This window comes from Brassica napus, chromosome A9, assembly GCF_020379485.1.
Source record: "Brassica napus cultivar Da-Ae chromosome A9, Da-Ae, whole genome shotgun sequence".
Lineage (NCBI taxonomy): Eukaryota > Viridiplantae > Streptophyta > Magnoliopsida > Brassicales > Brassicaceae > Brassica > Brassica napus.
In genome coordinates, this window is record NC_063442.1 from 9,227,202 (window position 1) to 9,299,290 (window position 72,089).

Genomic DNA, 72,089 nt, shown 5'->3' on the forward strand with positions numbered 1-72,089 from the left:
TACATTTGAGTTGGTGTACATATGGATACGTGTGAATCAATGTACAATTTGTTTTTTGTGAATCAGTGTACATTCAAACAATGTCAAATGTACTTTTATTGGTGGTTTGTGTTGGGCAAATGTGATCATGCAACTTTTACGTGAAATACAATTTTTGTTTTTTTGAGAAAATGTGATTTTATTATTTTAGTAAAAGAAAAGCGGTTCTATAATTTTGACTGAAAAATTGATTTTGCTATTTTACCAAAAAAAAACGCGGTTCTGGTTTTACCACAAAATAAAGTTTGTAGTTTGTGAGCGGAAAAATGATTATACAGGTTTTACAGCAAATATGATTTTTGTTTAAACTAGAAAAAGTAGAAAACAACACTTACGTATAAAAGATTTCTACGTATAACCATAAATCAAACATTTAGATGTATACATTTTTTCATTAAATTAATAATTTTAAAAACAAATTGTCGTCGTATACCCATATGTTTTCTTTTCATCCCACTTGAATCTATGAAAAAAAAGAGGAAGAGGTGTTAAACCAAAAATAAATAAATAAACGAAAGTTGTTAGTTGAGGGCAATTTTATCTTTCTGACTCTGAAAACTACCTCTGTATCTCAAACTGTCCTATACTGTAATAAAATGTCAAAAACTGTCTTAAAGTGTAAATCTCTCTATTTAGAATCATAAAATTGCTTCAAATCCGGATTTTTTTTATCTTAACAGAATTCGTCTACCATTACACCACCCAACCCCATGTATAATTAAACTTTGTTATTTATTTTCTTTTCGATGATTCTTGTGAGTTTTTGATTGTTGTAGCTGCCGTCGTATATAATTATTTTATGTTGGCTATAAAGTTTTACTAAATAGATATACACACTTTAGCAGTTACCATCGATTATTTCTCAGTTATATATATATATATATATATTTTTTTTTTTTTTTTGATAAAGTTATATATATATTTTTTCCTTTTATTTTTTTGCAAGTTCGCTACTAATAATCAACTCAAAATTGGCATAGTGGTTAATTCGTTATATGTATATATAAATAATCGCTATTGTATGTAAATCGAATTTGTTGATGCGCTATAATCTGATGTTATCATTCAAAAGTAATCAAATCGTTGAAAGATAAGCAAAATATATATATATATATATATATATATATTGACCATTTGATCTCAATCACCATTCGATGGAACATCTATATCTTTTATGTTCATAAATCATTACGCAAATATAAATATTTGTATATTTAAACAGAAATGTATGCGTTATTCAACACTCAAGTTGTCAAAGTGGTCTTTGAACCAAGAACCAGAAACACGATCGCAAATTTCCTAACAAGAAGCGTCCAAACTAGACCCCGTGTTTTTGTCCATGTCAACACTTCTTTTTTTTTTTCTTTTTGAAATTAGCCATAATGTCTGGCGATCGAAGTCAACCGACTAATCTGTGGGTCTCAGCAATACCAACATTCATAAATTCTATAGTGGCCAACTGTAATCGAACTACAAATTCACCGTATTAGAGTTATCTCGCAAGTGCAACTAGTCTAACTGCCGTTGGTTCACTTTGGTTTATTCCTGGTTACACGTATCTAATTCACCTTTTGCAATATATGTGTTAAGGTCATACTGATCTCAATCAACATTCCAGGGAAAACCTATAACTTGCATGTTTCTAAATCATTACATAAAAGCAAATTAATAAACACAAATCTTTTGAAAAATGATAAATAGTGGATGTTTATAACCAAACAAGATATGATTTGAAAAAAAAAAAAGATATGATCTGATTCTAGATATCTACTTTAGCTTCTAGAGAGTTGCATTGCATGTCATCTACCCATTCTCTCTTACACAGGTCCACAACTGCACTTGCTTTTTTAAATGGATGTATACACTATACAGTATACACTATACATTATTACTATGATTCCTTTTTGGATATATATAGAGAGCGATTTTATCTTTAGCTTTTTTTTCTTTCTTTTTTCGGCCTTTTATATTTAGCATAAAAGTGGAATTTGGTCCAAAAATGACATTAGAGACACATGTCGTGAATACATAACGCGTTTTTATTCGGACTTTACAATCAGGAAAACCTTGGCAAATCAAAAGACAGTTTTGTATCTGCTGGCCAATGGAGAGTGTACAGATAATGCAGCAGCCACTAACTTTACCTATTCTATAATATAGTAGTATTTCATTTATTTACTTCTACTAAGTATTAGCAGCAAGTCTGACACATGTAAACTTATATACATTTTTGACTAAAGCTTCAAACGGTGATGGATGGCACTGCACCGTCATGAATAATAACAAAAATCTTTACGTATATTATATATTTATGTATTTATATTACTATATAATACACTGTACTCAAAGCTGGGTCTGAATAAAAACCCATCAAGTATGTGCTTGGGATCCTACAAAAACTATATATATTTTGGGACCAACATTAAATATAAAGAGCTGGTAACTCTACTGTAACATTGTTGTGAATACGATATTAGACTCGGTTTCAAATCACCCCAGCCATATATTTTAATATTTTCACTGTTTTTTTATAAACAAAATGACTAAAAGTAATTTTTGCTTGTGGGCCAGTATTTTTCAGGTTCGGCCCTGATCGCACTTGTTCCAAGTGTTATCTCCATGTTATCGTTCGAAGTCTAAGTATCGATATATTATTTTTGGTAACTATTGTTGATCAAGTGAGTTAGTATAATTAGTTTTTTTCTCTAGATATTTGTACAATCTTTTTTTTATCAACAGAATTTACAATCTAAACTATGTAAATTACTATTGATATTAGATGTGCTTTTCGCACAAAATAAATTCTGCCACGTAATTATAAAATATTCCACTTCCAACTAATATTGTGTCGCTTTCTTTTTCTCTCCTTACTTTATAAAAAAATACTAATACAATTTGAATACGAGCGCAAATATGAGTCCACGACATGTTCTTTACAATAACTCATGTAATGACAACAAATTGAATACCGACACAATCACACATACGACTTCATGACTTTTCATTTATTACACGAATAAAAAATGAAATAAGGAAGTTATAAAAACAATTTTCCAGAAATAGAAAATAATAGTTTGGAATCATACGCTTAATCAGATCATGTAGTGTTCAAAAAAAAAATCAGATCATGTAATTCGATAACGACAAGAGGGCCTCTTAAACATATGTATTCATTTTTACATCAAACTTTTCTGTTAACTTGAAGAAGCCCCTCGGTCAAACAAAAAAACTTGAAAAGGCCCCGGTAGTTTTGAATAATCATGAATGCTGTGTTTGTAAAGAACGTAACAACAAATCTAATGTACTTCTATACTATTATTTGCAAAGAGATATTTTTGATCCCAAACTCTTACATAAAATTTAAATTGGTTAAAATTATTATTACTGTTAATAAATAGTTAAATAATTTATTATTTAATTAAAAATAAATTTTTATTAACAGTTAAATTTTTTTATTAGATTCGATAATTTATTACAAAAAATATTAAATGTTAATATATAAGATTTAAAAATAAATAAGATAATTATATATAATATTGTTATCTGAAAAGAATATTTTTTCAATCGTAAAAATTTCAAACTTAAAAACCATATTCATGCATAATTAAATATTAATCAAGTAAAATATTTTTGGTGTAATCAAAAATAAACATTCAATTTTTTGAAATATTTTATTATAATTTTATTATTAATAATGAATTAAAATATGTATTGTGATAAATTTTTGTCATATATAAATAATTTGATGTTCGATTTAATTTTTTGAGAATGTAAACAATATATAATTTTCGAATTAATAATACAAATACTAATAAGTAACGGTAAGATAAATTATACTCCCTCTGTTTCTTAATGTTACATATTCTAGATTTTTCACACATTTTAATAAAATACATTAAATTTGTATATTTTTTGTGTTTATCTTTGTTTTATAATTTTAAGCCAATAACAATTCAGTAAGTGCAATTAAGTTTTTTGAAATTTGCAATTAGTTAATAAAACATGTGTTGAAAATGAATCTTCTTAAAATAATTTTTTTTTCTTAGAATATGTAATATTAAGAAACAGAGGGAGTATATGTCTATAAAAGGCCTTCCTAAGCATATGTATTTCATGTTTACCCCAAAATATGTTGTTAACTTGAAAAGAGACCCGGTAGTTTTACATAATTATGAAAACCTCCTTTTGGTAAAAGAACGTGACAATTAATGACTTTTTCGGGAGCCATGTATTTTCTTTTTCGTCAATGATTGGGTCTGGGTCGCCGTAAATGCAAATAAATGAGATGATCACATTATTACTTCACATTACAGATTCTGTGACTCTCTTTTGTTCTTATCATCACCGACTCCTCCCGTCTATATCATCTTCTGAGTCTTACAATAACAAAACCCATTCTTGGTATTTGATTCTCTCAGATCTTATCGCCGATTTAACTCATAAAGGAATGAACTTTTGAATCAGTTTCGTTGTTTTCAGGTGTATTCCGTTGATGGGTCATCCAAAAATCCAAGCTTTAATCGATTTTTCCTCTTAAGGTGATTGATTTTTTACGTTAGCTGAGGTGAAAAGTAGAGAGAATCTAAGGTTAGATGTGAGTATGTGTAGAAAAAGTTCAAGTCTTTTGGCGTTTTTCATATGTCTACAATGTGTGGAATTTTAAAGCCAAGTTGGCTTGCTTTATATATCATTGACTCCACTAACATCTATTTATATATTTTTTATTTTTTATATAGAACAATTTATTAGTATGTGTAGTAGGCCTTCATGCTAAGCTCGTGTGTTCTGATCCCTTTGCACACCATTTTTTTAATCTATTTTCAGAGATTTAAATCTGCATAAGGAAGGCATCAGCTTTTTGTATTAAAGAAGAAACCAGAAGGAGAACGAGGATAGATACAGGTAAAAGAAAAACGTTGTGAGTTTTAATTATTGATTTTTATATATTTATATATAAAAGCAAGATCTCTGCTATGGCTTATTTGTTAGACGAACAAAGCATGTGAAGTGAAAATGCAAGAGTTTTAATTATACATAAGCTGACTTTTTGCGGATTTTGTGTTGTGAAAAAAGTATAAATAATCTTGAGTTTTTGATTGTTTCTTCACGTTTTCTTGATTTGATTTGGTAATTTATTGTACTAAGTGGTTTGTACGTGATCGTTCTCTGCACATGGCCTTGTAGAGATAGCCAGCCAATTTTAGTCGCTGACTTTCTTATATATGTATGTTTTAAAAAGAGTGTTATTTGGAAAGTTTCTTGTTCTGAGGTTTTATATTGTGCTTGAGCACTAATCAAACGCTCAGCAATTCACAGATCATTTGAGGTTTTATTCCATTTAGATGGTTGAGAAGAACTGTTCTTCTTTCTTGAATATTTTTTTTAGTTTCCTAAAACAGGTTTTGCATTAATCCCCTGAACCTGCTCTGTGGCTATGTGTCTTTGTGACTGTCTGATTAGAAACTAACTGTAGAATGTGAAACCGTTTGTGTAATGATCTGTGTTTTATGAAATTTCATTAGCTTCCTTGTGGATTGGTTGATCGATATCTAAATGTAACTTTTAAGTGTCAACAGAGCTTTGAATGTGTCAAAAATGTTCTTGGAGTTGTTCTTTTCTCTCCTTTCCACTTTAGTGATAAAGAGGCTGTGCTGGAATATTATTGACTTTTGGATAAATATTATTTATGTAATTGTATTAAATTCATTTTCCGTATGCCACAAAACCCATTCTCTGTTTGCTTCATCAAGTTGACAAAAAATGCAAAATCTTTATATAAGTGATATCAAGGGTGTGCTAATCTCCACATTCTTTTCAGGCTCTTATCAAACGTTTGCTCTCTCTGCCTTGAGCGATAGAAGAAGATGGTGGCTTTTGGGAAATATCTGCAGCGGAAACAAATCGAAGAATGGAGAGGGTATGCACCTGCACCTGCACATGCCTTATGACATCTTTGGTTTATGTTCTCATATCATCTGATTTTTTGGTTGCTAATGACGTTTTGATGATTCCCTTGTAGCTATTACATCAATTACAAACTGATGAAGCAGAAAGTGAAGCAATATGCTGAACAAATACGTGGCGGATCTCAACATCCTCGCCATGTTCTCAAAGATTTCTCCAGGATGCTCGATACTCAAGTATGTTATAGACAATTTTCAAGATGATATAGTTTGAATTGTTAGCTTGCATGCATCTATAATGTTTTATATCATTGTTTCTGTTTATTAGATGAAACGTTTAAGAAACTGATTAATCGTTTTTGCAGATTGAGAAAACAGTCCTATTCATGTTGGAACAACAAGGGCTGCTTGCAGGGAGATTATCCACGCTGAGGGAAACGCATGATGCTGTTCTCGAGCAGCCTGACATATCAAAAATCGTGGAGCTACGTGAATCATACAGAGACGTTGGAAGAGATCTTCTACAGCTTCTGAAATTCGTTGAGCTGAACGCCATTGGTCTCCGCAAGATACTCAAGAAGTTTGACAAACGTTTTGGCTATAGATTCGCCGACTACTACGTCAAAACCAGGGCTAATCATCCTTACTCACAGCTTCAACAAGTGTTTAAGCATGTGGTAAATAAACTCTTGTCTGACATATCTCTTTCACTGGTTTCATCTATAGGAATCTTTAATGTTGTTCTGTGTGTATGGAATGTATAGGGGGTAGGAGCTGTTGTTGGAGCCATTTCTCGCAATCTCCATGAGCTTCAAGAAAACGAAGGAAGCTTCTATTCAATCTACGACCAACCTGTTCTTCCTCTTCAGGATCCAGTGGTTGAGGCAATTAAGACAGCAGTTGACAAGTTAACAAACTCAACGAGTTTTCTCAACTTCTTGGCACAGCATGCTCTTATCATGCAAGATGATCTCCAGACTCCTTCAGAGGACACCATCGATGAACGGACTTACCATTTTAACTCCTTGCTCCTGAACTTAGGAAACACGTTCTTGTACATGGTCAACACATACATCATCGTCCCTACAGCAGATGACTATTCCATGAGCCTTGGAGCTGCAGCTACTGTTTGTGGTGTTGTCATTGGATCTATGGCCGTGGCTCAAGTGTTCTCATCGGTTTATTTCAGCGCTTGGTCCAACAAATCTTACTTCAAACCTCTTGTGTTCAGTAGCATTGCTCTCTTTATAGGGAACTTAATGTATGCATTGGCTTATGATGCTAACTCCATTACTCTTCTCTTACTTGGCCGTCTCTGTTGTGGGTAAGTCCAAAAAACTTATGAAAATGTTTTAAAAGAGGAAACCTTTGTTAATAACCCTTTTTTAAATGTTGCAGGCTGGGGTCAGCAAGAGCTGTGAACCGGAGATACATCAGTGATTGTGTGCCTTTGAGAATCAGAATGCAAGCATCAGCAGGCTTTGTGAGTGCTAGTGCTCTTGGAATGGCTTGTGGTCCTGCAATAGCCGGTTTACTCCAAATCAAATTCAAATTTTACAAGCTGACGTTTAACCAGTCTACTTTGCCTGGTTGGGTCATGGCTGTGGCGTGGCTGTTCTATTTGGTATGGCTATGCATTTCATTCAAGGAGCCGTTGCGTGATACAGAGGAGCAAGAGGAGCAAGAAAGAAGCAAGCGCAATGAAACAAGTTCAAGTAATAATCTTACCATTCTGGAAGTAAAACTGTTCCTTTTACTGATTGTTAACGAGTTATTTGATTGGATTCTTGAATGTTATGCAGTGACAGACAGAGTTGAGGAAGGTATTCGGAAGCCGTTGTTGATTACTTCAGGGATCTTGCCGGATGATGAAGAGGATTGCGATGAAAGTGAAGAATCTGCAGATGAATCTCGCAGACCTGCAAACTCTTTCGGTGATGCATACCGCCTTCTTACTCCATCTGTTAAGGTATCTACTCATCAGACTTGATCCTACATTACAAGAATTATAGAACTGATTTGCGGTTTTGGTGGTGGTCAGGTTCAACTGTTGATCTACTTCATGCTCAAATACGCAATGGAGATATTACTGTCTGAGTCTAGTGTGGTTACTTCATACTATTTTGGCTGGACAACAAGCTCCGTTGCCATCTTCTTGGCGTGCCTTGGCCTCACGGTGCTACCTATCAACATTCTTGTGGGAAGTTACATCAGTAACATGTTTGAAGACAGGTAAAAGAATCTTGAAACTTTTTAGATGCTTCTTTGGTCATTGCATTCATATATGAAGCTTTGATGGTGTTTTTATTTGCAGGCAAATCCTTTTGACATCTGAGATCATTGTCTTTGTTGGGATCCTCTTCAGTTTTAACTTGTTTGTTCCATACACTGTACCGCAATACGTGATCTCTGGTCTAGTAATGTTCGTTGCTGCTGAAGTGCTTGAAGGTATATATATAAGTGAACAAGAACTTTGTTTTCTTTAGAAACCAACTGTTCCTAAACAGCTTTTGTTTTGTTATATAGGTGTGAATCTATCATTGTTGTCGCGGGTAATGTCATCAAGGCTATCAAAAGGAACTTACAACGGAGGATTGCTGTCTACGGAAGCTGGGACGCTGGCTAGAGTTGTGGCGGATGTAACTATAACGTTGGGAGGATACTTGGGAAGAAACCATCTGTTGAATGCAACTCTGCTACCATCACTTGTCATCTGCATTGGCTCCATTGTTGCTACTTGTTGTACTTATAACTCTCTCTATTGATATATACTTTTGCTACCAGTTTTACAAAATAGAATTAAAAAGAGAACAGTGTGAATGATCCTCTCTTTATTTGATTTTTCTGTTGTCACCAAGGTTCCTAACTCCAACGGTTGCATATGTGCTATCATATACGTACAAGTCTTCCATGTGCTACAACTTAGAAACCTTGTTCATGTTTTTGTGAGCTTTTGATTGAGTTATTATTCCAGTGTATTTCTGTTTCCTAATACTTCAACTCTTAAGAAAAAGAGATCATGGTGTAACCTCACAATATTCTATCAACTAATTACGTCTTTAATTACGTCGAACCATGGACTCAGGAAAAAAAAAAGAACTACAAGAAATTTTGAATATTACTACGAGACATTTTTTTTTGTCATCACTACTACACGAGACAGAATATACTGTATTGTGATTTATGAGCACATTATATTTTTTTTTATTAAACGAATGCATTTAATATAAAAAAAAAAAGAAGTTACGTCGATTTGTATGGTAATAACTTATAAAATACTATAAGAGAAAATTTCATGTTTACCACTTTCATTAAAAGAGAAAATAAAAATGATTAGTGTAAACATGAAAAGTGATACTATGAATGTGGTATTTGTGGTAATTTTCCATAAATGAATGTAAACAGTAAAATTTTCTTCATTTTTTTCAAAAACTTACATCATTTATAAGAAATGTTTTTCACATGATTTTCTCATTTTATCATTTTAAGAAATTTTAGAAAAAAAATTCTTATCAAATTTAAGAAATAACATTAACATATATTTTTAATTTCTGTTATTTTTTTTCATTTTTAAGGGCCACCAGTTGTGCCATTAAATTAAATAAACTAATAGAAATATGTAACCAGAAATTTATGTTATTGAGGATTGAAAACCATGCTTCGTCAGTTTCTTTAAAAGGTCGGATGTCTCTTGATGAAAAACATTAGTCAATTTAATGAAAAACATTTTGGCTCCGGATGCAATCATTCACTGTAGACATGTTAGATCTGAAGTGTTATATATCATTTTGTGAAATATTATATAAAATAGTACAACCGTGTGTCATGAAGATGGAGCTATACAGGAGTTCATGTTTTGTTATGTGTATGGGTTTGCTGAGTTTTGAAGATATTTTGGGTTTGCTGAGTTTGGAAAAAAATGAAGATATTTTAAAGATAAATAGATGTTTTCCACTAAGCAAAAAAAAAGTCTAATTAAGAGTAAATTTTCTATTAAAGAAAAATAAAAATTGTTTAAAGTGTATTTAAAAGATTTGGAGAGTAAGTTTCTGGTCTTACATCATAGTTGTAATGAATTCACATGCATAGTCAAAAATAGGAGACTGAAGGTGCAGATTTCTAGAGTGTTTTGTATCAGTTCGCAAAGTAGTACAAAAAGCAGTACATGTATGTATCATGAAGATGGAGCTATATGGAATTTCATGTTTTGTGATGTGTGTGAATTGCTGAGTTTGTGAAGGGAAAGAAGATATATATTAGAAGATAAATGAACATTTTTCATAAGGAAAAATAAGTTTTCCATTAAAAAATGAAAACTGCTTAAAATGTATTTGGAAGATTTGGTGAACAAGTTCCGATCTATCATATATGGAAGACATGCCCTAATGAGGAAGGTAGACCTAAAAAGAGAGTGAGAGGTTTTATTGTCTATTGGTGGTGTCAGTTGGTGTGAAGTTGTTTCTAATGGAGTCTGATGCAGATTTAGTTTGGTGGCGTTGATGTTAATGCCTGGGGTGGTGGAGTTGACCATTGTTTGGAGTTTGAGTGAGTGTGTTGTGTGTTGAATTTGACGTACCCATTTGTATCACTAGTGTGCGTTGGCTGTTGACGTAGTTTGTGAAGCATTTTCAGAGATGCAGAAGATTGAAGTGTAGATTCAAACGGAGTTTAGCTCACGGTTGGATGATCCTGGTAAAGTCTAAACTTTGGTGGAGGTTTAGCTCAATGTTAGTTTACTTGAAGAGTTCATATTATAGAAGAGATCGATAATTCAATAGGGGTATGTTTGTTTTACGTGTTTATGAGACGGTGTAATTCAAATTTTTTATTCTAGTGGATTTGAAATCAGAACGAGGTTTTGGAGACGTAAAAGTTGAACCTCGTAAATAAATTTTATGTATCTTACGTTTCTTGTCTTATCCACACTTTGTTAATTTAAATGATTAAGTACAAAATTTCTGAGAGCTTTCGAATGTGAGACTTTCCAGAAACAACGAACTGTTAAAGCCGGACTGAGTTCGTTCGTTCGTTCGTATTGTCCAAAAACGAACAACAGCCTTCTGTTCGGCCGAGCTCGATACGGGGCCTTTGTACAAAAACGTGAAAACATACGAAAATTATTGAGCAAAATCAATTTAATAAGATGGAAAACAAAGTTTGGAATATGACAGAGGATTGTACCCTGTCCTGCTAGTAATGGAGAATCCCTCCATCGTTTACATTTGTAACAAAAGTATTTTAAATTTTTCACTAAAAAAAAAAGTATTTTAAATTTTTTGTGTGCTAAATTCCATATTTTCTATAAAGTCATTTGGAATCTCCAATAGTTCATGATTTTACCTATATTTCTTACAAACGTCTTGAATCATCAAAAGAACTTTAATTTTATGTTCTTATGAAATAAATTCTACTCTATCTTTCTGTGTTCTAAACTTTTTACATTTATTAAGAAAATTAAATATATCTGTTTTGTTTTAGTTAGTTTAAAATTTTATATTCAATAGAAATCCACCACTCATATTTTTAAAATTTAATGTATATACATATATATATATCAATTAAATGTAAGAGTTAATCTTTAATACAATAACATATAAAATTAATCTTTTAAATACAAATATATTACTCCCCTGTTTCAAAATATGTGAATTTTAGAATTTTCATATATATTAAAATATATATTAGAGTTTGATTATTAGTGCATTATTTTTTTGTAATTAATGGTTCCTCATAAACTTTAAATTAATATATTTCAGTAAAGACAATGATTGTTTTTTGAAGTTTACAATTTACCATTAAAAAATGCATTGAAAATATAAAATATATATCTTTTGAAACATTTTTCTCTAAAATATGAAATTTTTGAAAATAAATATTTAATGATGATGGTTTTATGTTAGAAATAATATTATCTAACATATTTACTAAAATTTTCTAAAATTACTGCTAGGTTTGCTATTTGCTCGGCTTAATAATGACTCGACAATATAAAATTTTGCAATTGTAAGGAAAAGACGAACTATTGTGTCTTTTCTGTCATTCTAAAAAAGCCATTTCTCTCAAAAACAAACTATTGCTTGATAAGGGTCTCCCTTATGCTAACTGCAAGTGCTGAGTACATTTTTTTTTGTCTCGGAGAGCTTAGTCTGTGCGGTCCTTTGGTGATTGTTTTTAACACAGTCCACTTCATCCAGCACCGGAGTAGGTTTTGCGAGGCCTTCCGTTGTCGTCGCTTCTTGAGAGCACCCTTGGGTTCGACAGCGGCAAATCGCATTCATTAGACCTTTTCCTTCACCCTCCATGTTACTCTAGGGGTTAGGAAACATTTGTGTCAATTCTTATTGCTGCTGATTGTTATTGATTTGTACTTCCTAGCTTTGTTTTGTTGACAAGCTTTGATTTATATTTGATCTTATCGATCTTCTTTTATATTTATTGCAATTTTTATGACCAGTTTAACCATCTAATGGATTGGATTTCAAGTTCACTTGTAATCAGACTTCCATTACATTATTTACATTTCTAAAAAGAGCTTGCATTTGTGGAAAACAACGTTCTCATAACGTAAGAAAACAGAATATTCCATTTATTTCCTGTCTATGAATTTAGACTCTATAAAGTAAGAAGATAATTATTCGAATTCATTCATTTTCAATTCAGGAAATAATTTATTTTGGACTAGAAAGCTATTCTTGTTCATTTAAAGTAACCATGGCACAACTAGAGAATATCCAACGGCATATGCTATTGGTCTTTATATACACATGCATTTATTCATGGTAATTTTATTACTTAATTACAAAACAACTGAAAAGTATGGAAATTAATCTTGAAATCTTATTGTACCAGTGGTTCTTTTTAAATTTTTTTCTTTTAGTTTAATTGACCCGAACCAAACTATAAGCTATATAACAAAAATGAATTAGAACGTTAAACCAGTATATATATATATATATATATATATATATATATATATATATATATATATATATTTCTTTTTAATTTTCTAAATTGAGTTATATATACGAACAAAGCACGATCCAACTGAATTGAACCAAACCATAAACGCATTGAATATGTATCTAATTAAAACAAATTTTGTAGAACCTGATCCGAAACCAAAACTGTATTAAACAAAATCGAATAGTTAAATGTCGAAACCTGACCAAATTAAAAACCACCACCTTGTAGTTAATTCATTTCAATACGAAATTCGAAGTAATTTTCAAAATTTGTCACCTTTCATATTCTTTTTTTATTCTCACTCATTTGTTCTGATAAAAAGCTGCAAAAACAGATTTCCAGCATTATAAAACACATAGTAGAAAAAAATCTGATATTCCTTGTCGAGAATTCCTTATCTGATATTTATACATGTATGTGTATGCTCTCACGCACACACATATATATATATATATATATAACCACGACTTCATGGATCTATAGAAATGAAAAATGTAAGCTCACTAGTTCCAGGGCTTCTCTCTATTGGCAGGTCCCTTGTTTTCACACATACACGCACACACGTATATACATATTATATATATATATATATATTCATGTTAGTATCAGATTTTCAAATATATACACCCACACATACACATATATTCATGTTATATCAGAAAGACAAAAATGATCTGCCAAAGGAGAGTTGCCCTGCAACTAGTTTTAGCTTAGTTATACACTGATGAGAAAGGGGAAACCAAAGGTATACGATCTCTTTTTTTCTTCGAACATATAATATTTGAAATATTTTTTTTCAATCCATTTCAATAGACAAGTGTGTTGATCTATATTAATCTCAGTTAAATACAATTTTGTGTTAGAACAAGCTCGCAATTTATTAACAAGTAAATGTCTTTTAACATGTCTAATTAATCATTTATAGTTCATTGCATTCTTTTCGTTTTGTCTCATATTATGAAACTTAGAGACTAAGAAGTGTTTGAGCAAAAAAAAAGAGACTGAGAACTGTGTACATATACACATAAGTGAAATTTCACTAAAACTGTCATGGTGTACATATCACATGATGCTCAAACACATCCAAACACATCATAATTATTATTTAGGTTTTTTATAATAACTCTTAGAATGTTTTTTGTTTTGTTTTATTACTCATATTTATTGTGTAAAAACTTTTATGGCTGGAAAATGTGATATATTTGGGACATGTTGTTTTTGCTTTCAAGTTTTAACTGAGTAGTATGTAAAGTTTATTACCTTGACTGAGGATGGGTTAGTAATAATTTTTGTTGTTAGTATACCTCATTTGGTAGTTGTTTTTAAGCTGTTGTCAATTTGATATTTGTCATTTTGATTAGTAACCTCTATATGAGCTACCAGTGTAAATTGTAACGCGCATGCAAAAAGAAAACTGAAGCAGAGGGGCTTAATTACCTGCAAGATCTAAAACAAAGCTTCCTGATACGTTTTATTATTTCATTTTTCTCTTCGAAAATTAGTAGCTAGTTAAAATGATTTAACAAGATGATTAGTTTTGTAGTTTTGTGCCTTTGTGTTCTTTGTTAATCAGATATATTAATTTGCAGAGACATCAAAGTATAAATTCAATATATACACTAAAGGGCCACATAAAAAAGGCTATAAGAGCTCAAATCCAAGGTTCTTAAGACTTTGGATCTCATGCCAATAGGCCGTCAAACCGAGAAACCTTGATTATCAATATTTTACCCTTTTTCTTTCTGCAAGTTATTTTGTAGAACTATATGATTTGTTATTCGATATGTTGTTTCGATGAGACATTATGATCCAATTACAAAGTAGAAGGAAGAATGGTTGAATCCACATGAAAACTGTATGAAAGAAAATGGAAGATATGCAGGATGTTGTGCTTTTAGCCTTTAATTTTTAGTGTCCTTTTTTTCTTCAGTCTGAATTTATTTCAGTTTGAGTTGAGTCTAGCCTTCCTGCGCAAATTGACCTGCATGTGAACTCTTTTGTTTTCTTTTTTTATCCTATACTAGATAAAATTTGACCGAGCCAAAGATTTTCACACAATATGTTCTTTCTTCTTCAAATTGCGAAGAGCCTATAGGCACAAGAAAAAAATCATAATTTTTGTTTTCACTTATATAACATTTTTTCTCCTTTACACACGGAGTTTATTACACTGCTATAAGCAATGTAGAACTCTATTCATATAAGATTCACATATATGCATTTTGACAAAGAAGAATTTCAGCCATCTTTAGTTTCGGAATGTACCAACTTCAGTCATATACACTATATTTTCTCTATGATTCAAAACTTATAATTTTAATATATGTGCAGATTTCCATGTGAAAAGGCACGCACGCCATCTATCATTCAACATATTACTTTTTCCAAAGTAAACACTATAATCCTCGTTTGGTTAGCTCCACAAACTAATCTCTTTGGATCAGTTTATCAAAAAATATGGATACTAATGTCAGAAAAGAATATAAACACTATCAACAATACATATTGGCACAAGAATATTTGGTTCAAGGAACATATTCCACGTAATGCGTTTATATCATGGCTGGCTTTGCGGAGAAGACTGCCAACCAAGGATCGCTTGAGGCGTTGGGGATTAAATGTCTCAGGAACGTGCGCCCTTTGTAATCTGGAAATAGAGACTCACCATCATCTCTTCTTTGAGTGCTCTTTCTCTCGCTTGATATGGGAGCCTTTTGCTGCTGAAGTTTGGATTTCTCCTCCGGCTGATCTACACTCTGTTGCAGCCTAGATCAATCAACCTCGCGACAACGTAGATGCACATGCTACTCCAGTCATCAAGTTCTACTTTCAGTCATGTCTCCTCACCTTCATCAGTCATCCTTGCCTCTTTCGACCGTATGATGCGTGACCGTCTCCTCTCTTACCCGGTAAGTTCTTCTTTCTCATCTTCTCTACTTCTTTTTATATTTCTTGTATAAGACTTTCTTAAGGCTTTTTTTACCTTGAGTTGTTGTTGGTTGTTTTTATTTCCTTGCTGTAATAAGTTGTTTAAAAACAACAGTGTAACATTTTAAAAAATAATAATCTTAACATCTTACCAAAAAAAAAACAACAAATATTGACTTATTTATGTGAATATATATTTTATTTTAAATCATTATAGTGGACGAATAAAACACCATAATTTGTACAACAAATTTTCTTAGATTCACCTCATCATACTCACCATTTTACCATTTTAATTACATAATTTTACATGAGCTTCTTCATCCTTCCCGGTTATTTTCTCTTTATTTATAACTACAATATAATGTTATAAATTATATATATTATAAATTAATAATTTATTTACCCTTAAAGTCTAACTATTAAAATATAACATAATTCAATATAGATATATGATTCTATTAATAAATTAGCAGTTACAAATTTGAAATTTCTAGAAATATCAAAAGTTGTATGTTAGTTAATTATTTTCTAAATGATATTTATTTTTAATTCTTTTTAGATGAGAATATTTTGGCTGAGGTGGATAGTCTCAAAAGCCTTGAATTTAGTCCCTTTTCTTAGATTCACCTCATCATACTCACCATTTTACCATTTTAATTACATAATTTTACATGAGCTTCTTCATCCTTCCCGGTTATTTTCTCTTTATTTATAACTACAATATAATGTTATAAATTATATATATTATAAATTAATAATTTATTTATCCTTAAAGTCTAACTATTAAAATATAACATAATTCAATATAGATATATGATTCTATTAATAAATTAGCAGTTACAAATTTGAAATTTCTAGAAATATCAAAAGTTGTATGTTAGTTAATTATTTTCTAAATGATATTTATTTTTAATTCTTTTTAGATGAGAATATTTTGGCTGAGGTGGATAGTCTCAAAAGCCTTGAATTTAGTCCCTTTTATATAGTAGGATAACTCCCACAATCAAGATCAGTCTCGAAATAAGACGAGGAAGATTTCATATGCAAGAAGCTTAGTCAAATTTGCGGAATGCTGGAATAAAGTAAATCCCAAGGTGCGCAATCAACCTAAGACAAAAGAAAAAAAAAATAGAGAAGATGTTGAATTGATTTTGGGATGTACTGCAAATGATCAAGTCTCTCATATTGATACATATATATACACACATAAGTGGTGTGGTCATAATTCCTTTACCTTCCTTGCTTGGAAAGATACCTTCAAGTTATTTTGTTTCTTGCACACAAATGATTTTTGTGTTCAGTAAGAAACTAAATCATAAATATCTGTAGTTTTTATCGATCTTATTTTTGGATAACTGCGAGAGCTAGCTATTCGAGCTGCACTGTTAGTTTGATACACTCTTCCATGACTAATAAGAGAAGAAACTGTTAGATAATTGGAAATCAACAGAATGAAGAAAAATAAATAAATATAGCAGATAAATTTTGCAAGTCTCTTACAATATCGAGAGCTAGCTGTTTGGACGATGGTGAGGCATAAAGAATTAGCCAGAAGATATGTTCATAGTAGCTTCATAAAATGTTAAGAAGTACAACCAACAACTTTGATACCGAAACAAGTTGGGAACATGTATACCTCGTCTCAAAAGAAAAAGTATGCCTCGTCTCTTTAGCTTCCTTGATCCACAACAAAAACCGTAATTAAGTTGGTAAAAAAAATACTCCTTCCGTTTCATTATAAATGTCATATAGACATTTTTTTACACATATTAAAAAAATGATTGAAATGTATTTATGTTTTCATTAATTACATCTAATTGACTAATAATATTTGAGATAAATAAATTTATTTATTAGATTAATGCATTTCAAAATTAATATTCAGCTGGAAGTAAGAAAAAATGCATTAGAAATCTAAAACAACACTTTTTATGCAACAAAAAAAACTTAAAATGACATTTTTTAAGAAACAGAGGGAGTATCAGCTTCTTCAATCAAATCTCTTGAATTCTTTTTCAAGTTTCAAAAATCCTATCAATCAATCGTTCTTGATCTTGAAATGCTATTGGTGATGCTCTGATTAACAAAAGCTTTAAATTGACAATATCAACAAAAAAAATAACGGTTACTTACCAATGAATGATTAACAGAGATTAATTTAAATTATTTTTAAATTAAAGGATAAGGAAAATTCAAATGATACATTTTTATTTGTAACAAAAAGGTTCATTTAAACAATACAACAACATGGGAACAATAAAACAAGAAAATACAAAAAAAAACACACACACACAACAACTTTCTTTTGGTTTGATATTGTTTTTAGTGTTTAGGAACCGTTACCTTAACAAAGAACACTGTTGGCAGCATCTTAAGCTTTAACTCCAGTCTTCTTGTTTGGCTCAAACACAAACTTGATGAGAGATTCTTTGATAGACAACATCTCAGGGAACTCAGTCTTCAACTTAGTGGCATCAAGCTCGTTGTTACTCCTTGGAGCCACAATCACTTTAGCTTGTTCCTCCAATGTGAAGTTCTTCCAAGTGAAGCTCGGGTCAATGTACTCTCTGTACATCTCCAAGATCTCGTTGTGGCTCACGACACCCGGGTTTGTGAAGTTGTAGATCCCGGTTAAGTTCCTCTTTGCCATATCGATCGAAATGGGTAGGAGCTCGTCGAGTATGGTCATGGAGTTTGGGATGTCTACCACCTTCTCATACCGAGCAATCTTGGTGATGAAGTTTCTAGGGTTTGATAGATCCGAAGAGATGGGCATCCGCACTCTTAGCGTGCATACGTTTTCATAGTTCTTGAGCAACTCCTCCACCTATTATTGCATTTCAAGAACTTAGCTCAAGATATAAGATCTAATCTGAAGTAATTGAATAATAAAGGGACTGAACATGTGAATAATAAAAAATGAAGAAACTCTCACGAATCTAAAACATTGAACTAATCTACATCCTATCTGAAGTAATCCAAGATCTAAGACTTAAGCAATCACGCTTATTAGAATTGAATCAGCACATTTTTTTGGATCAGAGAGTAACTAAATAAAGAATCAGACAAATCTAAAGTAATTACATAGTTAAGGGAATGTAAATGTGAATCTACATTTGGAACATCGAACTAAAACTAACACCTACATTTCATCTTAAAGCCATTTGGGCCTAACTGCACGTTTTAAAACTTATTTAATCACACGAATGGGATCATAAATAGCTAAAATAAAGAAACAGATCCAATCTGGAAACTCTCTTAAATAAAGGGATCGAAACTGCAAATATCAAAGAGAAACACTCACCATAGCTTTGGTCTTAGAGTAGAAAGACCCAGTGAAGTTAGGAGTATCCTCCTCCTTGAATCCGACACCCGACCCGAGAGGATGACCCGAATCGTATTCAAATATACAACCGGTGGCGTAGTTGATCAGAACGAGTCCTTTCTCTCTGCAAATGTCGGCGAGAGTCAAGGTCCCGGCGACATTCGTACGGATGGTCTCGACCTTGTGGGACTCGCACCAGTCGACGTTGGGACGCCCGGTGACTCCGGCGGCGTTGAAGACGTGGGTAGGCTTCACGGTTTCGATGTCGGCGACGATGGATTGACGATCTTGAAGCCGACCGGATCCGTAAGTGTAGGAGATTCCCTGAGCTTCGCAGAGTTTGCCGAGAAGTCCGCCGATCCAGCCGGTTCGACCGTAGATTAGGAAGTTGAAGGACGCGTTTGCCTCAGCACCCATTCTTTTTTTGTGTCGGTGATCGGAGATTTTGCCGGGGAGAAGGACAAAGAGAGAGAGAGATTGGATCTGAAATGGTTTTGTGTTCGCTAATGTTCTTTTTATCCTATGTTCCGGAGTTCACATATTTAGTTTTACAGCCCTGGATTTTCTCTTTTTGACATTTACAACCCCAATAGATTAAAACATTTACCAATTTGAATCCTTTTCTTGGTCAACAATTTGAATCTTATTAAGTTAATAATAATTAAAAAAAAAGAATCGTATAGCACGTTGAACACGTGGCTAGGTGGTGCTGACGGAAAAAATGTATCAGGGTGTTGTTTCACTTTTATGGTAAATATGAGGGGGTAGAGATAATTTTCAAGATCTTCAGGTTGTGTGTTAAATTTAAAATTATTGTTCGTAGAAGTTGATTTATTTTTAGAATAATGTATTTGTTGTCCCTGATTTTAGACAGATCTGTGAGGTCGGTGGGACGTGAGAAATTGTTATTTAACACAAAGGAGATTCCACTGCATTGGAGGTCTAGATTTCAAATATTAAACGTCCATTAATCTTACATATTTCTTTGTTTCCAAAAATAAGATTTTCTAAAGTGTTCACGCTTATTAAAAATTTAATAAATATTTATAATTTAAATTTTTTTTCTTTATTATACACTTTTCACCAATAAAATTTAATCAATTCAAATATTTTCATTTAATGTTTCTTAAAAGTATAAAAAAATACCTTAAACATATAGAAAATCTATTTTTATGGAATAAGTAAAAAATCTAAAACATCTTACTTTCGGAAACAGAAGAAGTAATATTTGGGGGTGAAAACTAATAATCTCGTTTTGTAGTCTGTATAAAATATAATTTTACTTTTAACTGTTAAAAGCATGGGTGTTTTTTTTATTTGATTCTAAAAGTACGTATCAAAATCTAGCTTTTAACTGTTAAAAATGTATTCTAAAACATTTTTTTAGATTTGATTTTGATCCATGTCTGATGGTACGTTCTGGACCTGACTGAAAATCTCTTGTAATCATTTGTTTCTATAATCTGCATAATTTTGATTTTTTAGGTTTTGAACCTCAAACCTTTTGATGTAGAAAACATTAACGAACTTTTAGTCAAACCGCTGGACTAATGGAGTTTCCAAACTATTAAAATTAAAATATAAAAATAAATATGTTCATATATATATTAATTTTTAATTTAAAAATAAAAAATATTATATTAAAAATTATTATTTATGTGCATGGCGTAAGAAAACTCCTACTCCTACTGATACATTAAATATTCAAAACGTTTGTATTTGCTTGAACAAATTGGTAACTAGGTAATAGAATTCGTCAATGAATTGGCAACCACTGATTTACAGTAGTATTTGAGAAATTATACAAAACTTTCCAATTATAGAAAATAATACCATATATGGTAGATGTAATTAATACGACATAATAGATAACTCCGCCATATATGATGTTAACTTTTTCTATAACTGAAAGTTTCTATATTTATTGTAATCGATTTGACAATGAAACACCTAAATCTATGGGATATTTAACACATCAATATAGAACTCTCAATGTACAAAACCCTCCTAGCCCTTAAATACCATACGTTTCTATTGAAAATATGTAGGATAACCTCTCGTTCCAGTTAATTAGTTAAAACTTTTTGTCAACAGTTAACGATGCGATGGTGGTATAGTGTGAGTTATGGATTGAGAAGCAGCTTAGATTTGAAAACATCCCACTAAATTCAATCGTATGGTTACACAGATATATGTTCATTGCTTAACGGCCATTTAAATATTCAGAAAAAATGTTTTTCCAAATGTTACATTTTTTGTTAGAGATTAGTCTATATCTTTTTATAATTTCGGAATACTCTCATATTAATCGAAAAACACTTTTGTCAACAATTAATTAGCATCAATCATGCGAGTCTGAGATTAAGGAAATGTATATACAATTGGGCTCTCTCAAGAGCTAGATATACTTTTCTATATATAAACAGATCGGATCTTCTGTCTGAATCGTAGTGGACAAGTGATGGGATTCATTTAATGTCTTTGCTAAGATCCAAATCTCAACCTCAACTCGAGAGGTTCTTTTTTACTTCAAAAGTTATCTTTTATATATTTCTAAGTACAGTATTTCACACAAATCTCATAGAGATCTACAAACTCAATTGACCGCCTATGTAGCCAAATTTCCTTAAACCAAATATTTGCGCAGTTTTGGCTTAAGGAAACGATTGTCAAGGATCTCAATATAAGTCCATGTCGAAGATTAGTAATAATTATATTTAAAAACTACATCAAATTTTCATCAACTATGTGAACTCTTGAAAAAGAACCCGAAAGAAAAATGTAACGGTAACTTTTATAAAGTCAATATTATAATATTAACAATGATCGAGTGCACATGAGTCTGCAAGTTAAAGTACGAATAGATCTAAAAACTAAGATTAAACTAATTCATTGTTTTTACCAAAAAAAAAAAAAAACTAATTCATTGCTAGGGGGAGGAAGAAGATGAGCGAAATAATAAAAAAGAACTAATTCATTGTTAGTGACATTTTGTTCATATTATCAAGTATGATATAATACGTTCAAACTAATCAAACCATGACTAAATATTTCCAAATGATAGTCCAGTCAAACAAGAAAGCAAAATCCACAACGAGTCCGGTTACCACAGTATATTTTTGAATACACAGCAAAAAGTGAAAGAAGATGAATTACGATAACAGCAAGTAAGCACTCAAAGCACAAATCATGTAGTGGTTGGGGACTCATCAAGCCTTTGAGTGTTCTCTCTCACGAGTTCGCAATATTTTATTTTCTTCTTTTCTGCCACTGCTCCTGGTGAGCGTGTGTGAGCTTTACTTTTTGTTTTCTGGCTGCCATGCTTTTGATCTAAGGAATAGATCTCTAGCTGGTGGTTGCGGAGGTGAGCGTCTGGATTCTCTGTGGCGTAGATGTGTCGTCTTCGGTTTCATGCGCTGACTCTTCCATGGCGCGCGATGTTCCTGCTGCTTTGAGTTTCAGCGATCTTCTGTTGATGTTAGATGACGGCATCACGGGGTCTCTCAAGCTTCGGTGGTTTGGGGATGGCTTAGAGAGGTTGGTTGTATGATGTTGGAATGGTGGGTTTTGCCATTTGTCGGCCGATGCTCCTGTGAGCGAGACAGATACGTTGAGGATGGTGGTTCCCCTCTCTAGTGTGTTCTGTCTCACCGGAGTTGGTTTCTCGTCCCCTAGGCTTGTATTTTTTTTCTCTTCCTCTGTTTTTTCTCTTTACTCTCCTTGTGCTTTAAAGATAAGCCCAATTTTTTTTATGTTTTCACTGTTTCTCGGTCGTTAATGATCAGCCGGATGTTACTGTTCCGGTGTCTTATTTTGGGTTGATTTTATGAATATACATATTATTAAAAAAATGTAGTGGTTGGGATGTAATAAGCTAAATAAGTACATGATATTAATGAACACACCTCGTTATTACCAAATAACATGAGCTGCATATATCATGCATGCATGGTAAAGCAATGTAATTAGTATGAAAATATTGTGGCAATTATACTACTAAGTAACTAGAGATTAGTGTTTGCGCTTGGACTTCAAGGAAGTGAGGGAGTGAGAGTTGCTGTGCCAATTCCTCTTTCGTTGATTAATAAACCAATTGTTGATTTGCTTCAACTGTAATCCGGTCTCCTCCACCAATTTTGCTTTGTCATCTTCCTGTTGAAATCACAATTATTTTACATTATATACTTTGTTTTAGTTAATTACATATTATAGTTCTCAATTTCTAATTTTGTTTTGTATGATTATGCTAATGCATATGAGGATTTATTATGAAAAAGACAACACTGCAAGCATTTGAGTGTAAATCCAAGTTGAGCCCGATTGTTTCTTTGCGTTTACATTACATGAAAACGTAAACGTAAATGCAAAACAAATAATTGGACCTATATATTTTTTGGTATAAATGGACCCATATATGTTTGTTGGTTTGGATTATTGATCTGCTATGTAGATTAATTAAAAGAAAAACTGTTAAACAGGCCGGTTCTTACCCATGGCAACATGGACATTTGCCATGGGTCCACAAATTTTTTTAATGTTATTTTATGAATTATAAGAACTTATTTCACTATATTAGTTTATCAAATAGTTGATGAAATTATAATTTTAACCCAAAAAAAAAATGTTTGTTGGTTTGTATAAAAAGATGTCTAGTACTCACAGTAGGGTAAGGCCACTTGCAATGTTGCTGCCACCAATTTTTCAATAAAGTGGTTGTGTCCCCAGGCAATTTTCCAGCCCTTCTTTTCCTCATTATCTCTTCTCTTACATCTTCAATTCTCGATTTAAAACCCTTATCCAAATACGAATAACAAATTTAACTAGAAAGATTCGATAAAAAAAAACATAAACGTATTCCAAAGAAAAAACATAAACGTATATTATTGAGACTCCTAACATATAGCTTACCTGTTTGAGTTCGATTTTAAGTTCTTGTCTGACTCTTTCCATAAGAGATCTTTCCGATTCAGTCGGAAGCAATGGACCAAATCCTGTCATGTCGTGTCCGCCGTTAAAATCAACTCCGGAATTATCGGATGAGAAATCCATTTGAAGATCGTCCTCGTCTTCGGACATCGTCGCACCGGACCCTTCTCCTAATGTCACTCCTACGGGAATAGAGAATGTTTAAACGAGATGTTACTACAGGCTACAGCAGTCCAACTAGTAGATTAATATTTAGTTATGTGTTTTCTGTTTTTTTTTTTAATTTTTTTTTAAAACTTTTTATTAAAAGATATTTTTCGGATAGCAAAACAATTTATATAAAAATTATCTTTTTATTTTAAATTATTATTTTTAGAATTAGGACAATTCTTATTATTATTAATTTTAATCAATTATCTAATCAAAAGAATTTGAATCCGTTTATATTTTTTTGACTAATTTATATATTTTATTTATTAAGAGTATAAACGATATTAACCGCTTTAACTTTTAACGTGATAGCTCTGTTGTGAAAAATCACTTTGCAAATAATAGTATACTAGGTAATAACCCGCGCCTTGCGCGGAATGTGATTATTAGTTTCGTTATTTTTAATAAAAAAGACAATATATCTGTTTAATCTGGATATTGGTTAGGTTTTACGTTTTTTTGTTTTTAATCTTCTAAAATATAACTATTATTTTAAATTAATATTCATTTTAGTTTATTCGGTTAAAACATTTGATTTTTTGGTTTTTTCGGATAAAAACCTAAAATTAATATTATATGTTTATTTTCATATTATGAAGTTTAGATAGTTGTCATGTCAAACCAATAGTTTCATATTATAGTTTTTAAACAGATAATAGTTTAAGAAAAAGAAAAGAAAATTATTAAGACAAATCATTTCACTACAATTTGGTCGGTAGTGAAAGAAACATTAAGAAAAAATATTTCAACTTTCAAAAAAATTAGATACTTCAGCTGTGGTGAATACTTAGTTATAAGATGCTCACATCAAGGTGCACATGTATGTTTATGTAAAAAGTATATAAAAATAGTTGAAAAATATATAAAGATATTGTTAATTAATATTAAATGACATTTTTGTTCAGAATAATACATGAAAGATAAAATTAAAATTTATTTAAAATAAAAAAGACCTTGACATTAGTCATTTTTTCATCAAAAGAAAATAAAATTATATTCGTAAATAGGGGTGGACACATATCAAGTATCTGGATATTTGGAAGCATTCTTGTCAATTCGATCTTTAGCCACCTAGATATTCTGTGACTCCGATATCCGAAATGTTTTAGAATTTTAAAGAATATCCGATTTGATTCGTAAATAAAATAAAATTTTAAAAATAATTTAATAATAACATTTTATTACAAAAATAAAACATTATATAACCTTTTAATTCTAGTACCTAATATAATAAATTTATATTGTAAAACTGATATAAAGTATAATATATATAATTCTTTTCATATATGTATATATATGCATATAACATATCGAATTAGATATATGTTCCTAAAAATATTGGTATTAGTGATTTGCTTCTTTTTTGGATATTGTATTTTAGTATTTGATTTGTTTCGTAAAGTTTCAAATATCAAGATTTTTTGGTTCAAATCAAAACGGATAACAAATCGAATCAAAATTTATGAATATTTTGCTCAATTTTATCTGTAAACAATAAAAATAATATATATATAGTTTGGCTTTTGATTCGTTATCTATTTTTATTCGAACCAAAAAATACAGAGTTTTATTGGAACTATGTATGTGAATTTTATATTAAAAAATCACAAAGTACATAGTGTGAACACATTTATGACTATAGTGTGAACGCGTTAGCATATTTATTATCAAATCATTGTGAGACTGCCACGTGTCTATTATAATGTGAATGCATTTATTACAATGCTTCTCTTTTAATATATAAGGGATATTAGAATAATCATATAAAATTAATCACAAATCATATCTTCTATTTAATTGTGAAAGCTAAATTCTTCATGATCATCTTCCGACACATATTTTAATTATATATAAGTTTTATGTCTACCGGTTGTTCATATCTGGTATTATCAGCGAGAACCTTTAGTTACCTAACTCAACTATTTGTTTTAATATGGCCCATATATTATTGTATGTGGAAGCACTTTAAACTACTGATTAAGGTTTAAATACTTTTACATTTATGTATAAGGTTCGAATTTCAGAGGTTCCAAAGTATTGTAGGCAGAACCGTTCGTTATGGTCATTTGCTGCGAATAGAACTTGTCCATCAAAGATATCATACATGCAGAACCACTCGTCGATCCAAGTGTTTTTGGAGAGAGCTTCATGGAATCATTATCCGTAGAGCTATTTATATCGTGTATGTTGTAGATAGTTGATCATCATATATAACATAATTAATGATTATACGATGATATATGTGTGGTACCAGTGTTAAAAAAATATTATTCTACAAAGGATTAATTTTAAATCTTGTTGATTTTGGTATCACCTGAATGGTTTATACAACATAATACTAATTATTATAAATGAACTGGCTCTTGTCCCTGCCCCAAAAAAATTAAGGGTTTAGGCCGAGAGGCGAGAACTTATTGAATTAAGAAAAAAACTAGTAGAAATGAATATATAGTTTCTAATAATATGTTATAGTCACACGTGTATATATATATATATATATATATATGAGAGAGATTTACGATTTAAATGTGAAATTTAAATTCACATTCTTAATATTTCCCATATGCAAATAAATAAATTCCAAAAGTTGATAAATTTTTTAATATTGTACAGAAATAAATAGAAAATGTAGGAGAAGAACCTGTGAGAGAGTGGAGGTTGTTCTCAATTTCACGGCAAGCCATCACAGCTTCGACGGCATGAACCCTCACGTGTTGTTGCAGCTGTTCTTTGAAGCTACACAATATCATCACATATTGTGCCTGTTTCCAAATTTTGTTATTATTTATACCAGCATAAATGTGTATATATATATTAATGCAGTCATCCAATTCATAACCATTTCCATATATATATATATATGCAAATTACTTCCAAAACTATAGTTGAGATATCAATTCCACTTTAATGCAGTTGCAAATTTTAGTATGGAGTAGAAATCACGGGATTCAACCAACCTGAGAAATCGAAGCTCAAATAGACAATTTCAATTTAATTACAAAAATGATATTTTACATTGAGTCGCTACTCTAATATGAATTGAGCACGTAATCATCGTACCACATAAAGCTAAAGACCTATGCGTGCGTGTATAATATATGTGAAAATTTGGTGAAGATACATAAATTTCCATAATTAATTCACAAAGTTTAACTTTTAATAACATCACTAGATTTTGATCCGCGCTTCAGAAGCGCGGGTTTGTTGAATTATAAATAAAACACATTTTGATATGAATTAGTATTTTGGGTGTTATACATTATTATGTTACAAAGTTGTATATATCGATGAAAAAAATTTATTTAAACTTAATTAGTTTATTTGAGATTTTGAATGTACACTTTTATGTAACTTTCTATCAGACACTTGCATTTTATCCAAACCTAAAAAATTCAAATCAAAACTGACACTGAAATACAAATTCAATTTGTGTCCAGATCCAAGACAAAGTACCTATTTGGGTATATTTTTGGACATGCAGGTTTCGGTTTGGTCTGATTCCTATCTGAGAACCGATCGGCTACCAAAAGTACCCAGATTTTTTTTTTGTATCTGGGTATTTAAGATATGTTTTCGGTATTATGGATATTTTTAAGTTAAAAGAGTAAAGCTATAAAAATTTTACTTATATTTTTTGGGTATTTGAATAAAAATTTGGGTATTATTTAATATTTAGTTTATATTTTGGGTAGAAAAATTTGGCCGTTTAAGGTATTTGACTATTTTTGGGTATTTGTTTGAGTTTTCGAAAAAATTATATTTCAGATATTTTTGTGTGTTTCAGATATTTATAGTATTTTTGTATCCTAAATATCCAAAATAACCCGACTCGTCATATACCCAAAAATTATAGTTATTTAAATTATTGATGTGAATTGATTCGAACCTGAAAAGAACCGATCTGAATCCGAACTGAAAATATTCAAATACCTAGTTGGTCTAAATGTCTGGAACCCGAAAGGAATCATTCCATACCTGGTCCGAAACCCGAATACTAAAGCGTACTCTCTCTCTCATACAATTGTGCATTTTATAAGAGTTATTGTTAAGTTGATGAGATTTAAGATTTACTTGGCACATTTTTTCTAATTTAATATTGCAATCTCAACAATAATATAAGAACATAATACAAAACCTTTTACATTGTCAACAATGTCTGCTATAATTTGCTTTTAATAGTGTTGATATTGGTATATCATTAATGGTAGATGTTATAAGTTGTAGATACTATAGGTAGATACGTTTGGTAACCATTAAGCATTTTTATATGTAGATAAGATAAGTGGGTCACAAAAAAAATTGAAATTAAAGAAGATATTACATATATTTATAAATGTTAAAGAATATTATTTGGTTGCTATATAGTAGGGGTTGGTTATAATATTTGATTGTATATAATAGATTGGATTAAAAATGAAATGGTCCAAACAACATTTTATAAGTAGATTTTTCAAAACTGATTCCCTTTTAATAGAATAGATTCACACATTCAGATTCAATTCACAAAGATCTTGTAAAACAATCCACAAAACAAATAAAATACGTTTTTAAAATATAATTTCACAAGATTTATTAATTTATAGCTGCACTCATAGTTAGTCCACTACCAATCATTAAGAAATTTTATGATGACACAAAAATTTCCATGAAAATTAACAAACTCTACATATTGAATTTCACATTTAAATAATATAAAAGTAAACCACTAAATCATTGAAAAGCATATTAAAAAAATTCTTGAAACATGTTTTCAAACATTGGTGGTCCATCATATATCAATCTTCAAACAAAAACAAAGACCAAAAAAAGTAATAAATAAAACAATTAATCAAACAATACATTAATTTCTACAACAGTTAGTAAAATCGACGTACCAAGAAATTGTCGAGCTCGTGACGATCATGATGCGAGAATCCAACGGGTGTGGAAGCATAAGATCGGAGAAGATGTTCAGAGTGAGAAAGCTGAGCTTCAATGATCGGAAGCTGATCGATCGGAGTCGCTACTCTCAGACATGCCACATGTGCAGCCAATAATTGCTCGCACATGGTATGTGACGCTATCTCTCCTTTCATCTGTCTATTTTGCTCCGCTACCAAGACTGCGTCTCCATCTCCTCCACCTACTGTGGCTCCGATCATACCTAACGCAGCTTCTTCCATATTCATGATCGAGGTCTGAGCTAGTTTGTCCTGAAAACCCTCGTTCCTGAACCCGATTTTGTGTATACGATTAGCTCACAGAGTCACAGACGGAAGAGAGAGAGAGAGAGACAGAGATACTGATCGGAAGAAATCAACGTATATAAAGTTGTCGTGATTTCTTTCCCTTTATTTTTTATTTATATTAACATATATATATATATATTTTAAAAATTTTAAAGACGTTCCTAACCGAAACTCATGTCTTTTTTAGACTATGAATATATAGATTATAGAGTGGGTGGGTTTAAATAATTTCTCCGTTACATGATATTTTCAGAAGAGCTATTAGCTCCAAATTATTTAAACAATGTTCTAAAGAGCAAAAAACAGCAATGTTTTGGATTTTGATCCGACCGAGAGGACTTGTCCGACCATTCCATATTAAAATGTTCCTAGTTCTGATTAGCTTGTACCAATTTTTAAAATTCTTTTAAACATTTTGTACAGTTCAAACCTAAATTTGATATATAATCCCTCATTTTCACAAAAAAAATATCATTTTAGACACATTTCACATAGATAAAGAAAATGATAAAAAAACTTTTATATTTTTATTAATTACACGTATCTAACCAATAATATTTAAGATCCATAAAATTAAGATCAATGTAGTTTGTAATTAATATTAAGTTGTAAATAAGTATAAATTATATTAAAATTATAAAATGATATTCTTTGTATAACAAGAAAAAAATGTCAAAACAATATATTTTATGAAACAGATGGAATACTATTTACATCAATAACATTATATAAATAGGATAAAGCACACTACATGTTAATCTGTTTGTCATTGTATTGGAACTTCATGAATATATATAAAATTAAGAAAAAGTAAATGTGTATATTTTTTTACCCTTTTTTCAAATGTATTAAGAATACGTATTCTTCACTGATTTATAAATTTTTTGTCATTCTCTGCTAATAATAATATTATTTAATATGATCTAAATTAGTATCAATTTTATAACAAGGCTATTAATTTTTTTTGTGAGACTAAGATATTAGAATTATGAACCCTATTAAAAATTAAAATAAATTAAATTATAAGAAAAGATGCGAAAATTGTTGGATGGTGTTTTTCTGTCTAAATATCTTATTAACGTAAACATGGAAAGCATTTGAATATTGTCTCAGTGTAGAAGATAAACTTTTTGGTAAGAGAATAACTATGTATATAAATCTGGGATGCCTTCTTGTGAAGTCATTGACATACAAACTTAATTCAGAATTGGGTTACCTGAGTGTTACTGTTTAAAGGCTACATGCCTAAGTAACTATATAGTTATATCTGTTCTATTAAACAGTACTATTAATTTGGTGTTATTTGTTAAGTGGGTGTAGGAGCATTAGGTGTGTCTACCATCCCTGTCATTAAAGGTAGGAAGATAATTTCTTTATCTTACATTTCTTAATTTTCAACTAATTGTTAAGTTCAAGTTGTTGAATCACTTATTAGGTCTGAAATCATTGTCAAGACAAAAAAACGATGTGTTTTTTGCAAGGTTTTGAAAATCGGACCGGTCGGTCCGACCGGTTCAACCGTGAATCATTTAATATACCGAGTCTGGGTTGAGTTAAAACCCGGATTGAAACTGAACCGTCAAAACCCGGTTAAACAGGCGATTCGGGTCAATAAATAAACCCGGTTCAGTAAAATAATAAATGTAACTGCATTAATTTGTGATGTAAAAATGGTACGTTTTTTTTTATTGAAAAAAGGGTACGTTTTTATTGGATTCTAGATTCTTACCATTCCATTTGAAATCCACAATCATTTCTTTCCTCTTTTAATTTTTATTAACATTTGTTTCCTTCTTTTGTAAATGTAAATGTTTCTTATTTACATTTGTTTCCTTGTGTTTTCTTGTCCAAAGGAAAATTAGCCTTTGTTTTCTTCTTTTCAATTATACGCACTATATGTTTATATCCATTGATGGTTCATTTTATTTTAACTTATATATAAAAAAATATAAAGAATAGTGGTCAGGCGCAAAACAATAGTTAGTGATCATAAAAAAAATTTATTTAATATTTAATTATATGTTTCTTTACTAATACTAAATACTAGGTGATAACCCGCGCCCTGCGCGGAGCGAGGAAATTATTAATGTATTATAAATTTTAATATGTAGGTTTGGTATCGAATTGCTCCACTATTTATATCAACACATCACATAGGTTTTTTACTCTCCACGCCAAATTGAATAGACGATCACAATATTAATACTCCTCTTTAATCCCATATATTACACTTACCTTATTTGGTTATTGCGTGATTCAAATTGGCGTGAAATATGTACTATCAGATGCGTGTTGGTCAAGCGTAAATAAATCAGGAATATTCTTATTTTGATTAAGGTAATGATTTCGATTATTTGTAATTTTGTTTCCTTTTATATGCATTACATTATTATTGTGTTTCTTTTGAACTTTGACCAATTAAGCGATTTGAAATGTTGCATAGAAATGATCATCGAAAGAAGTAGTTGAAATTTCGAAAGATGTTGCATAGAAATGTTCATAATTCCAAGTTTCTTATTAAAAAAGTATGATTATAATACTCATTGATATTAGTAAAAAAAATGTTGGATTCAAAAAATGTTCAAAAAAATAAGATAACAAACCGTTTTAAAAAATGTTGAAGAACCACTCTCACCCTTTTAAAATTCATTGGATAGATGTCGAGATATATTTGTTGCCTTTTTCAACCGTAAATAATTCAGATTCTACGCCTGTCATAAAGTCCCGGTTTGTGATTAAAGCGGATTGTAATGCAGCGGTAACAAAACCGATCGAGTTGTAAATAAAGCATATTGTATAATGTATATGTCCAATGGCATTTGGTTGTAAATATTCTAGTTCACAAAGGGTTATTTTAAAAAGCTAGTGAGAGTGGCTTAGGTGATGACACCTAGGAAATGGCACTCATGTAATAAACACATGAGGCTAAGGTTTATTTGTGATGATGTTTCTCCTTTAATAAGAAAGGGATTTCTAAGTGTATTTTCTGGTTAATCACATTCCCCCCCCCCCCCCCCCCCCACACACACATATATATATATATAACAAAATCTTAAAACCCGGTTGAACCGGTTGTACCGGTTCAACCAGTCACCCAGTAACAATACCGAGTCGATGTCCGGTCCGGTTTTCAAAACATTGGTTTTTTGTTAAAGAGAGAAATGGAAGTTCATTTTACATTTTATATACATATTCACAAAGTGTAGTTTTATAAAGCATGTTATCACAGATATTTTTTTCATAACCTTACGTCAAGAAAATCAGTTTTAAAGCACATATTGTGGAACCAAGCATAATAGCAGATTTCTAATTAGTTTTATTTGAGTCTGGTTTGGAATTAAGAAACCTAATGGAATGAACATAATATCAGTTTTCTTTTTGGACGGCAAACGAAAAGTCAATATATCATTCTCCAATAAATAAGAAAATTACTTGCACATACATATATAAGTGATTTAAATTTTCTTGGTGAAACATTGACTTATTAAGAAACCGAGTATTTGGCTCCAAATGGTAACAACGGATTGAGCGGGACGGGACAAGCGGTTTGACTGTGGTGCGGTTCTGACAGTTATAAAAACGTATAGATATATGGTATATGTAGAGATTTTTGTTACTGTTAACTGCGGTGCGGTGCGGAACGAATGTTACCAAATTGTGAAATTTAAATTAAACACAAACAAACATTTTTACCAAATTGAAATCGTACCTGTAATATGATATTAATGACGTACGTTCTCGAAATGTGTTAACTATCAACTGGGAAATAATAAAGATTTTTCTTTTGACCAGGGAAATCAAAAGAAACATAATTATTTTTGCATGTACTTTTATTGTAGTATTATATGTATTTTTAGGATTACATTTTGGAAAAGCTTAAATATTTTTTTGAAAAATTAAAATTTTACCTATATATGTTTATTTCTGTGTATAGTAAACACTTTTTAAGTTAAGTTTGATTTTATGAAGTGTTTAGTTAATTAATTTAGTTTAGGGATTAGGTTTAAGGTCTAGACGACTAACATGTAAGTCGTATGACGATTAGAAGTGATAATACCAAACTTTATATTAATTTATTGTTTTTGTCTCATGTTTTTCTTAGTAGTTTATCTTGTTTTGCAGGTTTTTATCACATGGTTCTCATCTTCCACTCATTTAAAGGTATATCTATTAATTTTAGATATGTATTTTTGTGTGTTCTATAAAGGAAAATCTATCTAATCTTCCACTCATTTTCTCTGTTTTAAACCATTTGAACGTTTTTTATATGTAGGTTTTTCAGATCTGAGCTTGATATACATGTTTTTTCAGATCTGGAATAGACTTTAGGAGTCTTCTCAGAAGTCTTATAAAATATAATGCGCTAGTAGAAAACTACTGGGAAGTCTTCCAGGTCTCGCAAAGTCTTCTAAAATATAATGTGCTAGAAAACTTATTGGAAGTTTTCTGACGGAACTCTTCTGACGGAAGTCTTCTAACGGAGTTTTCTTCCATATCAAGTGGAGTCCAAACTTTTCTTTGTAGATGATTGATCTATAATAGTTTTTTTTTGTGATCTGTTTTATGATTTGCATGTGTATTTGTTTAGTTGTAATTTTTTTTGTAAGTTTGAAGAGATATTAATAAAATAATTTGGTAAATATGTTCATACCACAATATTATCTTGCCAAAGTTACTTGATATAACTGAAGTTATTGATACAACTTCAATATCAAAACACAATAACACAAAAAATCAATCAAATTTTATTACAAGTTTACAACCAAGGAAGAAGAACTCTCAAGAAAAATTAGTCAAATTCACAAAAGATAAACCATTACATAAGTTCAAAGGTAGAACACTTTCATTAGAAGTTTTCCGGGAAGTGTTCTCGGAAGACTTAGATTTAAAGCGGAAAATTGAAATATAAGCGGCAAATTTAAGCGAAAAAATTAAAATTTAAGCAGGAAACTCAAAATTTTAAGTGAAAATTAAAATTTCAAATTTCTTGAAAGTTAAAAAGTATATCTTATGATCTAAGAAGACACATTAAACCATGTTACTTGATATTCTTGAAGCTACTTAACACTTTTGAAAATTAAATAAACATATCTTAAAGTTACTTAACAAATTTACAAAAACTAATGTAGAAGACTTCCATGAACGTCTTCTGGAAACATTAATACACATGAATGTTGGTAAACTCATAATTAAAACCAATTAAATTATAAATTTCATTCAGGAGCACAAATATCGACTAATATACATGAGTTAACAAAACAATATTAAAAAGTCTTTATAGTTTTAGAAAAAATGAAAATTTATTAAACATTGACGCAGACTACTTCCACAGAGGTCGTCTGGTAGACATCTAGAAAGTCGTCCATTTGTGTTAGTTTTGCAATTTATTTTTAACCTATACGACTTACATGGAAATCGTCCATCTTTGTTTGTTAAAAGATAATTCGAGACGACTTTCATGTAAGTCGTCTAGGATAAACGAGTTAGTTTCGCAATTGACCGGATTGTGTCAGAAATTTGACTTTTTTCACACATAAGTCGTCCAGTAGATAATTAAAAGATCAATATTTTGCTATACCTAGACGACTTCCATATAAGTAATCTCTGGTTAGTTTTGCAATTGAAAAATAAAACAAAAAAAATATCTTTTTCTAGACGATTTGCACGGAAGTCGTCCGTCCGACGACGACTTACCAGGAAGTCGTCCGTCCGACGACGTACAAGGAAGTCGTCCGTCCGACGACTTACAAGGAAGTCGTCCGTCCGACGACTTACAAGGAAGTCATCCAAAATAAACAAGGTTTGACCAAAATCTCGGAATAAAGTCGTGGACGACTTTCTTGTAAATCGTCTAAAAGACAAGTTTCGTGTAAGTCATCTAACAGATGACTTCCGTGTAAGTCTTCTAGAGAAACATATGATGCTAATTAATAGGTTGAATATATATATGGTTTCTTTTTTGGAGTTGGAACATATGATGCTAATTAATTAGATAATTTTTAATTTATTAAATTTCTTTTGTGATTTTGGCTAATATGATATATATAATTGTGGTATATGCTTACAATATCTGGGTAGAAAACAATTGTCAGAGCTTAAGCTGATTGGTTGTAAATGCTTTTCATGAAAACTATAAAAATGATTTTGTATTTGATATTCCATGATCTTGAGAACTCTAAATTTATTTTGTTGCCATAATTATTATTCGGTTGGTTTGTATTGCTTAGAAGCAATATGATAATAATAGATGGTTTGTATTTAATTTATTTCATGATTAATATCTATTTTATTATTTTAATTATTTTTAGAGTGGATCAAGATCAAATTTGTAAATATTAGCAACCCGGATAGTAATAATAATTTTTTGAATTTAACAAAGTGTGGATCCAAATCTAAGTACCATAAGTTTCTAAAATATCAGATTCGTTTTCAAATTTAATTGATGTATTTAACTTCAAATATTTAAATTAACTATTTAAAGAAAATATATAGCAGTACGTAGTTTTATGTAGGAAGGAGCAAGGATCAAAACAGAAAATAAAGTACTACAAGTTTACAGTTTCAACTTTCAAGTAATATTGAAAGATTAATTTGGTGAGGCAAGGCAACCATAAAGTATATGAATACAACAAAACTAAACCATGCGTGAATGGTAGACTGTGTGCTCAAAGCATTTCATCATTCGGATTTGACTTTGGTGTTTTACCTATAGTAAGTTTCTTTGTCAAAACTTTTGTTATCCTCCAATATTGGTCTAACGCTTAAGCAATATTTTAGTGATTTTAATTAACATGTTTATCAAATCTAAACATGATTCACACTCATTAGTTTATAAATAAGGAAAGCATATTTCAAAAAAAATGTTAGCAATTATGGGTTTCTGACTAAAAATTAATTGATGATGATACATGAATTGCTTTATATCATTTACAACATTATTCAAAATCCCATTTTAATTTCTTATACGATAATGGAAGTATGGGAGAAATGTGTAGAAAGAAGAGTAGAGTTGAACTAAAGCAATATCAGTTAAAAGAGAATATTTGCATAAGAATTTTTTATGAGTAAAAGAGAACAAAAGGCAAAAGATCAGTGAGAAGAGAATATTTGCATTTAATTAAACAGAAAGAGAACGATACACGCCTTCCACAAATAAAGAAAAATCAGATTTTCATTTTGTATATATTTTCCGCATTAATTCAAAATATCTGGCGGACTGAGACCTAACCGACTAATCCTTGAAAATTTACCTACCGGTGCCAAACATATCTGATTACAAACGGATATATCTGAAATGAAACATTTCGAATTCAGGGTGATCAACATCATTTTATGCTTACTTTACCATTCGACCATGTTTATGTGATTAATTTATTTTTCTATATTTTTGTTTGGTTGTTTACAACATACCTTTTGTTTTACGCTACGAAATAAAAATGTTCGTCTGATGTAGGAAAAGGAAAGAAACAAAACAAAGAGGGACATACAGTAGTTGGTTGCAACAGAAAACAATGGCACAATATTGTCGTTTTCTTAAGCCAAAGGTTTAAGACATCTCACATCTGAAACAGTTTGTGGCCTCAACTTAAGCAACAAGCATTACAAGTTATACAATACTCATCAGTAATTAAACAAATGGAAATATTTTAAGTCTGGACTCATCAATAGTTAAACAAATGTTTATTTCAATTAGGTTTGTTTAAGCGTTCTTTTTTTTTTTGAAAGAATTTTAAATTTATTCACTTCAAAAAATCTTTGTACAAGCTATACTATTTTCTATTGACAAAAAAAATAAAACCTATAAATTGAAAAGAGAAGAATTTGATAAGAGTCAACCACTCCCAAACCACAACTCCATTGTCTTCTCATATTTACTTCCAGGTTTCTTCCTCAATGAAGAGATTCTGTTTCGAATTTGCTTGTCCAAATAAGTGATTAGTCGAGAAGAAGTTTGAGGAGGCTCTCCTACCCGACGTTTGTTTCTTTCATACCAAATGGCATACGCAACTGCTTGAAAGCAATATAGAACTAAGAAGGTTGTGGTTCTGTCTTGGAAACCATTGACCAGACATTGCAACAAAGGCGGCCATTGAACTGTTACTCCCATTACCAGACCTTTGATCGTACCCTGCAGAACCTCCCCTGAGAAAGCACATTAAAAAAAGAAATGGTCTCTCGACTCCATTCCAGAATTACACAGCCAACAACAAGCAGCGGCTTGAGGTAAATAATTTACTTGTTTAAGCGTTCAAGTAAAGCTTATGCCGATCTATTAGCTAAGAAAGCAACTACAAATAGCACACAATGGAGGTTATTCCATTATTCCATTATTCTGTGGTTGTTTTTCATTGTATTTCGCCAGAAACCCTGTAACCAATCGGCTCTGTTTCCCCGATAATCTATCGTCTGTGTAACTCACCGGATACCCAATTTTGGGTTGGAAATGAATTATATTTTGATCAAAAAAAATGTTTCTTGAATTAGCCTGTGAATATTAATAACAGTATATTATATATAGTTGTCGGGAAAAATGATGAACACACTCAAGTTTGACACGGGTACGGAGACTGGAAATGGGGAGACGGAAAACGGAAAAGTAAGTTTTTTTAGAACGGGCACGTCGGGGATACATCAACTATTTTTTGATTTCCGACCAACGTAAATCCATATACACACACACATATATATATATATATTTTAACACAGTATACACATATATTATGTATACAGTTTATGAGTAAACTTAAAAATAATATAAACCCCACATAGAAGTACAATTTCAAGCATGTATTTGCTCTGTTTTAATTGATTTTCAGCGGATGACTTTGTTTAATTGTTTTAACTGTTTGAACTTTGCAATTTTAAGTATAAAACTAGATCTCGAGGGTGTTTGTTTTCAGTTTTATATACGTATATATTTATTTTAGATTGGTAGTGGTGTACATTTTTAAAAAATTTAATCGTATATTTGAATGTTTATATAACTATTTCAGATACAATAATTTAATAATTTTATAGTTTATATGTTGTAGTTAATCAATTATTTAAAACCTTCATATATATTTGTTGCTTCTTAATCTTATTATATATTTATTTTATTGTATTTGTGTTTAGTTATTAAGCAAATTAATATATGCATGAAACAACATATTTAAAATTATTTTGTATTTAATTTAAGCTAAATTCTGACCGCCTTTCAAAGCTAAATTTCCTTTTAGCAATATTTTTTACTTTTATTCATTTTAGATACTATATTATTATATATATATATAAATCTTAATTCCATAAATTTATTATATAGTTTGCTAATGTTAAGTCGTTTTGTCATCGTATTATATTTTTAACATGAATATTCACATGTCTTACCAACATATTATATTTTGAACATAGATATTAATAATTATGAAAATAAATTATATATAATTTAATATGATTTTACCATATTTATCTCAATATAATAATTTTATTTTGATACGATTGATTATGATTATATAATTGATAAAAAAATGATATAATTTTTATTTTTATTTTATAAACAATAACTGAATATATTAATGCATTATAATATTTCAAAACTAATTACGTAATTAGTGAAAATATTTACATATAATTTTTGAAAATTAATATCTTGTTAAAATCTTTTTAAAACAGATTTGTTAGCTTTTTAAAAATATATTTTTATATTTAAAATGAAAAGATATCAAAAAATATTATGATTAAAGTAGTTTAAAGATTTTGTGTTATTAGTTTTAATAAAATACATTTAATAAAAAAATTACAGGATTGTCCAAATTAAAAAAAAAATCACACATGAAAGAAGTAGATATTTGATTACTCACACGATAAAAGTAAATATTGCTTTGATAAAAGTAGATATTGCTTTGATAAAAGTAGATATTGATTTGATTAGTTACTCACTTGAAACATCCTTTGCAGTGATTTGCAACACGGATGCGGCATGGTCAAAAGAAACAGAGACGGCTGGCTTAGGATGGATGTTCGACAGTCCTGATCCAGCTACGAGACAATGCATGTCCACAACACGCCATGCGGTGTCCTCACCACTGATGGCGGATGCACTGGCTATGCGTGAAGCTCTCCAAGCAGCAAAGCAAGGTCTCCTCTCCAACGTCTGGTTTCGAACCGACTCCCAAGATATCAACTCGAAGTCCTATTCAGTGGAGCTCTATGGAGTTCTCTCTGATATCGAGTTTCTATCCCGATCTTTTGTTTCTGTGTTTTTTTTCTTATGTTCCTCGTTCTCAGAACTTGACTGCAGACTCTTTGGCAAAAAACGCTCTGCGTACGGCCGCTACTTTGTACTAGCCTCTTATTCAATATTAATCTTCTGGTGTTCAAAAAAAAGTTATAACTGATTAGCACTTAATCTTGTTAATTTAAATATTGTATCAAGCGAGCATAATTTAAATATTGTAAGCTTTGAACATTTGTTAATAATTTACTGAATACATTGAGCATTTGGAGAAGATGAAGTTTGGTGCATTGTTAACGTCATTAAGAATTTGTACCTCAATCATTTAAAACCCATCTATGACTATATTTTAGTAGTTACAAATTTTCAACCGCAGAATCTTGTATCAAGCAAGCATAATTTAAATATTGTTTTCAAAACACAATAAGTCATAGAATCTTGGAAGACGTTTGTAACAGTCAAAATTGACATGAACTTGATATCTAACCTATACTAAAAGGAGAATAAGCTCAAAGCTCAGCCTATCCACGTCATCTAAGAAAATTAACCAATCATAAGACTCTATTTTGACACATCACCTTGGCTAAAATAGAGTGGAGTTTCGTATGGGCTTTATTATATTATCGGTCGACCCATTTGAGCACATGCCCAAAAATCTGTTTCGTCGTCGTCTTCAAGCGTCAAGAGTCTCTCCCCCGACTCTTCCACTTCATCTTCTCCAATGTCTGGGTTTTTTTTTCCATTACCTTCTCAATCAATGAGGATGTTAAAGCTATTCTCCAACGTTTTGTTCCACCTACCTTTGATACTTCTCCTATATAAAGCTCTACCTCTAACCTAAATCCATCCAGAATCAAAAACCCTACTCTGCAGAAACTAAATTGCAATGAAATCCACAACGAAGTCTCAGCTTACCACCGGCATATCTCCCGTCGCCGTCTATTTCAACGACATCTCACCAAGACCAGATGAGTCACAGCTTCGGTTTCAGGTAATCCATCCTTTTAGCAGGCTTCTTCGTTTAAATGTGGCTCTTTGCTTATATCTTCGTTTAAAACTGTTGTTATTTCGTTTCTCATGGTTTTGAATCTAAAAATGCTTAGATTCTCTATTGGTCTCTTACTCTGCTTATAAATTGGTTTCAGAATAAAGTCGGCCAGGTATGTGATACTTAGCCACCTTGAGCACGTACACATATGTGTCTCACAATGGAGAGAAAGTTGCTGTGAAAATACAAAGATCTGGACTAAAGTTTTCGATATAGATCTATGTAACAACTTTTGTGTTATATTATACAACCTTTGGACATGGATGCTTTATTTATGCTAAAAATGACATATTTTCTTATCAGGAAATTTGATGTTGCTTGATGAATATTTCTGGAAAAGTGATCCATTTGCCCCAAACGCCCCGGATGGTATTTACGAAAAATGTGCCATGTAAGTCTTTTTAACATAAAGTAGTTATAACTCTGGCTCTAAAACATGTGGCGCTGATATATCAAGAGTAATGCTAAAGTGTCAAACTTATAATGGTTTCAAACTTATTTTATGGTTTGGCTGTTTTAGATACTCCAAACCGCCTACTTTCATGATGTTTAAGTCAATTTCAATAATCTTGATAATCAAGACAAAGCTTAACCACTGCTTGAAAAAATATTTACAATCCATTATTTGTTCAATTAGATATTTAATCATAAATAAGAGACTAAATCATGTTATTATGTATACACTATATATTGTTCTCTGTTTGTAGCTTGCAGATAACCAAAGTTATGAGTCATGAAACTTTTTTAAAGGACAGGTGGTGCGCTCTGGGAATCACAGCAAGGATCCTCAGTACCACAGTCTGGATCACTTCTTTGACAGGTTCTAACATGATCATGCCACTTTGGTTACACATTGGGTCTTTTGATTTTGAAAGTATTTGAATTTATATTAGTTCTGTGTTTTGATATAAGCCAGCCTCTAAATGTAGACCCCAAAAACATTTCTGATAGTTTACAGCGTCTACATTTAGATCCGACATGGGTTGTTGGTTCGATGAGGCTAAATAGTTATATTTACATGAAGTTCATGGTCGGCTTCAGTGCAAATGCAAAGGTTACAAAATAAAATACCTGATTTATCTCCATTTATAGAGTTAGTTTCATTACAAAGTTCTCTCTGTTTTCTTTGTTTGATGAAAATATGTAAATAAATTGTAGGCAGCGAATGTATATAAGAAGAAAGCTGAAAGTCCTACGAAAACATGGATACAACATGGTATAGTTACTGGTATCAGTTTCACAGATTCTGTCTTCGTCCTCTTCATTTCTTATGTAGCCAGTTTGTATGATATTGGCTCAAATTATTCTTTTTTGTTTTCTTCTCTATGTTTCAAACAATAGCTCTGTTTTGAGAGAGTGGAAGCTGTAAATCATCAGTAACTGTGGCAGAGGTTTAACGATCCCAATCAGGACAGACACTCTTCGCAGAGTTGATATTAAAGCCATCAGTTGAAAAGGGTAAGGCAGCAAAGCAGGCTGGTAAGCCAAAAATAAGTTTTGTACAGTGTAAATAAACAGAGCAAACATTGCTAACGGAAAAGGAGGAGAAGCCAGTGAAACCAGTATCATCTATGTAACTGAGCTACCTAACGCTCATGGCTTCATTAGTGGACTGCAACAGGTATTTTTAACTGCACTTGATCAACTATGCAGCCCTAATTTCCGGATTTAAACTAAATTGAAAAACGTATTCCCTGTTGCAGGCCTATGATACAATGGTGGGTGAAAGAGGACTTCAGTTATCAGGCAGAAAATAGTAGAGAGTGGTAGCCATAGCAATTTTTAAAGATCCTATGGTGTGGGCCGTGTGGTTTAGGGATGAAGCAACAATTACTGTTGATATTTAGTCAGAGTCTGGGGTTCATGAGTTAATTGCATAGGTTAGAAAGAAAAGCAAGCCACTGATCCCAATATATGAGGGTCTCTATGTTTCTTTAGTACAACTTCATTTGACTGCTTCTGCGAAAACATTTTTTAAGGGATTACCTACCATTTGAGCAAATATGGAATTGACAGCAAACATATTTTCCATTATGAATGATTACAGAGCTTCGAGAATGACATTGACTTTCACAGAATGTTAAAAAAAAATGATCTAACAAAGCCAGTACAATCCTAACGAACCCTGCAATGGCAGAACGCTGCATCCATTACTTCTTACAAGTATAAAAGGGATCACGGCAATTCCTAGGCTACTTTGGTGAAAAGGTTCGCGGGAATACAAAGAATGAGGAAGAAAAAGAATGCAGTACTGAGGACTCCTTTCTCTGATCACCATGTCCGTGAGCTGCTGTATGTCTCCGTAATTAATAGAGACTCTTCAAAATAATTCCATATCGGAAAAGCCTGCCAATACTTTCCTAACTTGAATAGAACTTCGTTGCTTGATTTGTTCATAATTATTTTTTGGATATTACATGGGTGAGGTGCATATAGCTTGGTGTCTCTCAATGCTCATCAGGTGATATCAAAAATTTATAACTGATTAACCTCTAATCCTAAAAGAAGAAGGTGATGACGTGCTCTTAATATTATCATCATGTCTAACTCATGTGAATTATCAACTTAACAAACTCATTAGATGATGTCAAAAAAAAAAACAAACTCATTAGATTCACTCTTTGGGTTATACAGTCATGTTCACCCGAATTGATTCAGAAAACACAAGCAATTCTAATTATCTACACCCGTCCCCTTTTCACATATATTTAATCTACATGTTACATTGTTACCTATATTAATATTTATTAAATCACAAATGTTTTCATTACTTTTTTTCTAAACAGCAAAAGAGTGAAGAAATGTAATAATATAACTAATACTAATGCAACATAATATTACAAATAAATGTTTAAAAAATACATATTACAAACAATATGAATACTCAATCTGTGTGTAGAGGTTACGAAATTTAAAACTACTTTTTCAGCATTCATACTTCAGTCACTTAACTAACCAATTAAATTGTTTCCGTTCTCCATTGAAAAAGGCATTGTTCACAGGGATGTAAAGCTAGGTAACTTTGCCTTCTCTACAAAGAGTCAGACCCGAATTTGAGAGTGTGCCCATGGAGTAAATGCACAGGGCCCAACTTTTACTAATTTTCTTTAGAATTTAGGGCCCTAAATTTTTTAAACCATTACAAAACATGACCTAATAATTTTAATGATTTTACTTTATTAAATAACATTTGTAAAAAAATTTGGACTAGCACTGGACCCTCAATCTCCATGAGACGGGCCTGCAAAGAGCAAACAAGCTATCTCATTGCCTTTATAACCTCGCCACAGTTGGCAATTCTCTAGCACGTTTCTCTTATCTATAGCAACAACTACCGGTTAATGTTTCATATAAAATAATCATAGGTAACAATCATATTTTTTGAATACTAAGGCCATTGTCTAATAGAAGCACTGAACAACTTTGCTAACACATGCGTTCATGTTAAGATAGCTTTATGATATAACCCTAATCATTGAATAATTTTGATATATTTGAACTTTTTTTTTTTTACAAAATTGAGATAAATTTTAAATTTAGTTTCACGTTTTCAGACTAATTTTAATTGATTATCTATAAAAACAGCATTGAAAGACCATGTTGTCAACTACATAATACCAAATAAGAATATATACATAATACACAAAACCAAACTACATTACTCTTTTTAGTGTAGAATATGCGCTAAAAAAGATAGAATTTCATATTTCAAATATACGTCAAATAAAAAAATAAAGTTGTTAGAAATATACAAATTAAGTTAGTACAAAAATATTTACAGATTATGTTAAGAAAACTAAATACAAAATTAAAGTAAACATTTAACATAGACACAACAATCCGTGCGTAGCACGGACACGGACCTAGTTCATTTAAAATCAGAAACTGGAAAGATGATATTAGTTTACTATAGAGTAACACTTCCGAGACGTGAATGAGTTATAGACGTTTATGTCTTTGACCGAAGAACAAAAGTATTCATTTAAAGTCATGAGTTGGCTCGATGATATTAGTTCATTTGGTTATAGAGTAGATATAGAGTAGATATCGAGATGTGTTTCTAATATTGTTTTCTACTTAATATTAAGATTATTAATGATTGAAAAACGTAATGTGATCAATTCTAATAGATGGTCCATTTTAAAATATCGTACATTAAAGAGTCATGACTTCTCTTTTAATAGATTAGATTAAGTTTTATTTGGTGTTTTACATAAATACATAAATACTACGTTCTTATGACATGCTTTATATAGTCAGTGGCTTGCGCATCTTCCTCTCAATTCTCTAGACTATATTTTCTTCAGCAGCTTTTTGCTACATACAGAATTGATAAAGATTCTCAAGTTTATAGCAAATGGCTATATACTTTGTGCATCTAATCTTTCCCAACTAATAATCACCACAAAATGCATCTAATAATAACCACTGAGAAGTCCAAATGTTAAATTCAGGTGTTCCGAAATGTCCCATATCAACTCGTACGTCCCCATTGTTGGGATTGTTAAAGCCCATGTCCAACTCTGTATTATCTGATTAGTACGATATTGTCCACTTTGGGTCTAATTGGCAAGCCTGCATGGATTTACTTTTCGTTTTCTTTCCAAAATGTCTCGTACTATTAGAGTTGGACATCTCTTTATATATTAGACACTTTTTGTCTAATTCTCCAATGTGGGACTTAGTTTGTTATCTCACATTCTCTCCCTCAAACTAAGGATCACATTCATCTCGTGATCCACAACTGACTTCCAGTATCTTTTGACTTGATCTCTGCCACACACCTCTCGTTCCTAACTCATAGGATACCATTCATCTCTCGAAGGGTATATTGGTCTTTTGCAGATTTCTCGTCAACCGCTCTGATACCAATTGTTAGGATTGTTAAAGCCCATGTCTCCCCATATACACATCACTGTCCCCTCATTGTTCGAGACGTCTTGGAGATGTTTATGAGCCGTCCCAATGCTGTCATGTTTTCGTAACGTCTCCCGTATGTGAGAGGGCTAGTGATAGACGTACCCGTGCATCCTAGCCACTAAACCAAAATGTCCATTAGTTTTAACGGCGCATACGGCTTTATACTTCTCCGGCAAACTTTACTTTCATATATAGTCCGGAAGTTACACACATTGACTTAGTCAAGAACGTCCCCCCATTCCACGACGGCCAGAAACGTTTCCGAAATTGACGGTGGACAGATATAAAGCATCGTCTAGGAGGATACTTATATGATAAGAGCTACTCACATCACATTGTTCCTTAAAACGATGTCGAATTATAAGCTTAGACCATCTCCAATGGAGGTTCTCCCCATTGGGATTCTTAATATATGTATTATATGTATATATATGTATGTATATATTATATATGTGTAAATAATTGTGGACCTTATTGTGGAACCCCATAAATAAGAGTTCTTAAGGATTCTTAAAACCTTTTTTTAAAAACCCGTACCTATTTTGTAGAACCCTACAATTACTTATACATATATAATATATACATATATACATAACACATATATTAAGAACTCCAATGGAAAGAGCCCTCATTGGAGGTGCTCTAGAACCGGAGTCAGTGGGGGAGGCAGCATGTTGCACATGGGTCATTTTTTTTTAATTAGATATATCTCTTTGAAAAATTTAGAAAATCATATAAAATTAGTTAATTGACCCATATTAATATATATATTAATTCTAAACTGACCCTCCTAAAATTTTCTCTTGGCTCCGCCACTGACCGGAGTGACAAGTCTATAAGCTGAGAGATCATTGTTATTGTAATTGATATCGGACCAATTTGATCCTAAGATTTTTCTAGCGACCACAAGACGTGTTCAAGGATCGCTCCGAGGCCAATATGGAAATTCTGGGAGTTAAGCTCCATATCACCGGACACTGCCACACGGGAACCTAACAGCGTCAAGATTTATGCTGGAATGGTTAGACGGGAGATGAATACGCTGAAGAATGTTGGTTTTTGAAAGAGTTTAGAGTGTAATTACCTGGGAGGAGAAGAAAAAAAAATTCCTGGGTGGAGATCGAGAAGCCTTGAAGATTCCTTGCAAGGTTTTTGAGTAGTATAGCTAGTTGAGATCGAACCTTTTAGATGAGTAGGAAGGAATGGAAATTATAATGTAAATATTATAAAAATTTGTATGTCAATGACTTCACAGTTGGTTGTTACTGTGAAAAGAGAGGTGGTTTCACATGATGAGCATTTTGCTTTCTTCCTTTTTCCTCAATTTAAAGCCTTCTAAAATTTCTTGAGCCACTAATAGCATGGCTTTATTTTATATATTTCCTTTCAATGGTTAAATATTAAGACTACTAAAACTTTACAGAGGGGGTTTATCTTGTGTTCCAAACCAAGGATGCTGAAATACTTTATCCATAAGCTAGCCAATATATTAATCTGACAGAAAATCCGATTTCGTTTAATTTCGATAGGAAAAGTCGTAGAGCAACGAAACTGAAGTCTGAATGACTCGATCAAAAAAAAAGAAGTTCAACATTTTTGGAAATCAGATCTTCCCATTTACAGTTTTAAAACAGTATAATGCCAAAAGAAAACATCATATCATTTCATTATAAGTTAAATAGTCATACACCCCCAAATCTAAGCATAGATATATACCACGTCTTACAATGCCACATAATGAAGTCAAATAAATAAATTATTCCATGATTACAAATACATCAATAAGTTTACATTAACAAGATTTTCCGCTTAAATGAGAAGGATAATTAATGAGACGGGGAAGAAGGGGAAGGAGAAGGAGACTTGAGATCAAGAACACTGGAATCGACATTGCGGTATATGAAATGTGCAATAGGTTCCGTACAATAAAAGTGGCATGTGTCGAAGCAACGTTTTTGATCGTGATACCTAGGCATACATTTCTTCATCATACAATATTTGGTGCATGAATCTCTATCGAGCGAGCTTCTCGTTAACGTTTTCTTTCCAATAGATTTAGTTGAAGAGATATTTTCACCGTTTAAGCAAGTCGCACTCATTAACATAGCCACCACTATGAATAATATTATCATCTTCTCGTTAATTCCTTTTGTATCCATTTTCTTTTTTAAACAGTTTTTTTTCTTTTAATTTGTTTTTGATTAAAAAGGAATGGATTGTGGGTTGCTATAGTAAGGGTTTTGAGGAACTTATATATGTGACTGTTTTAACTATTTTTGTGTACTAATAACAAATAACTAATTATAGAGCTTTTTCTATTCTTTGTTATTCACTACTGTCTATGGCTTATTGACTTAATATATTTTCTTGGATTGTACAGAGTGAAACAGAGGTGACAATTACTGATTTATTGTTTTTTATTTATTTTCCAGTAGTGACTGATTTTTTATTTATAGAAAATGTTGATTGGTTGCAGTTAAGTTTGTTATATTTTTTCTTTGTTAGATCCTATGTATTTGTGTATGACATTAATCAGAATGAAGTGTAGCAATAACGTTAGAAAAAAACATGGGCATGATTGGTTGAGACTTTAACTTTAGGTTGTAGTATTTTAGGTGTTTTGTTACAAAAAAAGGTAATTTAGGTGTTTTTATTATTTTTCTCTGTAGAATTATTTCCGAAAGCATTCAAATCACTAATTAAAAATTATAGAAAATTTAAAGTTTAGAAATAATATATTTGTCTTTACTCCCTCCATTTCAAAATGATTCATGTTTTAGAATATTTTTTCAAAAATATATTTTAAATTTTCAATGTACTTATTATTAGGTAATAATGGTAAATTATAAACTTCAAAAATTAATTTTGTTTATTAAATTTTTAATGGCTAAAACTTATAGAACATAGTTAATGAAAAATAATGCACTTAGAATAATAAAAACTTTAATTCTTTTCTAATATGTTTGAAGAACTCCACATACATTTTTTGAAACAGAAGAAGTATAATATTTTGGTGTAAATTCGTTTCTAAAAGTAAACATAATCAAATTATAATAAAGTTGTAGAAGTAAAACTGGAGTTCCACATCTTCTGCACATAGCTGATCCTGATTATTTGGAAGCAAATAAACAAAAAAAACAAATTGAGGACTTAAATAGTTCATAAAATTGTATCTTCAAACAAAAAGAACTTAACCTAAAAATTAATATTATCTCTTATTGCTTTTATTACTTTTCTTATATTAAAATAATGAAAGTAGTATTTAAAGTTTATTTGTTTCTACATTTTAAAGTATATTTCACATCTTCTAATGTTTCACTTGTTGTAGTTGCAAGCCGATGACCGGAGGTTTCTATAGCTTCGACATCGGCTTAGTTGATTTGTTTTGCTTTGGTTCCTTAAATTTATTTTAAATCTAACAAAGTATTTCATTGTTATTCAAAGTGTTTCATCCAACATAGTAAAACCATACCTACTTCTGCAACTCTCCCAATCAAACCTTATATCACTATTTTTGTTGTCCTATTCAATTAACCTCAAATGACTATAGCATTTGCTGTGGGATTGAAACTTTTTAATAAATAAAAAAACCAAAGCTGTATATGTGCTAGTACATAAACTAATAATTTTTTGTTAGTTTTAGATATATTTGTTTAAATTATTTGGATATTTTCAAAATATAACTCATAAATTAATAAATGATTAATGAAATTATCAATACTATCTTGTGACCAAACAAAAACTAGAAGGTCCTTTCACGATTTCATCCTTACGAAGTCAACTATTAATAAAAAAAATCTACTAGAGAAGAGCTAGTGATTGGTGATGGATGTGAGTGCTCTACACATCTATAGTGCTCTCTACATCAATAAAAGCAAAACAATCAAGTTTTATTAAAAAAAATTAAAGTTACAGCCAAAAATCTTAAAAATAAAATATATTGGATGTAGAAATCAACTTTTTTTGGAGCTTTATATTTAGTGCTTTTAATTCTCTGAAATAATTCTACAAAAATAAAATCTAAAGTTACAAAATCTACAACTTAAATTTGACAGCAAAAAATTCAAAACTACAGACACTGCCAATCAATCTCATTATCTATAACTTGACCAAACACATTAACACATTAACTTGACCCACAAAAATGTATTCTTGTGTTCATATCCTTGGGTGAGTGAACCTAAAGATTCACCCTTTAAATATGATAACCAATAAAATGTTGCCACGTCATATTTTGTTTATGAAAATAAAAAATAGAAAATAATATTAATTGCCAAAAAACTTTTGACAATATAAAACTGTAAACTCTAAACTGTATAACTCAAGTTCTAAACCCTAAATCCTATGATTAACACTAAACCCTATAACTCAAATTATAAATACTAAACCTTAAACCCTGATGTTAACCCTAAACCTAGGGTAGTCCCAAAGCCCTAGGGTTATCCCTAAACCCTAGGGTAGTCCCAAAGCCCTAGGGTTATCCCTAAACTCTAGGATTTAAAGTTTAGGATCTAGAATTTTTAGGGTTTAGGGTTTTGTTGACGGCATTTACAATTTGGAGTTAACTATTTTTCCGTAGAAGGAGGAGGAAGAGAAAACTCTAAACCCTAAACGATGTCATCAAAACCCTAAACCCTAAACTCTAAACCTGAGGAATTAAAGTTTACCCTAGGATTTAGGGATAATCATAGGGTTTAGGAACATCTCTAGGGTTTAAGGATAATTTTAGGGTTTAGGGTTTAGTATTTAAAATTTGAGCTATAGGATTAAGTGTTAACCCTAGAGTTTCGAATTTAGAATTTGAATTATAAAGTTTAAGGTTTAGTATAATGTCAAATTTTTTTTTTGCAACTATTATTTTTTTTTTCTCAATTTCTGTTTCCATAAATAAAATACGACGTGGCAGCATTCTATTGGTAATCACTTAAGGACTGAACCTATAGAATAACTAGAAAAAACACATTAACTTGACCAAACACATATGCACATTTTCTATCCATAACCAGTCCAGAGAGCTATCTCAGCCGATATATCCATTTTTTTATATTCTTCCAAGTAAAGAGCTGTAGTTTATGATGAATTAGTGAAGATGACAGGAAACAATTCATAAAAATACTCTAACTAAATTTTATTAAGCTTTTTAATACCTAAACTTTTTTTGTACCCAGTTTAATAACCCAACTTATTATTTTAATACATAAACTTTTAAAATTGTACCCCTTTTAATACCTGAACTTTGTTTATCTTAATTGAAAATACTAATAAGTTTCAAACGAAATTTATAAAATCTCTTAAATCTAAGACAAATATTAATTTTTTAAATTTTTTTAAGATTTAGAAAAGTACGTACAGAAATTAGTGAGAAAATTTTAAATTTTAATTTTTAAGGAAAATAAATAAATTTGTTTTCTATTTCAGAAAACAAACTAAATCAATAGTTAAAACTTAAAACTTTGATGGAAAAAATTAAGGTTATACACAATTTGGTAAACTTTTATTTCTTGGTGTTGAGCTCCATATCACCGGAGACTGCCACACGGGAACCCAACAGCGTCAAGATTTATGCCGGAATAGTTAGACGGTAGATGAATAATTGAATACGCCGAAGAATGCAAGTCTTACACGAGTAATGCTGGTTTTTGAAAGAGTTTAGAGTGTAATTTCCTGGAAGGAGATCGAGAAGCCTCTTGAAGATTCCTTGCAAGGTTTTTGAGTAGTATAACTAGTTGAGGTCAAACCTTTTAGAAAAGTAGGAACGAATGGAAATTATAATGTAAATATTATAAAAATTTGTATGTCAATGACTTCACAATTGGTTGTTACTGTGAAAAGAGGGGTGGATTTCACATGATGAGCATTTTGCTTTGTTCATTTTTCTTCAATTTAATTAAGCCTTCTAAAATTTCTTGAGCCACTAATAGCATGGCTTCATTTTATATATTTCCTTTCAATGGTTAAATATTAAGACTACTAAAACTTTACAGAGGGGGTTTATTTTGTGTTCCAAACCAAGGATGCTGAAACACTTTATCCATAAGCGAGCCAATATATTAATCTGACTGAAAAATCCAATTTTGTTTAATTTCGATAGGAAAAGTCGTAGAGCAACGAAACTGAAGTCAGAATTACTCTATCAAAAAAAAGAAGCTCAACATTTTTGGAAATCAGATCTTCCCATTTACAGTTTTAAAACAGTAGAATGCCAAAAGAAAACATCATATCATTTCATTATAAGTTAAATAGTCATACACCCCCAAATCTAAGCATAGATATATACCACGTCTTACAATGCCACATAATGAAGTCAAATAAATAAAACAAATTATTCCATGATTACAAATACATCAATAAGTTTACATTAACAAGATTTTCCGCTTAAATGAGAAGGATAATTAATGAGACGGGGAAGAAGGGGAAGGAGAAGGAGACTTAAGATCAAGAACACTGGAATCGACATTGCGGTATATGAAATGTGCAATAGGTTCCGTACAATAAAAGTGGCATGTGTCGAAGCAACGTTTTTGATTGTGATACCTAGGCATACATTTCTTCATCATACAATATTTGGTGCATGAATCTCTATCGAGCGAGCTTCTCGTTAACGTTTTCTTTCCAATAGATTTCGTTGAAGATATATTTTCACCGTTTAAGCAAGTCGCACTCATTAACATAGCCACCATTATGAATAATATTATCATCTTCTCGTTAATTCCTTTTGGATCCATTTTCTTGTTTAAACAGTTTTTTTTCTTTTAATTTGTTTTTGATTAAAAAGGAATGGATTGTGGGTTGCTATAGTAAGGGTTTTGAGGAACTTATATATGTGACTGTTTTAACTATTTTTGTGTACTAATAACAAATCACTAATTATAGAGCTTTTTCTATTCTTTGTTATTCACTACTGTCTATGGCTTATTAACATAATATTTTTTCTTGGATTGTACAGAGTGAAACAGAGGTGACAATTACTGATTTATTGTTTTTTATTTATTTTCCAGTAGTGACTGATTGTTTATTTATAGAAAATGTTGATTGGTTGCAGTTAAGTTCGTTATATTTTTTTCTTTGTTAGATCCTATGTATTTGTGTATGACATTAATCAGAATGAACTGTAGCAATAACGTTAGAAAAAAACATGGGCATGATTGGTTGAGACTTTAACTTTAGGTTGTATTATTTTAGGTGTTTTGTTACAAATAAGGTAATTTAGGTGTTTTTATTATTTTTCTCTGTAGAATTATTTCCGAAAACATTCAAATCACTAATTAAAAATTATAGAAAAATTAAAGTTTAGAAATAATATATTTGTTTTTACTCCCTCCATTTCAAAATGATTCATGTTTTAGAATATTTTTTCAAAAATATATTTTAAATTTTCAATGTACTTATTATTAAGTAATAATGGTAAATTATAAACTTCAAAAATTAATTGTGCTTATTAAATTTTTAATGGCTAAAACTTATAGAACATTGTTAATGAAAAATAATGCACTTAGAATAATAAAACTTTAATTCTTTTCTAATATGTTTGAAGAACTCCAAAACATACATTTTTTTAAACATAAGAAGTATAATATTTTGGTTGTAAATTTGTTTCTAAAATTAGATTCGTTTCTAAAATTAAACAAAATCAAATTATAATAAAGTTGTAGAAGTGAAAGTGGAGGTCCACATCTTCTGCACATAGTTGATCCTGATTATTTGGAACCAAATAAAAAAAAAACAAATTGAGGACTTAAATAGTTCATAAAATTGTATCTTCAAACAAAAAGAACTTAACCTAAAAATTAATATTATCTCTTGTTGCTTTTATTACTTTTCTTATATTAAAATAATGAAAATAGTATTTAAATTTTATTTATTTCTGCATTTTAAAATATATTCCACATCTTCTAACGTTTCACTTGTTGTAGTTGCAAGCCGATGACCGGAGGTTTCTATAGCTTCGACATCGGCTTGGTTGATTTGTTTTGCTTTCGTTCCTTAAATTTATTTTAAATCTGACAAAGTATTTCATTGTTATTCAATGTGTTTCATCCAACCATAGTAAAACCATACCTACTTCTGCAACTCTCCCAATCAAACCTTATATCACTATTTTTGTTGTCCTATTCAATTAACCTCAAATGTCTATAGCATTTGCTGTGGGATTGAAACTTTTTAATAAATAAAAAAACCAAAGCTGTATATGTGCTAGTACATAAACTAATAATTTTTTGTTAGTTTTAGATATATTTGTTTAAATTATTTGGAGATTTTCAAAATATAACTCATAAATTAATAAATGATTAATGAAATTATCAATACTACCTTATGACCAAACAAAAACTAGAAGGTCCTTTCACGATTTTATCCTTATGAAATCAACTATTAATAAAAAAAATCTACTAGAGAATAGCTAGTGATTGGTGATGGATGTGAGTGATCTACACATCTACGGTTCTTCTCTCTACATCAATAAAAACAAAACAATCAATCTTTATTTAAAAAAATAAAATTACAGCCAAAAATCTTAAAAATAAAATATATTGGATGTAGAAATCAATTTTTTTCTGGAGCTTTATATTTAGTGCTTTTAATTCTCTGAAATAATTCTACAAAAATAAAATCTAAAGTTACAAAATCTACAACTTAAAATTGACAGCAAAAAATTAAAAACTACAGACGCTGCCAATCAATCTCATTATCTATAACTTGACCAAACACATTAACACATTAACTTGACCCACAAAAATGTATTCTTGTGTTCATATCCTAGGGTGAACCTATAGATTCACCCCTTAAATATGATAACCAATAAAATATTACCACGTCATATTTTGTTTATGAAAATAAAAAATAGAAAATAATATTAATTGCCAAAAACATTTGACAATATAAAACTGTAAACCCTAAACTGTATAACTCAAGTTCTAAACCATAAACCCTATGATTAACACTAAACACTATAGCTCAAATTATAAATACTAAACCTTAAACCGTAATGTTAACCCTAAACCCTAGGGTACTCCCAAAGCCCTAGGGTTATCCCTAAACCCTAGGGTAGTCCCAAAGCTCTAGGGTTATCCCTAAACCCTAGGATTTAAAATTTAGGATCTAGAATTTTTAGGGTTTAGGGTTTTGTTGACGGCATTTACAATTTGGAGTTAACTCTTTTTCTGCAGAAGGAGAAGGAAGAGAAAACTCTAAACCCTAAACGATGTCATCAAAACCCTAAACCCTAAACTCTAAACTTGAGGATTTGAAGTTTACCCTAGGATTTAGGGATAATCATAGGGTTTAGGGACATCTCTAAAGTTTAGGGATAATTTTAGGATGTAGGGTTTAGAGTTTAGGGTTTAGTATTTAAAATTTGAGCTATAGAGTTAAATTAGAATTTGAATTTTAAGATTTAAGGTTTAGAATTTTATATTGTCAATTTTTTTGTAATTATTATTATTTTTTATTTTCTCAATTTCTGTTTCCATAAATAAAATACGACGTGGAAGCATTCTATTGGTAATCACTTAAGGACTGAACCTATAGAATAACTAGAAAAAACACATTAACTTGACCAAACATATATGCACATTTTCTATCAATAACCATTCCAGAGAGCTATCTCAGCCGGTATATCCATTTTTTTTATTCTTGCAAGTAAAGAGCTGTAGTTTATGATGAATTAGTGAAGTTGATAGGTAAAGATTCATAAAATTTTATCAAGCTTTTTAATACATAAACTTTTTTGGGACCGAGTTTAATAACCCAACTAATTATTTTGTTCATTTTAATACATAAACTTTTAAAATTGTATCCCTTTTAATACCTGAACTTTGTTTATTTTAATTGAAAATACTAATAAGTTTCAAACAAAATTTAAAAAATCTCTAAAATCTAAGACAAATATTAATTTTTTTTATTTTTTTTATAAGATTTAGGAAAGTAGATACAGAAATTAGTGAGAAAATTTTAAATTTTAATTTTTAAGAAAAATAAATAAATTTGTTTTCTATTTCAGAAAACAAACTAAATCAATATTTAAAACTTTGATGAAAAAATTTAAGGTTATACACAATTTAGTAAACTTTTATTTCTTGGTGTTGAGCTCCATATCACCGGAGACTGCCACACGGGAACCCAACAGCGTCATGATTTATGCCGGAATAGTTAGACGGTAGATGAATAATTGAATACGCCGAAGAATGCAAGTCTTACACGAGTAATGTTGGTTTTTGAAAGAGTTTAGAGTGTAATTTTCTGGGAGGAGATCGAGAAGCCTTGAAGATTCCTTGCAAGGTTTTTGAGTAGTATAACTAGTTGAGGTCGAACCTCTTAGAAGAGTAGGAACGAATGGAAATTATAATGTAAATATTATAAAAATATGTATGTCAATGACTTCACAATTGGCTACTGTGAAAAGAGGGGTGGATTTCACATGATGAGCATTTTGCTTTCTTCATTTTTCTTCAATTTAATCAAGCCTTCTAAAATTTCTTGAGCTACTAATAGCATGGCTTCATTTTATATATTTCCTTTCAATGGTTAAATATTAAGATTACTAAAACTTTACAGAGGGGGTTTATTTTGTGTTCCAAACCAAGGATGCTGAAACACTTTATCCATAAGCTAGCCAATATATTAATCTGACAGAAAAATCCAATTTTGTTTAATTTCGATAGGAAAAGTCGTAGAGCAACGAAACTGAAGTCTGAATGACTCGATCAAAAAAAAGAAGCTCAACATTTTTGGAAATCAGATCTTCCCATTTACAGTTTTAAAACAGTAGAATGCCAAAAGAAAACATCATATCATTTCATTATAAGTTAAATAGTCATACACCCCCAATTCTAAGCATAGATATATACCACGTCTTACAATGCCACATAATGAAGTCAAATAAATAAAACAAATTATTCCATGATTACAAATACATCAATAAGTTTACATTAACAAGATTTTCCGCATGAATGAGAAGGATAATTAATGAGACGGGGAAGAAGGGGAAGGAGAAGGAGACTTAAGATCAAGAACACTGGAATCGACATTGCGGTATATGAAATATGCAATAGGTTCCGTACAATAAAAGTGGCATGTGTCGATGCAACGTTTTTGATTGTGATACCTAGGCATACATTTCTTCATCATACAATATTTGGTGCATGAATCTCTATCGAGCGAGCTTCTCGTTAACGTTTTCTTTCCAATAGATTTCGTTGAAGATATATTTTCACCGTTTAAGCAAGTCGCACTCATTAACATAGCCACCACTATGAATAATATTATCATCTTCTCGTTAATTCCTTTTGGATCCATTTTCTTGTTTAAACAGTTTTTTTTTCTTTTAATTTGTTTTTGATTAAAAAGGAATGGATTGTGGGTTGCTATAGTAAGGGTTTTGAGGAACTTATATATGTGAGTGTTTTAACTATTTTTGTGTACTAATAACAAATCACTAATTATAGAGCTTTTTCTATTCTTTGTTATTCACTACTGTCTATTATGGTTTATTAACATAATATATTTTCTTGGATTGTACAGAGTGAAACAGAGGTGACAATTACTGATTTATTGTTTTTTATTTATTTTCCAGTAGTGACTGATTGTTTATTTATAGAAAATGTTGATTGGTTGCAGTTAAGTTTGTTACAGGGGTGATTTGGTGATAGATGTGAATGCTGTAAACATCGATAGTTCTTTCTATATCAATAAAATCAAAACAATTTATACTATTAAAAAGAAGACTCTTTATTTAGGATTTTATTTAGTTTCGATCTGTGATAAATTATGTAGCCAAAAACATAATTCAATGACATGTTTTGTGAATAAAATAATAGTTTAAATCAAAATACTAAAAATGCATTACATTTATTGTCACTTAATGTTTTACTCCATATAATAATTTTAATAAATAAAAACTCTTTTTATTTCACTTAATTTAGTCAAACACATAAAAATATTCATTTTTATTAGTTTATAAAATCAGTTATGCATGAACATTGGCTATCGATTTAGGTATTGGTTATTTTTTGGGTATTGTTTTTTTTTTTTGAAATTAGGCATCGCTTGAATATTATAAATTTATGTGTGGATTTTGAGTTAGGTCTTTTTGAGTCTGTATGAGTTCAGTTCTGATGTATAGGAACATAAAAATATTTAAATAACAAATGTATCTGAAATAGATTGAAATATTTGTAACAAAATAATCATATTACTCGATTAGGTCCAGGTCTTTTGAATATAATTATTTATATTACGGCTCATCTAAAATATATAATACTAATTATCCAAAACAAATATCAATGTATAAAAATATAAAAGTCAATATCCGCACGAATGTGTAGATCAATCTCTAGTCAAGCTTTTAAAGCTACAATCAAAAATCTTTAAAAGAAAATATATTGGAAGTAGAAATCAATTTTTCTAGATTTTTATATTTAGTGCTTTTAATTCTCTGAAGTAATTCTACAAAATAAAATCTAAAGTTACAAAATCTACAACTTAAATTTGACAGCAAAATATTGAAAGCGACAGACACTGCCAATCAATCACATTATCTATAAGTTCACCAAATACATAAACACATTAACTTCACCAAAACAAATCTTATTCTTGAGCTCATCCCCTATGATTCACCCCTTAAATAATTTCCAATAAAATGCTGCCACATCATATTATGTTTATGAAAACAAAAAAAAATAGAAAATAATATTAATTACCAAAAGAAATTGACTTTATAAAACTGTAAACCCTAAACCTTATAACCTAAGTTGTAAACCCTAAACCCTAGGATTAACACTTAACCCTATATCTCAAATTATAAACACTGAACCCTAAACCCTAATATAGTCCCTAAGCTTTAAGGTTATCCCTAAACTCTAGGGTTTAGAGTTTATAGTCTGGAATTTTTAGGGTTAAGGGTATTGTTGATGGCATTTACGATTTAGAGTTAACTCTTTTTTCGTAGAAGGAGCAGGATGAAGAGAAAAATCTAAACCCTAAACGCTCTCATCAAAATTATAAATCCTAAACTCTAAACTTGAATATTTAAAGTTAACCCTAGGGTTTAGGGATAACCCTAGAGTTTAGGAATACTCTTAGGGTTTAGGGATAATCCTAAGGTTTAGGATTTAGAGTTTACGGTCTAGTATTTAGAATTTGAGCTATAGGGTCAAGTGTTAACCTTAGGGTTTAGGGTTTAAATTTGAATTATAAGATTTGGAGTTTAGAGTTTTATAATGTCAATTTTTTTTGGCAACTATTATTATTTTTTATTTTCTAAATTTTTTTATCAATAAGATACGACGTGACAACATTTTATTGGTTATCACTTAAGGGGGTGAACCTATAAATTTAACCCTAGAATAACTAAAAAAGGCACATTAACTTGACCGAACACAAACACATTTTCTGTCAAGTTCAGAATGCTATCTCAACCAGTATATCCATTTTTTTTTTATATTCTTGCAGGTTAATGTTGTAGCTTATGATGAGTGAAGATAATAGGGAAAATTTAATTAAAATATCCCAACTAATTTTATTAAGCTTTTTAATATCCGATTTTTTGGTATCCAGTTTAATATTCTAATAATTATTTTGTTCATTTTAATACATAAACTTTTAAAACTGTACCCCTTTGAATATCCAAATTTTGTTTATTTTAATTGAAAATACTACTAAGTTTCAAACGAAATTTAAAAAACCTCTAAAATATAACAAAAATATTAATTTTTTATAAAACATTTAGGAAATTAGGTAAAGAAACTAGTGAGAAAATTTTAATTTTGAAGGAAAACAAATAAAGTTTTTTTCATTTTTAAAAAACAAACGAAATTCAATATTTAAAACTTAAAACTTTATTACAAAATTTAAGGTTATATACAGTTTAGTCACTTTTATTTTTCAAACAGAAAATAAAACTAAAATTTTCTGAGATTTGTTTTGTAAATCTTATAGATTTTTAAATTTTGTTTGAAATCTAAAAAACATTTTGACTAAAAAATTGGGTATTAAAATGGACATAATTTTAAAAGTTGTAAAAATAATTAGTATAAACTGGATAACAAAAAAAAATTAGATATTAAAAAGCTTAACAAAATTTAGTTGGAGTATTTTTACGGAATTTTCCCACGATAATATGATCATTGGTATGCTTTTACCATGGTAAATTACATTTTGATTCAGATCTAAACCGTTTATAGTGAATTATATAAAACGATTTAAATCTAACCTTGAGTTTTAAAAAACAACTAGATTATGACCCGCGCTAAAGCACGGAATAATGTTTTTAAAAAACTTTATATAATCGCATTTTTTCTTTATTTAAAGTAGGTTTTGCCATGAATCTGTAAACCAAAGTCCGTATCAAATTCAAACAAACAAAAAAATGATCAGTACCTGGTCCAAAATATAAAAATCCCAGAATAGGTATTGTAGAGTAGTTGACCACATATCGAATTCAAAGCTTTATTAGCCGAACCCGAACGGGCAACAGAAGAAACCAAAAAAATCCAAAAAACCGATCCGAAAGTCCAAATTAATCATAAATATAAATCTTTGAAACATAAATATGTACTTCAAATATTCAGTTCTATATTTATTTTGAAATTATATCTAAAAAAAGTATTTAAATTATACCTTAAATATCGAATTATATAAAAATAATTTTATTTCTTATGTTTTGCTTTTAAATTTTGGATTTAACTTCGGATATATCCGAACCGAACTCATATAACCTGAATTGGAACAATATATGGTAATTTTATAGATTTTAGGATATGATACAAATTAGAACCAAAATCGATGTATTATATCTAAACATGATCCGTACTTACAAATTTGCCAAAATGAGACCTAGGATGTGATATAAATTAGAACTGAATTTCCAAATACCCAACATGTATCCTAACGTGTACCTGAACGCTCAAGCCTAACTTAAAGTATGTTTTATGTTTTGTTCAATTAGTTTTATATTTGATTAATATTTTAAATGTTTGCTTGAATAACCTGTACAATTATACTCATAAAAAATATCAATAATAAATGTTCCAGCATATCATTAAATATTAATAACTATTACTATTTAGTTTATATATATATATATATATATATCTAATTTTTAATACTCTATCTATAAGAATTATATTATTATATATTTGTGAAGGTTTTAAAGAATTTTTTTCTTGCATTTAAATTAAAGTACAGTTATATATATGAATTAGTAGTCATATATAATTCTTTTTCATATTAATAAATAAAATATAATTGATTATTTATTTAACAGTATTGTTAATATAAATTGAAGTCATTATTAAAAAAATATAGATTAGTTATTTAGTTCCATAATTTTAGGTTAGTGTATATATTTAATAATAATTAAGTTAGACATAAATATAAATAATTAAAAAGGTAGTTAAGTGTAATAGTCCAACTTAGACTATTTGTAAATAGATAACTTAGACTATTTGTAAATAGATAGAACCTAAATTAATATATTAGATTCTCAAAACTGAAACTATAATGCATCAAATTGGTATAGCAGAGACATCAAAACACAACAAACTTTGACACCATTGCTTATCGGTTGAAGACCTATCCAGCCGTTACCTAAGAGAACATAAAAATAGAATACGAAACCTACATGGAAAATCTTACGCCAACAATACTACATCCAAAAACTACATTAATCCAAAAAAAGAGAACCAAAACATTACAAATTACTGCACCGTTGCTTCCAAACTTAACCATGATGAATAGGTCAAAAAGACCAATCACAGCCGCGACCAAAGAGAACATTAAGATACAAAAAGCTGCGGAAGCAATTAACATTACGCTACACTACTACAACAACAACATGGCCAGCGAGAGAGAGAGTGGGGAGCCTTACTTCTCCATTCAGAAACCTTTCTGATTCAATCAACAACAATTACTTTCCGAGGCTTTCCAAGTCTCGGTTTTGTTGATGCTTTTTGCTTACTCTGCTTCACATTCTTTCTTCTTTTGGTTCCATTCATATGCCAGTCATCATCATCATCATCATCGTCCTCACTAGGATCAGAATCTATGTACTCATCATCGTCTTCGTCTTCATTATAATATACCTTCCGAGAGGCTTTTTTAGGTGCTGTTCTCGGTATATCATAGACTGGGAATCCTCTTGGTAAGTCGGGGATCTTAGCCGTCTCTGCGAATCCTATTGGATAGAAACCCCAACAGCAATAGTAAGTATCTTCTTCAGCAACTGGTGGTGGAGATGGAACTTTCACCGCCTGGAAAGCTCTCCTACAGCTCTTAGTTTGACATTTAAGCACGCTTTCCTCGTACATGTCGGGATACTCGAAAAGCACGAAGCAGTAAGGACAAGTCGTCCAGAAACTTGGAACCTTCGGGTGAGAATCTGAACTTGGAGTCTGTTCAGTATGTTGGGTTTGGTTAGTGACCCCCGTAGGCTGAGGAGGAGAAGGATTAGTAGAGGCCACTGGAATTGGAGAGGGAGTAGTGGAGACAGCTGGAACCGGAGGTGGAGTAGTAGAGACCGGAGGTTGATGGAATGATTGAGTTGAACTGAAGATAGGAGACAGTGTAGAGGGCCCACCAGAGGCTTCAGGTGGCTGTGATTGAAATGCCTGTTGTGGCGGCTGAGTCACCATCATTGGCTTAGACGTTGAAGGCTGCTGAGATACCGGCAATGGCTTAGAAGCTGTGGTTGGCTGAGATACCATAAATGGATTGGATGATGTCGGCGGTGGCTGTGGCTGAGGCTGAGATACTGGGATTGGCCTAGAGGTCGGTGGTTGCTGAGATACCCGAAATGGGTTAGATGATGTCTGTTGTGGCTGAGATACTGGCGATGCCTTAGCGTTTTGTGGTGGCTGTGAAGCTGGAAATGGGTTAGAAGTCCGCGGCGGCTCAGACACCGGAAAGGGGTTAGAGTTCAATGATCGTTGAGACACAGCAGACGGCTTAGAGTTCGTTGGTGGCTGAGACGCAGCAAAAGGCTTAGACTTTTGTGATGACTGAGACCCAGAGAAGGGCTTAGAGGCAGCAAAAGGCCTCGGTGCCTACATGAAAAAACAATACTTTAATTCATATACATAAAAGATGTGTCTACATTACTAAAGGTTTCTTTTTTATACCTCACGAAGACCAGTCCCTGCAAGAGGGTTAGAAGATGGCTGAGACATTGGGAATAGCTTAGAAGAGACAGGCTGCGGTTTAGACACCGAATGTGTCTGAGCCGGGCGGTTTGGCTGAGACACAGAAGGTTGATCAGAAACCAAAGACAGCAGCGAGAGCTGAGCAGCTTGATTGGACCTAGGAGGCTGAAACTGACCAGAGGATTGCAAAGCTATAGGCTCAGACGTCGGAGTAGGTTTAGACGACCAAGTGAGATCAGTTGAAGGAGGAGGCGCCCTTTGAGACGACGCCTCCTCATAAGACCTACCACTAGAAGACCGTTCTTGATCATGAAAACGCCGACTAGGCTGCACCCTTTCCGTCGCAGTGTTCAAGTTGATAGACCTCTCTTCCTCAACAGGAAGTCTCCAGTCTCTCCCGCTACTACTACTCGAACCACCACTCCTAATCATCTCACTCTCGTGACCAAACTGCTGCAACGGCTGAGACTGCATCACCTGCTGAGGCTGAGCGAAATGCGAGTGCTGGTGAAGCTGAAACGGCAACTGCTGGCTCTGATACGACACCGTTTGGTGCTGAGGAGACTCCTCTTGGTGCTGAGGAGACTGTGGCGGCTGATTCAGAAGCTGAAACCCTAGTTGACCTAACTGCCCGAACTGACTCAGATGAACCTCACGATCGTACAATGCCTTCCTAGAAGGATCGGAGAGGACGTACCACGCGTCGGAGATGAGCCTGAAGGCCTGATCGGAGTACGGAAACCGGTTCCGGCTAGGGTTGAGGAGCACGGCGAGCCTGCTGTACTGAGTGGCGACGAGCTCGGGGTTGTGAGTGAGGCGAACGAGGCGGAGGACGGCGTACCAGTCGGGGAGATCGGCGCGGATGCGAGATTCGCCGGCGAGGAGAGTGTCGGCGACGGCGAGGATAAGCTCGGCGGGATCTACGAGGGAGTGATCGGCCTCGCATGCGCGGATCGCGTAGGTTTTGGAGCCGTTTAGGTCGCCGGATAAGAGGAGCTTCTGCGCAGTCATTAGCCAACGTTCGGCGTCTCCTCCACCTCCGTTACCTCCGCCGCTCATCATTTTTTTTAACAGTGGGAAGACTTTGAGAGAGAGAGAGAGAGATTTGGGATTTGGTTAAGATTCTTCAGTGGAAATGTGAATGTGTTTTTTCCCTTATAGTATATAGTTTGATTAATTAATGATACACAGCTTTTATGGTGTTTTAGCTTTTGGGTTTCAAGGCCCAAATGGATTCGTATTCTGTTGGACACTGAACACGTTGATCTGGAAGTTAGTTTATTGTGCTGGACTCGGAAAACTTAAGCCAATTTTATCTAAATTTTATACGTGCCCCGCACATGTTAATTTTCATAGTAGTTTATTTACTTGGAAATAACAAAAATAGAAAATTTCAAAATAGAAAATCTCTTATATACTAAATCGCAAGTCGCATGGCCAATCAGATTTTGACACATTATCCTATTTCAAAAATTTAAATAAAAAATGTAAATGAAACTACTTGTGCACAGAATAGCTTTTGTTGATTTTTATTTATTTATTTTATATGAAAAATAAAATTCCTAAAATTTCTCACACTACACCATGATCTCTCAATCCTTAAACAGTTAATTTTTTCAAGATTTAACTAACGATTTGTAAATTCCTAATTCTCCATTTATTCTCTCCGAAATCTCTTCTTCTATCCAGAAAGAGGTGACAGCGGTAGCAAAATTTGGGTTCGTGAATGTAGCTATGAGGAATCGATCAGACTTTCTGAAAGGATTAAGGAACAAGGAACGATATGGTGGCGAAACAGGAATAAGGGAATAGTTTCATCAAGGAAGGATGATTTGGAGTTTTCGGACTAGAGTGCTGCAGCAAGAGGAGATCAAGAGAAAATGCTGGACCTTATAAGTTCATTCACAAACATCTATTTTATTGACATGGAAGTTTGGGTTGGTCGGGGAGAAATGGTGATTCTGGAAAGAAGATTCCCAACACCAAATTATCAAGGTATGAGATTCATTTTGTGGGGAAGAGAAAAATCACATATTTTACAGTTCCACTTCCCCCTTCCAACCTCCACGATCACCATTCACCAGTATATCTACCTTTATATACTTAACTACCGATGTGGGCATGCATTGCTTCTTCCTCAGATAAAATTTTAATTTGTATTGTTATTTTTTTCCTTTGCTTCATCTCTGTTGATTTCTCTCTTTTCTCTGTTTCTACTACAACATTTATTTTAATACTAAGTCTCATTCGCTCACATTCAAAGTCTTCTTCGAAAAACTCAAAGTTTTACCTTTTTCCAAATCCAAAAGTCTGAGACAGAGGAGGAAAAATGAATATATTGAATTTTTCAACTTTCTATTTCGTTCCTCTTCAAAAATATATATTCTGTTTAGTAGCCTTTTCCATGCTTCAAAAAATTGTACCCCATTACTAATTAATACTAATGACTAATTGATGCAGGTTTTAAAAGATGTGGAAAAGCAAAAAAAAACTCACTCTATTGAACAGAAATGGAATTACAGGTAAACTTATCAGACTCCTTTATTAACCTTTTTTCGTCATCTATTAACCTTTTTATTATCAAGAAGTATCATATTTTGCATGGTTTCCATGAGATTAAAATTTTGTTTTGAAAAGAAAAGTAACATAAAAGTTACGATATAACACCTACGGTATCATTCCTTTTGTGATTTCTGTTGATGAACTACTTTTTTTGGTTGTTGAAATGCCATTTGAATCACAAGTATATGTTTATTGGTTTATTTACAAAATTAACGTGTTTTAAAATTATGTATAAGTATAGAATTGTGAGATAAATTTGCAGCCCAAACTAGAAAATAAAATTTTGAGTTTGAGTGTATTTCTGGAATTACGTGATTTAGAGAGTTTCTGCAGTTACATGTACTTAAATCAAATTATATTTTATTATTATTTATTTTAAATAAAATTATATTTCCATTTCAGTTTTTAAATATCTCGATTCATAGGTTTTCAATGTTCTAAATTGTTGTAAAATAACATACAAGAGCTCAAAAGAAAATAAGAAAAACAAAGCTACACAAACCTTGCAACCAATTAAATGATTTATTCTTAAAAAAGTAATAATGAATTCGAAAATAATATTATTAATGACTTTGCCCGTCCAAACAGGATGGAGAGAATGTTATTACAATTCTATTAGGACTCAGGTATATATATTTGTCGTTTACAAACATTGCAATGCATTGATTAGCATGATCCGGAATTATTTATTTTCTTCAATGCATACTATTTTAAAATGATTAGGGTAATAAATCAACCAAAAACTGTAGACTGTAGTGTTTTTTTTATCAAAGACTGTAGTGTTAATACATGTTAAAATTAATGAAATCTTTACTCGTACGTAGTACGGGCGCAAACACTAGTATCTTATAATCTTGATATCATTATTTGAAAAAAACGTTTTTTTATTGACCGTCAGGTAGGGGTGGGACAAATTAAGTATTCGGGGTCGGATCAGTCGAATCCATAAAATTGCTATCCGAATATCCAGAATTAAGATATCCTGACTAAAATCCGAATACCTATGGATATCTGGATCTTGATTTTTTTTTTAAACTAACAAATTAACAATTTATTTACTATTCAAATTATTTTTGTAAGAAAAACTGAAAGATTATTGAAACTTAATAAAACCAAAATTTTATTTATTTAATATAAAAATTATATATAATATATATATAAATATAATTATATTTTAATATTTTAAGAATATATTATAGGCCTAGATCCGAGTTCTTCAAATAAATAAGGCGAAAATCACTGAAAAGTACCAAACTTAGTAATAGTAAATTCTTGAAAGAATCAATGACTGCATCTGCCATTTACCTGAATTCTATTTGTGGTGTCATTAGGATACCAATGAACTAACTAATCTAAGCGCAAGCGGCAAGTCAATGGTGCTGCCAAGGAATTGGGAGAACTTCTCGAGCACATATTTTTCTCTTTTTATTTCAGTTCAAAACAACATATATCACATTATCTAATTTTATCTAATGTATTTCAAAATAAAATGAACAATCAAACAAAAATGATGCTAACAATAATTATCAGATTTTTGCCAAACTATAACAAAAATATTTGTTATAAAGATGAATTGTTGAAATTCAATATACTTTCAAAATAAATGACTAAATCCATATGGATTTTTATAGTTCATATCAAATGTCGAATTAAGATCAATTTTTAAATTATTTACTAGAATCTTCTAATTAATTTTCATACATATAAATTATAAAATATATTTAAAATTTCTTACAAAAATTGAAAGCAAAATATTAACCAATTATTATGATTTAGTCAAAAGGGGTCGCAATACTACTGATGAATATCGTTCCGTCGGAAAGGATGAAACTAAGGTCAAATCTCCCTACTGAGGTGCTGGTCACTTTGAAGTAGAAGTACTTGTGAGAAGAGCCTCGTTTTTGCATCCCACTGAAGAAATATTTTTATATTTCAAAAATCGACAAGAGGTCTCCAACATTTAGAGGGATTCGCTCCTCCCTCACTCTTACGGGCGAGTCCAACTGGCGAGTCCAACTGTTCGAGCAAAACTTGGTGATATCTGAAGGAAAGCAAACTCTGACCGATCCAAGACTTCCAGAATAAACCTGGGGATTGACAAAAAATAGCCTGCGAGCGTCAAAATACGTCATGTGGACACAACAGAACCCCCAATTTAATTGTCTCTGAAAAATCTGTATTTTTTTTTGCAGAAGCAACTTTATCTCCGACGAGAATTTGTATCTCTGACAAAATAAACCAAGTTCCTCTCGGAGCGACACTGGGTGAGGATCAAACAAGTTTTTCTTCTTCTCGAACGACATTCTCTCACAGAATAAGGAAAGAAGAAACATAGATTTATATATCACAAACTCAAAGACAGACTACCTTAAGAACATAAACAAAAAGGAAACAACATTGAATACTTCTTTAATTAGGAGTATTAATCATAATTTTCGTGAAAAAGACTCGACGAGAAAATTCAGTGATCAAAATGTAGCATTTATAGTCATGTCATTTTTAAGAGATAAATCATCCTTCCCGAGGAATGAGTAACAATAAAATCAGAGTAAGTGAGATTCGCTATACCATGGCAATCGAACACTAAACTTTCTTCTATCCACAACTGAGAGAAAAAAAAAATCCAATTCAAAAAATATTATTTATTACATCTACACAAACCTACCTTTACAAAATATAAAAAATTAAACATTTTCTTAACTGTGTGCACAAATCTAAAACAACAATTAAAATGAAACTGAGGAATAATATTGTTGTGATTGTGAAAGTATCGAGTCATTTGAAAAGATTCTCACGGGAAGTGACGTTTCGACGGCTTAGCTTCTTCGCCCTCTATCTTTAGAGACAACATTGCTTCTCCGTCAGACGAGATTGGAGCATGCAAAAATCGCACATTTCTGGTGTCTCCGCCCATTAAAGATAACCATGGGTCACTTAATGGACAAGCAACTGTTGGAGCATGATTTATCACATAAATCTGGTCCAGTAAAAATCCAGTGAAAACGGACTGAATTTGGTACTGATGACATGATCAATCGTTGAAACCCATCTATTCCGACCCAAAGGGCACAGCCAGAGATAGTGAGATCCGAGTATACGGATAACAACCAAGATCCGGTCACCTCACGGTCAATCAATTAATCAATAGACTAAAATCTCTGGAGCAAAGCACGGCATGTACATCCTAGATGCGTAAAGTAGTTGGAGCGAGCTTAGAAGTATAAAATGCAAGGCCAAGGCCAAGATCATTATCATATACACTTCTTAATTCACTCGCCTTAGATCTAGAATACTTTTTCAAGCTGTGTTATCTTATGATTTGTTCTTTGTACTCATCATATTCGTTGTCAATAATATTAGTCTAGTTCGAACAAACTATCTAAGAAATCTACTCATGAATATTTTTTCATCGTTTCTCTAAACATTAATCTATTCATATTTAAATTCTGACTATAGGTTTTAGCTCCCACACGTGGGTTGAGGTTCTCAGTGGATGGTCCTTCTTGTATGGAACCCAGGGTTCGATTCAAACCCTTGTATTGATAGGACACTAAGGTGACACAACTCATCAGAATTAAAGTCTACCCATTTCTCTGTGAAATAATTTTTAGCATGAGACTTTGATAAAATCTCAAATAACTCTATTATAAGCTTTATTTTTATCTGTTTCGATAGTTGTGAATTATGATTAACATCTCAGGTTGGTGCTAAGAGTATAGATAAATATTTTTTAGTTTTCCAGATTTTTGGGTATATACTCGGGTGTTTAGGTGATTTTTTTTGTTTGCTTTTTTGGATTTTCTGATTAATTTTGATGTTCGAAGATATTTTCAAGTTTAAGGTATATCTCTGGTTTTAAACATTTGAACCGAATTGTTCCAAAAAAAAACATTTGAACCGAACCAAATAAAATTTATTTAAATATCAACGGTTCAAAAACTGAGATTCAATCATTCAAACAACCCAAAATTGATACGAACTGGCCTGAAACCGAAGTCCCAATAAAAAACCGATCGAACCTGACCTAGAGACCCAAATACCAATGCTTGTTAGTTTCTATGTGAATGAGCGAATATGCGTGTGTATACATCTCTAGGTTTACGGTTTAGTGGTTTACCCACATGGTTCACGGATACAATACAAAAATACACTAATTTATAACACCTCTAGGTTTCTTGAAAAGTTATATGATTTGGTATCTCGCAATCTTGAGTTTCTTAGACTTTTTTTTTTTTTGAGTTTCTTAAACTTAACATATGATAGGGATTAGTACTTAGATGTAATAATCATGTGGCCGTGATTATTTTAAACCCAATTAGAACAAGTGAGGAGCCCCACATGATGAAGATTCATGTTATATAACGACCAAAACCTTAGCCTTTCTCCACTTGAGGCGGAAACACACACCAAGCCAAATCCATTTTGTTCTACTTATCAACTTGTGTCTCGCATTACTTTTTTATAAGATAGCAAATATATTTTTGTTCTTTTCGAATCAAATGTGTATACAAAGGATAGCCCTTATAGCTCCTGCAAAATTTGTGGCTTATGCAATTTGGAGAGAAATATAAGGACACTATTTTAATGTCCCATCTACGTTATCGACCATATAAGAAATGATACGAAAGAATACTATCTATTTGCCAGCTGGGATCTATACAAATTTTAAATTTTGATTCTAATATTAAAAATTCATTTACTTTTTCCGAAAAGAGAAATAACTTTATTATCTTGCTACTTTTATTAAATTCTTGGAAACTTGAACTTACAAATATATTTGTAGAAAGTATTACCAGTTATTAGTATTGAGAGCTTATACAAGGCATATATACAAGGCATTGAAGGAAGAAATTAACATGCACAGTATTGGTAGATTTATTTAGGTTTTGATAGACAGATGATATTTGCAAATCGCCATGGATTAAAACTCAAAGTTTTGATGCATATCTGATGGCCAATCAACTGATTGATGTACCAATGAGGAGATGTAATATTCAAGCATTAGAGGAAGTCTTTGTAATGGGAGATGTAACCATTATTTTGGCGAATTAACCGGTGGTGTCTAGAGATACCTTTTGGAGCCGGCGGTTAACCGGTATTCGATCAAGTCATGTAATTGGTTGGCTAGTCATCAAAACAAGAACGAAGTGTACAAGGTTACATACTGTCTTCAGTAAATGCGTTGAAATAATATGTTTGAGATGTGTAAACTGCTTGCTTCTAAGCAAACTTTTATGTGGAAAGCCTTAAGTGGAGCCATTCTGGTCGTTGATTTAATCAGAAACATGGGGTGAAATGGATGACAAATGTCAAACGCGTGGATTGTTTGGAGAATCAATCAATCATTTGTTATTTGAATGCTTGATGCCAAGACATGTTATTAGCCTCTTCCTTCCATTGCCCGGCTATTGTTTTTTTTTTCCATCTTCCATCTTTGTAAATTCCCAATATTCGTAGCTCTTATGAGAGTTTGGCCTTGGATTGTTTGGTACCTTTGGAAAATTTCAAATTAACAGCTCACATGTAAGCCATTTTAATGCAATGGAAAGATAGTACACGCAAATAATTGTAGATTCAGATTTACTCTATTCAATGCTTCACTCATTAACTCCAATGTTCAATCAAAAATGTCCATTTGGACCGCACATCTGAATCTTACAGTATATTTACACTTTTACATATAAATCCAATTACATATCCCCAGAAGAAGAATAATAGAAAAGAGACGATAGTTCTCAGAAAATTCAAAACAGACATTTGGACCGCACATTGAATAAATAGTTACTTCCATATTGTTATTATTATGTTGGATTGGTCTACGATGTTGAAGATATAAACAATTTAACAAAAATAGTTTTCTTAATTTAGTAATCATATTACTTTTGAAAAATCTGACCAATCCTTCCTTTTCATCTGAAGACTTGACTGGTTTTACCATATCACCCTTTAAACTATGTCGTTTAAACTGGTGTCAACTGAAAATCTAATACAATAGCCTCCGATAATCCAAAATTGTAGGGACACCAGTTGATAAAAAAAATAAACAAAAGAAGAAGCAAGGGTACAATAGTAATTTACGGACACTTATCTCTCCCTCCAAAATTCTCAGCGACCCAAAGAAGCCAAAGCCTAACCCTTTAACTAAGGAACGAACGAGAGCATTCTCCGCTCCACATAGATTCCCAAAAAAAAAAAAAAAAATCCATTTTTCGTTTTTTACCTAAATCTGAAGAATATTCTGTTTCTCTCAAATCTCTTCGCCGTCGGACTCCATAACCCGTTAACCCGACCCGAAAAACCCATCCGACTTCGATTTCAACACTAAAAACACCTACCCATCATGCTGACCTCACTCCCACAATGACCCGTACCGAACCCAACCGGAGCTCCAAATCCGATTCCGAGAATTCCGGCGGCGGTGGCGGCGGAACCACCGCGATGAGGGTTATCGTTCCGTTACAAGGCGTGGTTCAAGGCCGTGGCGGGTTGTTCTTAGGCTCCGTGATTCCGTGTGCTTTCTTCTACTTCCTCCAGTTTTACCTCAAACGAAACCGCAAAAACGAACCCGACTCCGGCGAACCGAGTCCAGATTCGGATCCTAGTTCGGGTTCTCCGGATCCGACCCGGTCGCAGTCCGTTGGGAACCTCACGGAGCTTGCGAGTTTGCCTCGTTCCCTCTCTCGGATTCT

The 72,089-nt window shown here is 31.5% G+C and overlaps 6 protein-coding genes across 23 annotated transcripts in view; 3 read left to right on the top strand and 3 right to left on the bottom strand.

Moving 5' to 3' along the window:
• The first annotated feature begins 4,299 nt into the window (after nucleotides 1-4,299).
• On the top strand, nucleotides 4,300-8,920 carry LOC106366532 (SPX domain-containing membrane protein At1g63010-like). 3 transcript variants are annotated; one of them, XM_013806141.3, is made up of 12 exons: nucleotides 4,300-4,440; nucleotides 4,519-4,577; nucleotides 4,864-4,941; nucleotides 5,858-5,956; nucleotides 6,059-6,179; nucleotides 6,308-6,619; nucleotides 6,707-7,266; nucleotides 7,341-7,657; nucleotides 7,745-7,911; nucleotides 7,984-8,174; nucleotides 8,257-8,390; nucleotides 8,469-8,920. In XM_013806141.3, the coding sequence occupies exons 4-12, from the start codon at nucleotides 5,904-5,906 to the stop codon at nucleotides 8,705-8,707; spliced, it is 2,094 nt and encodes a 697-aa protein (XP_013661595.2). In that variant the 5' UTR covers nucleotides 4,300-4,440; nucleotides 4,519-4,577; nucleotides 4,864-4,941; nucleotides 5,858-5,903; the 3' UTR covers nucleotides 8,708-8,920. The 3 variants fall into 3 exon arrangements, with proteins under 3 accessions (XP_013661595.2, XP_022548171.2, XP_022548172.2); XM_022692450.2 differs by having other exon boundaries at nucleotides 4,332-4,440; nucleotides 4,519-4,626; XM_022692451.2 differs by lacking the exons at nucleotides 4,300-4,440; nucleotides 4,519-4,577; nucleotides 4,864-4,941 and adding an exon at nucleotides 5,345-5,365.
• A 9,105-nt stretch (nucleotides 8,921-18,025) lies between these two features.
• On the bottom strand, nucleotides 18,026-19,706 carry LOC106366534 (bifunctional dTDP-4-dehydrorhamnose 3,5-epimerase/dTDP-4-dehydrorhamnose reductase). Its single transcript, XM_013806145.3, has 2 exons — nucleotides 19,141-19,706; nucleotides 18,026-18,663 (listed from the first exon to the last, which is right to left on the bottom strand). Exons 1-2 carry the CDS (start codon nucleotides 19,576-19,578, stop codon nucleotides 18,208-18,210), a joined length of 894 nt encoding a protein of 297 aa, XP_013661599.1. The 5' UTR covers nucleotides 19,579-19,706; the 3' UTR covers nucleotides 18,026-18,207.
• Nucleotides 19,707-23,031: 3,325 nt separating this feature from the next.
• On the bottom strand, nucleotides 23,032-29,643 carry LOC106366535 (homeobox protein HD1-like). The gene is made up of 5 exons (XM_013806148.3): nucleotides 29,172-29,643; nucleotides 26,939-27,059; nucleotides 24,070-24,269; nucleotides 23,822-23,953; nucleotides 23,032-23,313 (listed from the first exon to the last, which is right to left on the bottom strand). Exons 1-5 carry the CDS (start codon nucleotides 29,463-29,465, stop codon nucleotides 23,173-23,175), a joined length of 888 nt encoding a protein of 295 aa, XP_013661602.1. The 5' UTR covers nucleotides 29,466-29,643; the 3' UTR covers nucleotides 23,032-23,172.
• Nucleotides 29,644-40,222: 10,579 nt separating this feature from the next.
• LOC106399702 lies at nucleotides 40,223-42,788 on the top strand. 16 transcript variants are annotated; one of them, XR_001280127.3, is made up of 8 exons: nucleotides 40,223-40,729; nucleotides 40,884-41,008; nucleotides 41,090-41,177; nucleotides 41,494-41,606; nucleotides 41,738-41,840; nucleotides 41,945-42,002; nucleotides 42,128-42,407; nucleotides 42,490-42,788. XR_001280127.3 is itself a non-coding variant. In XM_048739769.1 (6 exons), exons 1-5 carry the CDS (start codon nucleotides 41,098-41,100, stop codon nucleotides 42,136-42,138), a joined length of 357 nt encoding a protein of 118 aa, XP_048595726.1. In that variant the 5' UTR covers nucleotides 40,223-41,097; the 3' UTR covers nucleotides 42,139-42,407; nucleotides 42,490-42,788. The 16 variants fall into 16 exon arrangements, 1 of the variants encoding a protein (XP_048595726.1); XR_007316231.1 differs by having other exon boundaries at nucleotides 41,758-41,840; XR_007316232.1 differs by having other exon boundaries at nucleotides 41,542-41,606.
• An 18,542-nt stretch (nucleotides 42,789-61,330) lies between these two features.
• LOC106366536 (pollen-specific leucine-rich repeat extensin-like protein 1) lies at nucleotides 61,331-63,992 on the bottom strand. Its single transcript, XM_013806149.3, has 2 exons — nucleotides 62,818-63,992; nucleotides 61,331-62,742 (listed from the first exon to the last, which is right to left on the bottom strand). Exons 1-2 carry the CDS (start codon nucleotides 63,898-63,900, stop codon nucleotides 61,594-61,596), a joined length of 2,232 nt encoding a protein of 743 aa, XP_013661603.1. The 5' UTR covers nucleotides 63,901-63,992; the 3' UTR covers nucleotides 61,331-61,593.
• A 7,528-nt stretch (nucleotides 63,993-71,520) lies between these two features.
• Nucleotides 71,521-72,089, top strand: part of LOC106366537 (probable aminotransferase ACS10) — a 2,120-nt gene continuing 1,551 nt past the window's right edge. The window contains exon 1 of the mRNA XM_048739770.1: nucleotides 71,521-72,089. This exon is cut by the window's right edge and continues 175 nt beyond it. Within this exon, the coding sequence (XP_048595727.1) occupies nucleotides 71,761-72,089 (329 nt within the window). The 5' untranslated portion in view covers nucleotides 71,521-71,760.

Coding starts and splice junctions, on each gene's coding strand:
- LOC106366535 (XM_013806148.3), bottom strand. CDS start 29,465: ATGAATATGGAAGAAGCTGCGTTAGGTATGATCGGAGCCACAGTAGGT. Junction 23,954..24,069: donor TTAAAATCGAACTCAAACAG/GTAAGCTATATG, acceptor TATTTGGATAAG/GGTTTTAAATCGAGAATTGA. Junction 23,314..23,821: donor GCAAGTGGCCTTACCCTACT/GTGAGTACTAGA, acceptor TGATTTCAACAG/GAAGATGACAAAGCAAAATT.
- LOC106366536 (XM_013806149.3), bottom strand. CDS start 63,900: ATGATGAGCGGCGGAGGTAACGGAGGTGGAGGAGACGCCGAACGTTGG. Junction 62,743..62,817: donor CAGGGACTGGTCTTCGTGAG/GTATAAAAAAGA, acceptor TTTTTCATGTAG/GCACCGAGGCCTTTTGCTGC.
- LOC106366532 (XM_013806141.3), top strand. CDS start 5,904: ATGGTGGCTTTTGGGAAATATCTGCAGCGGAAACAAATCGAAGAATGG. Junction 7,658..7,744: donor GCGCAATGAAACAAGTTCAA/GTAATAATCTTA, acceptor AATGTTATGCAG/TGACAGACAGAGTTGAGGAA. Junction 7,912..7,983: donor TTCTTACTCCATCTGTTAAG/GTATCTACTCAT, acceptor GGTGGTGGTCAG/GTTCAACTGTTGATCTACTT.
- LOC106366534 (XM_013806145.3), bottom strand. CDS start 19,578: ATGGGTGCTGAGGCAAACGCGTCCTTCAACTTCCTAATCTACGGTCGA. Junction 18,664..19,140: donor ACTCTAAGACCAAAGCTATG/GTGAGTGTTTCT, acceptor ATGCAATAATAG/GTGGAGGAGTTGCTCAAGAA.
- LOC106399702 (XM_048739769.1), top strand. CDS start 41,098: ATGTTGCTTGATGAATATTTCTGGAAAAGTGATCCATTTGCCCCAAAC. Junction 41,178..41,493: donor ATTTACGAAAAATGTGCCAT/GTAAGTCTTTTT, acceptor CTCTGTTTGTAG/CTTGCAGATAACCAAAGTTA. Junction 41,841..41,944: donor GCTTCAGTGCAAATGCAAAG/GTTACAAAATAA, acceptor AATAAATTGTAG/GCAGCGAATGTATATAAGAA.